Raw genomic sequence first — 72,089 nt, 5'->3', positions numbered from 1 at the left:
ATCTAAAGAGCGGTAGATAAATAAAGATACAATGAAATAAGGACAGCAGAAAATCAGGTCTATACATTTACAGAGGAACTATTCGAATCTGCCACTGCCCCCAGTGCCCGTTACTAGTAATTCTTGGTTTAATTTGCAAACATTTGCCAGCAGATGTGCAAGAACTATTTTAATCTTATAGATTAAGGGTCTATGCAGTTGAGTTGCGTGAAAGTGAATCGAAATCCCAGGGTTCATTTAATTCATTAAAACATAGTACCCTCCAATAGATTAACAGCAGTATACTTAAGAGTCTTTCATGTTGGATGTTTGATTTCCTTAACCTTGGTAGGCAAAAGGTCAATATTAATTATTAAAATGTCTTGGGAGAATTAAGTCTAAGCTAGGCCGTTAACATCTCTTATGTTAGACAGTGTTCTGTGATGTGGACTGTAACTCAGACCACCAAACTTATTGCAGTCCAAACAAGTATGATACATTGTATTTTGAACAGCCCTTTTCAACTTTAACCAGGGCACCCTGCACAGTGTTGTGCCTTCACACTGTGCTGTGACCTTGGTACTAGGGAGTATAGTGTAGGCCTTTCCACTAGCTATGCAGATCTTCAAACCTAAAGGTGTGTGCTTCCAGTTGAGACTTTAACCTCCAGCATGTGCCACGATTTGATTAACTTTGTTCGCTTCATGAATTACCATCACAGCAAGGGTCAACCTTGTAAGTGCATTATGTACATTTATTCAAGCAGGCCAAGGTCAATGCAGTCACATGAACGTATATCACACAGTTCACTTCATCAACACAGGGTACTCCCTCCATCATTCACAACTCGACAGTCCCAACTGTAACACGCAGCTACAACCCCCCCCCCCCACACACACACACACACATGCACTCACACAAATGAGCTGTAGGTCACTGTATGACACTGAATCAAAAATAGCTCTGATCTAATGTAAATAGTCTGTTTATTGAACTTAATTGTAAAATGGCAAGTAAATATTGATCTTTTGAAGACCATGATCCACAGTGTTTTATGGATGATCAATAGTGTAGGTAAGTCAATGCACATTCTGTATTTGTAGTAGGAAAAGAAACATTAATATTACCCAACATCTGTAATACTGTACCACCCACTTCTATTTGACGTGATGATTCTCAGCTCTGATGGAAATGTATCTGTTAAAAGGTGCACAATTGGAATCTGAAGTGTGTGTGGCTGGGCTGAGAATGTTGTATAGCCCATTGAATCACTGATACCACGTTGGTATCAGGATCCTACTGGCACATACCAAATGGGATGTTATTCCTTGATAATGTTTCATTTCATGGGTTGATTGCATTCAGATCGGAATAGAATAGAGTGTGATGAAACTCCTGTGAAGATGGATTTTTTTTATTTTTTTATTTTTTTTTTTACTTTTTGAGAATTCAATTGAATTCAATGTTCCCATCGTGTTTTAATGCATTGGGTAGAGGAAAGACTCTGGGCTTGCTCCGTGCTTACATTACCGAGCTCCATGAATTTCTTATTATGTGCATGATGGTATGTGAGCTGTCTCTGAAATAGCTTTTTACACTGTTCAGTTGCAGAGCTCAGCGGAATGTTAACTCCTTTTTTGCCATCATAATGGGACTCAATAATGCAGCTGTGAGTCGGCTCAGCCAGACATGGGAGGTAAGGGTTTTTTTTTTTTTTTTTGGCCTATGGCTCATATTTTCGTAACTTGGTAATACATAGGATAGACAGACACTAATTCAAGTCTCCCTGTTATACTCAGAACTCACTTCAAGCTCACATATTTCTCTTTTTAATAACTAAATTATTTTCAATGCAGTGTCTGGATGACTGTAAAGCTGCACATGTATCTATTATCGGCATCTAATAACTGATGCGCAGGTCTCAACAACTAAACAAAATGACCCTGAACAGACTTGTTATGTTTTTCCAGGAATGTGCATTTTAATGGTTTCAGTTAGTTATGATACTGCATTTATTGAAGGATTTACTTTTTTTTCTTTTTTCTTTTCAGAAAGTTCCAGGAAAATTTAGGAAATTGTTTTCAGAACTTGAAACATTAACAGTAAGTCATTTATATTAAATGAATGTGTGTGCTGGAATCATATTAATATAATAAGTTTCCCACAAGGGCCATCATAAGCACTACTCTAGTGGAAACATGTCATATCCAGTGGTGCTACGGAACATGTAGGCTAGTGGTAAGCTGTGGTACACTAATGAAAAAAGCAACATAAAGAAAATTAATAAGTATATGAATGTATCTATCCTTTTAAGGTGTGTATTTGTGTGTTTTATAAATGTATACTGTATAGCAGATCATAAATATAATTCCCTCTGGTGTTTATATATAAAGCCTTTACAGGGCCCTTGATTTTTAAGCAATGCATGTCTTTACAGGACCCTTCACTAAACCACAAAGCCTACAGAGATGCTTTCAGAAAAATGAAACCTCCAAAAATCCCTTTCATGCCTCTTCTGCTGAAAGGTAACGATATTAATGATGTAGGATCGGTTGAGAGAATCCCCTTTTTTGTGCATGCCTGGCCACGATATCAAGACTTTATGCATCCCTGCCAATTTCTAACATTAAAAACAAAAATGCTGTAACTTTATTAGATGGAACATATTAGTCAGCTTTGTGGTGCTGCCAAAACTATATTTCAAATTCTGGAAATGTGTGCTTGTTCTGTAGAAACAAAATACTAAAAAACTAAATAAACATGAGTTTCTTTTGGTATTTCTTGACTTCTCTCTGAGTATTTTTGTATTTCTGGATGTAACATTTTAAAACAAGGAGACCTTAAGGGGAGGGGGTGGGGGGTATACTAAAGAAACAAAGAAATGCACTGCTCTGCAGCTGCAGATCCCAATCATTGAAGTCCTTGGCTTCTCTAGTTGCACCTGTGAAATTAAAGATTTATACGTGACAGACAAAAAAAAAGATATAGGCTTGCACATGCAGTGTTTGAAGTTTGTTAATAACAGGGTACACCACGGAAGGACTGATTAATACCACAGCAACTTATTAGATGTTCTTCTCATTTTGTATAAAAAGTAAATAGATGCTAAACAGCTATCCGGAAACAAACCACCTTTTGCAAAATTAATTTTCAATATAGCTTAAAAAAAAAAAAAAAGCTCTTTTGATAAAGAGTTGGCAGAAGGCATATTGTATGTCTGGGGAAAAAAAAACAAAAAAAAAAGCAGATGACACACCAGATCTGTTTCACATCTGTGCCTTGCATATCAAAACATAACTGCTTTTACTAGAAGCTGCTTTCAGATATTTTATTCATACTGCAGGGCAGTGCATGGGCTGTGCAGTGTCTTTAGCAGATACAAGCACAGCATACTGACCAGCATTCTATTGTTGTTTTTTTAGATATCACCTTTATCCACGAGGGAAATAAAACTTTTCTAGATAACCTAGTCAACTTTGAAAAGCTGGTAAGTAAAGACTAATTGTTTAACAATTAAGTCCAGGATTTCATCATTCGGAATTCTCATTTACTTTTAATCGTATTCCTTCATATAATGTTGTAGGTTTATTGGTAGACCACCCTAAGTGCAACGAGAGACACTGTTGATCCAATTTCAATGCCAACCCTGTAGCTGCCAGTAGAGAGTTGCTGAAACATATTATTGTAAATGTCTCTCTAAGGTGTTATTGTGTACCATTAATTCTACTGTAAATCCGTTATTATATTCTATAGTGAATTTCAGTGTAGGGTTTGTGAGGTTGTCCATTGCTTGTATGTCAGTACAGTCCTCCCAGAGGTAATAGACTGTTCTATTGTGTTAACTGGCTTGTTAACAACCTGTTGACAGCACTTTGTAAAGGTTAGAGCAAATTTGACATTGCAATGTCTGTACTCTTTCCAATATGTGCCTCCATTCGTTCAGACTTCCCTAAAGGAGTGCCTCATTAGGACATGTATTTGGTTTACAGCTGCAATGTTTATTATATCTTGCACCATTCATTTTAAATATATCTTCCTCTTTAAGTTGGGAAAAAAATAATGTTCCTGTACTGTATTTTGCTGTATCAGAAGTGCATTACTTTTTCTTTTTGACTTTACTATGAAATGCAATATACTAATCTGCAAAATTACTTTTATATAGGATGTCAGCCAACTGTGACAAATCTGGTGTACTTAAAACACATGAGATTAAAAGTGGTGGATGAATAATACTAGGGTTTGATTAAAATAGAAAACTAAGCTGTCAAGACTGGAGTTTTTTTAATGAAGGTGTAATACCACATTCTCTTCCAGAGCAAGAGTATAAATAGTTTTGGATGTGCCTGGGGTTCATGGCCTGTTACTGTATTACACTAATATAATGTTAATATTCACTTGCCAAACTAAACAAGAAATTCCATATAGTGTACAGATATTTTCATTTCCATGCAGTTAACATAGCAATGTAGTGTTCTAATGTAGTAGGGTTTGGATCTGTATTGTTGAAGTGTTTCTTATACTGTTATTTAGTATCTATCTTGGAACTAGAAGTATGGAACTGGATCCTCAAGGAGTGTGCTTTAAATGCCTTTCTGTTCTTCTTCACTCAGCACATGATTGCAGACACTGTTCGATTCATCAGACACTGCCGGACTGACCAGCTAGGTAGGTACTCCCTCTGATTTTAAGATTCAAAAACAATGAAAATCTTATCTATTATATTGAACTGTGCCATACTATTGTACATGACCGATCAGTGGGGTATACAGTGACCAGTTAGAATGCATAAATGTAACAACGACCGGTGCGTTTATTTGTTTTAGGGAAATGTAAAAACTCCCAGTATTTTTTACATGCAATATATTTAGTTGTTCATCTAAAACTGTACACATCAATCATGCTAGTTTTGTGTTTACATATAAGACCAAAATGTGTATATATAATTGCAGTAGCCAAAATCTGTGAAAGAGGCCTTGTTATATAACATTGCATGAAATGTCTTAGTAGCTCTTAATCCTTTAAGAGGTTATATTGCCTGCATTTGACTGTCCCTGAGGCATTGTTAAAGGAATGCTGATAATGTCTCTTAGAACACCTCAGCTGCTGATGTTTGGGTGGAAGCAGAAAACAAAATGACTCGTCTTTTCAAACAAAGATTATTTTTGCAAAAAAAGTAATGGTCTTTCAGCCTTATTTTTAAATTGGCAATTCATTAACTCTACATGTTTTAAATTATAGCTGAAGTAAGGTTTGGGTTTGTTTGGTTTACTAGGTAGTTTTGGGGAAATGCAGATAATTGTTTTTGGTCTTCTTGTTACATGTGCTTTTTGCCTGCATTGTATTTGCCTGAAAGCGAGTCAGATTTCATTACACCTGCGATCAATGGAAATGTGTGGGCTCCATTCTGTTTTGCCTCTGGCAGTCGGTTCTGGAAGGGTGATATTTACATGCTGGCTTACTGTTCTCTTCCTGTGGGTGCCACTGTGTTTAAATCATTTAGGCAGTAAAGCATTTTATTAATAATGCATGGCTCTCAGCTTAGCAGCAGTGTAAGTATATAAACAGATAAATACAATAGATTCTTTTAAAAGCCTGTTTCTACAACTGGTTCAGTGGTTTATTTAAGTTTGTTGTGTAGAATTAGGTAGAATTCCCACGAGTGTCATGACAGAAATATGCTTACATTTCATGCCTCTAGTCCTAGCTAGGGTTTTCTGTGTTATTAGTTATACCATGTATATTGCATATGCAGATACTGGAAAGCCTAAAAGATTTTTTTGGAAAGAATATTAGAATGATATAAATACAATACTCTCCTTACATGAAGTAAATCATCAGGGATCTGTGTTTCAGTCACATACCTATGTGGCATATAGAATCAGTACTGTTGCAACATAGGAGAGGATTAACAGTTTGCAATTACAATGCCAATGTAGTGGGATTCTTTCCTCTGTGGATTTGGTTGGTGTTTCATGCTAGTGATGTAAATGTGATGCAAATACTGCATATTGTATGTCCTCTAGTGGTAAAACAGAACTGTTACATCTCACGATTGATCACCCTTTAAAAAATTACATAAAGGCTTTTCTGTAACCAGTATCTTCAGAAGTGCTGCCATTCTATCTAGTGACAACTGTTATAATATTAAACAATGAAATGGTTCCAAGAATATGATTAATGTGTAAAAAAGATACCACTGACAATATGATACAACTACCACAACTAAATAAGTAATAATCTTTGTTCTGATGTCGCTGCTGTTGATTTTATTTGTTTAGAAGTGCATAGTTTCATGTTCTGTTATATATAATGTCTATCTGTCATCTTTCTATTTCTATGATAAATGCCAGCTGTTAACTGACAATCTTTTGTTGACACAGGACACGACGGACCACAGAAAGACCAACAGGATGTGAAGACGTTCGTTCACCACTTGCATGTTATTGACAATCAGCAGACACTGTTCGGACTGTCTCTCTCTCTGGAGCCTCGAATGTAGACGGCACCCACAGAAGCGTTCTATATATAGATATAGATATGATATGAATAGCTAACATGAACACCGGGCTGGTTTTATATCAGCAAGAACTGTCTGGGTGTGGTTAACACTTTGCTGCCAGGTGCATATGCACAGTATATGTGCAAATACTTGAAACTTTATGGTGACAGAGAAGCGCATTGGACTCATTTTACTCTCTGTACAGTGGATTGAACAAATCTGGAGCCTGGACTCACATTAGTGAATGAAGTAACTGACAGAGTTTCGGATTTGATTACCTGACAGTAGTTCAAGAAAATATGAAACTGAAGAATGCTTTCATCTTGTATTACAACCATGCACAAAAGCAGAAATATCATGGCAATGGTGGAGAATGATTCTCACTTTTTTTACATATTCTAGATGGGTGACAATGTTCACAAATATAACACATTGTAATAACAATGTACTACTGCTAGTGCAGTAGGATGGAAGTATCACATTATCTCAACTATAAATACTGCAATATCATGCTTTTGAAATGCAACTACACAAATAAAGTTAATGTGTTTTTGCAATATTTATCACAACTGTACAACAGTTAACAATTGTCAATTGAAAGTTTAACAATACAACATACATTACATTTTGAAAGAAGTATAAAACATATTTTATACTAAACAGACTTATGGCCACAAATACTAGACCATTTTTCTTAATCTATATATCTATGGTTCAATAGGATTAAAAGAGGTAACGCAAAAAGAGCTGATGAATTTTAAAAATACAGTACCTAAATATATTAGTATTGACTTTTGTAAATTAACCTTGTAAGATTTCTTCTCAAATGCATGACAAGAAGCTCCATGTTACTCCCTTGTGTACAGACTAAGTTATGGGTTTCAGACTATAGATAAAACCATAACATGCCGTAACACTAGCATGGTGCCGTCTTCTGTGTAATCGCTGATGTGATTCCCTAGTATCAGCGGTGGCTGAGCCATTTCTTATTATATCTAGTGATGTATTGTGACATGCCTGTGACCTGCAACAAGTGAGAATCATTCTCCTGCAGGGTAAAAGGACATTCAAATTCAGTGTAAAGCATCAGCTGTATCCATGACAGAAGAGTTGGATGTATATATTTGACATTTCTGAGAATAATGTATTCACAGCTTGCAGATTGTATATTACAGAACCGTGCTTTAAAAAAGATGTCAGATGATTGTACAATGCTTTACAGATGAGCAGGTATATCATTTCCAGCAACAATTTACTGTAAATGTTGTAGTTCAGCACTTTGCCATGATGCAGAGCACACTTTCGAAAGGCTTTCGTGGCAATACAGACAGCAGAATGACCTATTAAGAAGACCTGATTACATATGGTTTCTTAACAAGCTAATTTCCTTATGAAGAAGTTTGCCAAAGATGACAGAAGCACACACTCAGGCTGTTCACTGAATGCCTTAGAAAAGCAATTCAATCCATGAGATTGTCTCAGGAGTATGTCAGAGAATCATGGCATCTTCTCCCACCTAATCAGTATTTTTGTTATCACTGGATTGACCAAGGAATTTACCACCTTCGAAACAGCCTCAGTGTGTTTTGTGCCAATATGTAAAATACAGCAATGCAGTCTAAACAAAATCGCTTTGTAGCACTATATACAACCAGTGTATGTTAAAGCAATGCTGAGTGTCAGAAAAGAGACGGCAACTTTAGCAATATTTTACATTTATGAAGCCTGGTAGTTGTTTCTTCAAGGATCCACTCATTCTATCACAGCATCTATCACTGTAACCTCCATACACATACACAATAGAAGTCATACAGCTTTAACTCTTAAAACAGTGTGCTGATTTTAATAATAATTTGTATTATTATTACTATTATTATTATTATTATTATTATTGAGTCATTGTTAACTACTTTTAGGCTCGAATATATATAATATATAGATATATATATATATATATATATAAATGTGCTGCTTCCTTTGTGCCCAGATAACTACCAGTATTATTTCACAAAACTGTAATGTTCCAGAGCAATGGTTATCTACATACTGTGCCACAGACCGTTTCTATTCTTGTTGGGTTCATCTATGTGTTGTAACCTAGTAGTTGCAGTAATGTCTGTACAGTGCACAGAGTTACTGTCATTTCAATAACTTGAGCAATTTACATTCCTGCCAGGCATACACAATTCTAATATTTTACAAAGGTAAGGCATAGATTATTTACAGTAATTTGCTGTAAATATTGAACTTTGGGCATTAAGACTATTATTTATTGGCAAATGTTATTTATTGTAGAGTTCTGGATTATAATGAACTCAGGGTTTGTTTTATTCTGACTGAAGTAGAACCCACTACACTGAAATATATTTAAAACATTAGAGTTTATTGTAAATTCGTTCTGTGACTGTGGACTGCCTGTTCAACCACAGGTGCAGACTTCAGGTGGTGTGAGCTGGTCTGTATGAAATGTCAATTCCATTGATGGACCATAGACTTCTTTATTAAATGTGTATGATAACCATGTGCTCTTTTTGTAATAACCTTGTAACTGTACATATACCTATGATATATTAAAGCTATAATTTATATTTAAATATACAATGACCATGAGCAATATATTTAAAGTGTGTTACTGTTATCCCCAACTTTTTAAAATTAAACTAAAAATATTAAAATAAGAAATAAAGCTTGTGTTTTGGTGTGTGTGTTTTTTTATTTTTATTTTAATTAAAACCATGACTACAAGTGGTTCTTTCAGGTATGGAATAAGCAGCCCTCAATTTCAGGTGAGTTTGAGTAAACTGAGGCTAAGGAAAAATGTGTCTCCTTACTAGAGAAAGATCAACACTACACTACAATAGACAACAGATTCAATAGAAAAGGAGATTCCCCATTTACTGCCAGGGAAAAATAGTCAGCTTTGCAATTAGATCTAAAAACAGACAGTACTGTGCATTCTTAATATCCTCCAGCAGACTATTCTAAAGCCTTTTGTTTAGATTCAGTGTGTTTCCTATTAGTCATCACACCCTGGTGATCCCAGTGATTAAAGCACACCTGCACTCTCAACAGCAGCCTCCCAATCCAGTCTGAACTCCATGTACATCAAATACACCAGCCCTTCAATCTTCCCTGTGTGGAATAAAGCAATGCTAGACTTACTCCAGAAGATAGCACGAGGCAAATGTGGCATGTGTTACAGGGGAGGGTTTATGGTTCCACTGGTTCAGGCATGATTCCGGGAGCTCTGCTCAGGCCACAGAGGTGTTATACTGTAGACTTAAGTTTTAAAAAGTCACCATGATATGATAACTGAAAATGATATAAAGTGACATAACAAGAACAATACATTAGTTAAGAGAACTGGTATTTCATTCCTATACCAATTGCCCTTTAAGATCAGATTGCTCCCACGCACAATTTGGTACATTAGTATATATCTGAGTTTGAGACACAGAGAACATGATAACCAAAAGGTTATAATATTCAGGTAACGTTAGATACAAAAAAAAGTACATAGGCTTGTTTCTTTGTTCTATTTTACAGTAATTGCTGGACATACACAGATTAGTCTTCAGCATATGATGGTATGACACAATTTAATGGCAATTTTAATCCTCTTATCCACCTGCCGCAGGTGACATTTTGTTCTATACATATTCTCTGTAGAGAGTACTGTTTGTGCTAATCTTTACATATCACTGTACATTGATTGTGAAAGGCCACAGGTGGTACACTACATCATGTCTGAAATTGCTCTGGCCTCATTCTCTAAGCAATCATTGAGATGCCAACACAGCCAAATTATGTATATTTAACTAAGCTTTTGTGATGGTCGGACTGTGTATATCATGTGCAAGATACGGCAGAGAAAGCATATGTCATATCAAACATATTTGCCTCAGTAAGTACAGCCATTTGGAACACCATTTTAAACTAAATTAGAATCTTTGTAGTTGCCTTACACAGACACCGTTACAGCAAGTGTGCCTTGCAAAAAATTGGTTTACATTCAATTAAAAACGAATAGTAACCAAGTTGTTACTAAACTGTATTTGTGACAGCAGAAGATGGCTCCATTTTGATATACAGTACTTCAAAGGCAAACCATCTGAGAGCCTGTTTGTTTGAAACATTGGCCTGGAATTCTGTAACCTCAACCGGGAGATGCAATAATTCCAAACGCAAGGCCAGCATCATTAATACTGTATACTGCTCCTCACTCTGCATGCTTGTAAATCATTATTCAATAGCAAACATTATTTATTAGAAGTATTATTAATTATTTATTTATTTGGCAGGCACTTTTATCCAAGGTGACTAACAGGTATTACAGGGCAGTACAGGGTTACAATGCAAAATCAATATTTAAATACAGTATAGTTTCCAGTATGTGCAAATTATACTATTAAAATACAATATGAGATGCAACAAGCTAGGATTACAACATTTGATGTCTACCATAATACAATAATAGTGAAATAGTGCAAGGATAGTGCATCAGCGGAGGATCCATTAACGTCGTGCTTAGGTCAGGCAAATACAGTACATAGTAGGAGGGGTAGATCAAGAGATCTACAAGTGCAGTATAAACAGATCTGAGTTTCATGGCAGCTGGTTCCACCACAGAGGAGCTAGGGAAGAGGAGGAGTGGGAACAGGAGGATGGAGAGTGGGGGGAAGGCATGACCAGTAGGAATGGAGAAGGAGAGAGGATGTGTAGGGAGACACGTGGGACTGGGGGTAAGAAGGGGTGGTATGGTGAACGTCTAAACAGTGCTGCATAAGCAATAATAAATGCAATTCAGTGTTTTTTTTTCACTTGAAGAACTTCAGTTTTTCAACCTACACCTCTTAGCTGGCTATTTGAGACGTTAACTCCTTGAGCTCTGTGTTTAGGCCCTGAATCCATCAAACTATTCGACTACAAAAAGTGCCCTGGAACAACCACAAGTTAGTTATACAGGCCTTTGCTCACGAGTGGCTATGAGGAAAATAATGTAGCACTCTGGGAGGGGCCGGCACATGAAGCCAGCATATACTGTATATGATCAGATCATTCCCTAAGCTCTTTAAAGCATCACACCAAAAAATTTTCTTTGGTGCACAAACCCCTGTGCTCACATAAACATACAACATGAATCAGAGTGGTGTAGCTCAATCTGGTCCTGCTATAACAGGAGGACACACAGGCATTGATCTTTTCCTATATGCTGCTTGATATCTTTTCTTTCTGATTGGCAGTTTAATGGTTACTCGCTTGTGATGATGCAGTGACAAGAACAATACATAAGATAACTGATAATCCATTCCCATACCAACTGCCCTTTAACATCGAATTGCTCCCACGCACAGTCTGGGGAGGTGGTGAGACTAAAGCCAGTTTGAAACTAGTTACCAGCTGGCATACAAAACTCTAGTATATATCTCCTTAAAGGGTTTGAGACACAAAGAAGATTGTGATAACCAGAAGGTTACAATATTCAGGTCATATTAGATTTGAAAGAGTAAATAGGTAAATAGCATTTTCTTCTTTTTTTTTTATTACAAAACATACAGATTCACAGCCTACAGACTTCAGCATGAGAGTCTGATACACTTCAATAGCAGTTTTGATCACCATATCCACTTGCTGTGGCATTATTTTGTTCTATACACAGTATGAGTATTCTTTGTGAAAATTTTTAAATGCTACTCTCCTGTTTGGTATCCTTTTTGATTACTATTTCGTGAAGATGTGAAAGATGATACCATGCTGCCACCTAGAGGATTTCTTCACTTCACTCATGTTACAATACCTTCAGATTTTCACCAGTTCTTCATTCGATTGGACTAGAACCATAATAATAACCGAGGCATAACTAAGGAGCCCTTTATCAATTGGTGAATGTTAACCACAAAAGAGTCATCTCTGAACAGGATCAAACAACTGAGGGTCACCATGTACAATACTGGGAAAACACATGGAAGGAGTACGGGGCACAAGAGACAAACAAATGCAACACAATTACTGCAACGGCAGGTAAAATAAACACATACAATAACTAATAAACACTAATAACAGTAACATGAACAGTTTACAGACCCGCTAAGCATCCTGGGATATTGCTGTAGCAGCTCTGTCTCAGTCCTGAAGATGGCAGCACCAGGCATGTAACATTGCCAACACCTAACAGCCGAACATCCTGTTGGCTACAAGGTTCAGATCAGTCTCCAAAGCACAACGGGAGCCTCCTGGTGTGTCCCCCTTGGCGCAGAAGAGGTTTTCCAGAATCTGGTGCAGGGTCCTGGTGCAGAGGAGGTCCTTCCCGGTTGGCAGACAGTGGTGCTGGCAAACAGGTTGGTCACGGTGCCACAGCTGGCGGCTGGTCCTCACGGTCAACACAGGGCTAGTCGGTCATGTGGAGTACCAGCACCCTGCTACGGGTCTGAAGTTTCACCCAGTACACCACGTCGGAGAGCCTTTCCAGCACAGCACATGGCCCCTCCCATGAGTTGGAAAGCTTGGGGCACAAACCCTTCCACCAGGAACAGAAAACCCAGACAGTGTCCCCTGCACCTGGTGTCGTACTCCCGCTTCTGTCTGAATCCAGCATCCCATTTGCACACTCCTTGGAACACTCTTGCCTCAAAGTTCCACCCCTGGTTGCTGTGGAATTCCTTGGGGTCAAGCACTTGGCCACAGGGATGGTGTTGTGGTCGGGAACCGCATATGCCTCGGGCCACTTGGTAAAGTAATCCATGGTCACGAGTATAAAGCAGTTCCCATCCTCATTCCGGTAGAAGGGGCACAGGACATCAACCCTCATCCGCGCCATTGGAGCCCCCTCCTGGTACTGATGAAGAGGTGGGTCCCTTCTACGAGATGCAAGTGTCACAGCAGCGGTAGTGTAGCTCCACATCTCCTTGTCTTCCAGCCAGTTACAGGGGTGGCAGTCATCTTCCTCACACAGTGGGAGAGGGCGCCCGCATTGGAGTGGAGGTGGCCAGCACGATGCTCAATGGTGAAGTGGTAGCTCTGCAGTACCTCAATCCAGCTAGCCATCTGCCCCTCCAGTTCTCGGAAGTGGAGGAGCCAGATGAGGGACGTGTGATCAGTCCGAACAGGAACACGAACAGTTTACTCTCCCCATAGACTACTGTAACCCCCTCCTGGCCGGCCTCCCTGCGTCCGCCACCCGTCCGCTCCAGCTCATCCAGAAACTCCGCTGCTTGCCTGTTCTCTCTGCCTCTCTTCTCTCATGCTACTCCACTGCTCTGCTCACTCCACTGGCACCCAATCACCGCTCGCATCCAGTTCAAGACTCTTGTACTCGCCTACTGATGCCTTGACCAGACTGCACTCAGCTACCCAATCACCGCTCGCATCCAGTTCAAGACTCTTGTACTCGCCTACTGATGCCTTGACCAGACTGCACTCAGCTACCTTCAGACCCTCATCTCTCCCTACACACCCACCCGCACTTGCACTTATCTGCTCCCTATTTTACTGTATTTAATCCTGCACTGAACCCAATCTGTAGAATCTTGTATTTCACTTGCACTCGTATCTAACCCTGATGTATCTATCAACACTGTTATCTGCTCTTGAGCTGCCCCGATGCCAAATTGTACTGTGTTTTGTATTTGCTCTTATTAGGACAGAAGTCATTGTATTTTGTATCTTGCTAATAATAATAATAATAATAATAATAATAATAATAATAATAATAATAATAAGAAGAAGAAGAAGCAGAAGAAGCACCCTGTGACACTTCTCTAGCAGCTCTGTCTCAGTCATGAAGACGACAGCACCAGGCGCTTCAATATTGCAGTATTTAATGTACTTTCCCGACATGTTGTAACACTGATGAGAAAAAGTTAATTTTACAGACTATGAAAACCACTGCTGATCTTTTCAGTGAACCATTTCAGGACTTGATCTTGAAAGATGATATTTAAGTGCAATGTTGTTGTTGTTGTCAATGCAGAAACAACTTCTAGGGCCTGGTTAACGTTGGTAGCAGCTTCCTTAGAAGGGCAGCCATCCTTCCTACCAGCAGAGGACACTGCTGTTCGCTAACTGAAAGCTTAAAGGTACTTCCTCAGAAGCATATTTGGAAATAATGAGGAACAGTTTCCAGCTGGATCTAGTTTGGAAGAACTGCACTTAGGAAAGGCGGTATTGATTCTTTCTAGCAGACAGTGGTGTAGTCCTACACCTGAAAGTACTGGAACGCCAATAAAATATAGATTTTCTTAAACACAAATTATACAAATTCACATTTGATTTGTTCATTGAGCTAGAGGTAACATTCAAATAAGTAATGACTTCTATAGGATACTACAGTGTTGTCAGATTGGTGGTTTTCAAGCCATATTTTGGCTCATTTCAAAAGCATCTAGCGGGTAAATACGATCTTTGGTGGTTTGGTTACTTTTTTTATAATTATTATTATTTATTTCAATTATGAAGTCATCACCACCACCTAACTTCATCACCACGATGCCGTGTAGTGTGTGTGTATATATATATATCCCCCCCCCCCCCCCCCCATTTTTTATGGAGCTCTGCATCCAATAAAATTACTAATCACACAGACGCTGTTATTTTTTATTCATCACCAATTTAAGAACTGTATCAGCACAATTTGAATTGTTTTTAAATTTATTTTTAAAGACTGTATCCGTTGACATTTGTAGTGCTGGACAATTTAATTTTATACTACTTCTGAATACATTTTTCTGGACCTTTGTCATTTGATCCCATCAGATAAAAATGAATAAATAAAATAAAGGTTCTGGTACTGTAAATTGTGAGAAAAAAACAAGCAAAGCAGATAAATAACTCCTCCCTCTCTGGCAGGTAACTCCTCCCTCTCTGGCTCTCAAGCAGTCAGCTCCTTCCTCTCTGGCTGTCAGACTGGCAGCTCTTCCTTCTCTAGTTGTCGGGCAGGTAGCTCCTCCCTCTCTGGCTATCGGGCAGGCAGCTCCTCCTTCTCTGGCTCTCAGGCAGGTAGCTCCTCCCTCTCAGGCAGGTAGCTCCTCCCTCTCTAGCAGGTAGCGCCTCCTTGTCGGGCTCTCAGGAAGGCAGCTCCTCCCTCTCTGGCTCTGCACAGGCGTCCAGGTTTTATTAAGTCACAGGCAGTTGCTCTGCTACCTCTAAAAGGGAGGTCCTGTATCAGGATCCTTCTCCCTATACAAACTTAAATAAACTATTGTGGGATTAAAATCCCGTAAAATAATCACTACCACGGTCCTCAGTCATACGCACCGGCACCAGCACAAAGGACTGGCTTTCCAGACCCTTTTTAAAGGCAAGTGATCAGGGTTAATTTATAATCAATTATTCAATTCACACCTGGCCTCCTGCTGCACATTGGGTTTCAATTAGGCAGGCAGGGAAGTCTAACCTAACTATTTTTAAAGAACAAGAACACATAGATTTAAAATCATGCATTCAACTTTTAGAGAATACATTTTAGAGCATTGTTTTGTTGTGTGTGTGTTTGAGTTACAAACTGTACATTTCACTGACTCTCTTACACACCCTGCTGTGACAAGACACTGGAAAGAAGCCAGGAATAGACATTCAGAGATTTGAATTAAAGTGCCTTCAATCCCAGGTGTCTGTTTATTTTCTGCACCTGGGAACAGTTTCATTTCAGCAGGGGGCTCAAATAAAGTTTTTGTTCCCGCTATTTTCCGAATAGCAAGACAAGGTATCCAATAGGCTGCCAAAATGATCAGGTACAACGACTGATACCCTGTAGAGGTAATTGGTTTTACACATTTTAAAACCAATTGGCTGAATAATTGTTGGTGATGTCTTATGTCTTCATCCTACACACACACACACACACACACATTACACTAAAGAGGTTTCATATGGGACTCACAAAGCCTACTACAGAGGATTAGGCAGAGCAGAGTGTGATGAACATATCACTTTGGCATCTATTCAAATCCAACATTTAAGTGTTAATGACCAACACTGATGCTGTTTACTTTCCTTTTCAAAAACACCTAGGTTTTGGTTAATTGTATTGTAAACATTTATGTGGTCCAGAGGGCAGGAGCTAGGGCTCCTCTCTCGTTCTGTTCCGCTAAAATATCTGTCAATCTACAAATTTAAACCTGACTTCCCAAACTCTGAGGCCCAGCTGCACTGGTCTCTTCCTTAGCCAGGAAGGAACCTCCGTGAGCCAGATGGGACCCCTGGCCACATCTATCCTAACTCTGTTTCGTTTTCCCGTTCTGTGCCCTCTCTAGGTTCCCCATGGGGGGATGTAGTGGTTACTTCGCTGCCTTGGAGGCTGATCGGTTCGGTCTCACATCCGTGACGGCATCTCTCTGCGAGCCAAAGGGAATCCCTGCCCTCTTTAATAAGTCACAAAGGACTTGTCTACTATTTCAACTCCTTCATGAAGCCCTTGCTCCTGTCCTGTGAATCTGTACTTATGATTAGGATTGATTATGGATACAAATTAAAAAAAAAACTGTAATATATTTACAAGGTCAGCTCTGTACAGAAAACTTTATTTGTTTTGAATATGAATTATGGGAAGTCTCTGCAGTAAGGAATATGTATCATATGGTCAAGCATAAACTATACAAAGACCAATGGCGAAAATGTTTCGACTAGAAGCCTTGCACAATTTGAGAAAGTCGCGTGTCAAAGTCTTTTTTTTTTTCATTTTACTACATAGTGATAATCAACAACAACAACATTGTGCTTTTATAGCACCTTTAATGACCAGGTCCTCTCAAAGCGCTCATATATTGTATATAGTCGCACTGTTTTACACACTTTTTCAAGAGGAGCTGGCTGCCGGCTTGCGCAGAACTTAGACTTTTTCTCTGAAGACAGCAAACAATTATTCTGTAGTTCAAATCCTCCATACTGTAATTGTTAAATGTAATACATGAACTCCTGATACGGCTCAAAAAACCCAGGGTAATCCCCACTAGACTGGTTAATGTGTTATTCAAATGGCATCTTTACATTCTGTTAATATATAAAAGCTTATAGTACATAAGTACATTTCAGTCACTATTGGGAAGGCAGAATACAATATCTGCCCATTTTTGATAGAGAACTGTGACAGTAAGGGGGTAAGTAAATGTACACATAGGTATGTTGGTACAAACCCATAGGAAACACTCAGAGGAACAGTAATCACTTTATGAACCATCTGGAGAACTGACTTGTTGTAGATTTATACATGAACTTCCCTAAAGGAATCAGAGCTGATAATCATTGAAGAATGGTCATGGATCGCTCCAGAACCACTTAACCATTAAACCGTCACAATTTGAGGAGTCAGGCTTCTACTAAACTGCAGCAAACTTTATGATGCTCTTTTACTTCTGTGGATTCTCCAACTGTGAAAAAAATAAGCAAGGCAGCACCATGTGATCTTAAACAGCTGCCCCAAATGTGGTTATACATAGCTACTTTTAACAAAGCTACCTGCTGTGAACCATTGAGTGGGTGATTGTAAAATAGAAGGTAATAAAGCATGTGATTTCATTTTTTCAGGCTGATTAGGTACCCTTCGCTCAGTGTATCATTTGCATGTCACCTAGTGACTGACTAGCTTGCCTGACTCATTAGTACTGGAGTCTAATGAAAGGAAGAGCACAAGAATAAAGAAGAGTTGACGGAAGTCGCGCTCTGTTTTACCTCAAAGAAACGTTGTGCAGAAATTCAGCCCAGCTGCAGGTGTTCTAACAACAATGCGGGAAGTGGTTAGATTCCAATTTAGCAGAAAATTACGTACAAAAAAACTGTTATTTGTGGGTGAAAGCTACTCATCCCAGGCAATCATCCATGGTTTAAATGTAGAAGATGAGCATTCAGCTGTCTTTTTAGCATCTTGGGCAACATTCAACACCATTGTCTACTAATTATTTGGAGTTTATTTTTCTTGGAAATCTCGGTTTGTCAGTGGTCTTTATGGATAATTTACCCGATTAGACAAACTCATTCAGGATGCAAAACTCTTTATTGTGTTAGTGTTTTGAACTGGAAAATCTCTCCCCATTACCAGTAACAATTTACATATTCTATTGCATTTACCTGGTAATGACACTGGTAATGTATGGAGGCCTATAGAATTTGCTACTGAAATGTATAAAAAAAAACAAAAAATAAAATAAAACATAAAGCCAGATGCAGCTGCACATGATAACTAGCCAGTCTAGTTTTTTCCCTAACAGCTATGGCCAATTAATTATTTACACCACAGTATGTCTTAATTAAACTGTAACAGTATTTTGCTAGTGTTTTACAGCCCTTGTGTTTGTGTCCAGTTAAACATGGTGCTGATGAATTGGCACCCAATGAAACTGTCTTAGGATGCTTGTTTTGTTTATTACAAACTCCAGTATGTAACAAACAACTTGTGCAGTGTTTTTTGTAGTTTTTTTTTTTTTTTAAACTCTTCAAATGACACCAGTATCAGGAATACAGAGCTACAAAATGATAACACACAACTTGGATGAGCCAGACTTAGGGCCAGTATGCTTTGCTGGGTGTGTCTGCATGACTTTGACTTTGAATCTATAAAAAATCATGGTAAAGGCAGTAAGTATGAGTTAGGCTGATACATGACATACATACCATATGTTCAAAATGAATTATAGGTATATTTTCTTTTTTAAATGTTTTTTTGCAAAGTACACATGGGCAAACATTTTATAAAAGTATGCCAAGGTAACTCTGCATGATACTTTCATAGTTTACATGCTTGTAGTATGCATTCACCATATATACATGTCTGTACTGTGCATTCACCATATATTTCTGGGCTTTGCTATGTTTTTTGAAATTTGCTTTTCTGTTTTTTTTCCAATTTGTTTTGCTTGGTCATGCAAGAAGGGTCACTTTTAAGTTTATTAACTATTTAAAAAACACTTCTAACTTACAGAACTAACAAGTTAACAGATGTTACTCATTTTGTTTTAATTGTCAGTTAATAAGCCAATTTCTAAATAATGCAAAAGCTTATGACACTATAAAAGACAATCTAATTTGCAGAAAGATCTTTAAAGGTGCTTTCTGCAGTCCTAGTTCTAATAGTCTTCTTTCCTTCCAATGATGTGACTGTAAAATTCCTTCATTCCATTAGATGGCAGTGATGCCCTATTTACAGCAAGCACTACAAGATTAGTTTTCTTTTTTTTTTTCCAGTTCTAGAGCTGCCTACAAACATTCAACATTTAAGCAAGGAAATCCTGGGAAACAAAAAAAGTCTGGCATATGAGATATCGCAGGTGTTTCTGACTATTGTGGTTACAAATAAATTAAGACTATTACACTGAATACTATGTTTGAATCATATACCAGTCCACTCAAACCACTCTACAGTACAGGACCCAATTAAAAGTGATTCTGTCTCCTGTCAGTTTAAACCAATGTGGGCGCTATCAAAGAAATTCTATTAAAATTTGTTTGGCCCTAATGGACTTTAATTAAACAGGTTAATGGGATTAAAAGTAAAAATGCAAATTTCTTGACAATTAGTTTGTAGTACCTATTGTCTGAACCCAGATAACACCTTTATACTCCAATGGGTGAACCCCAGTCAGGGTAATTTTATAATTAGCCACATTTATTTACCTGCATGACCTTGAAAGTGAGGTGTGGAGAAATGAGTAAGAAACACATACAGTATACATGGGTTGCAATGCAGAAGTCAATTTATTTGGGGTAAAAAAAAACAAAAAAAAAAAACAACCCATACAGGCATCTTTACCGGTGTAGTGTCAGAATGTGGTAAGCACACCAAAACTTAACGGTAACGTTAAAAAAATGGTACATTCATTTGGAAGTGCTGTGATTGACTGCTGTCCAAATCACTACGAACAAGACAAACTGTAGTTCACCCACAAAATAGTATGTTTACAATTCCAGATAACCCAATTTGTTGCTCATCAGGTAAAGTCACATACATTTTCTATATTGTGAAAAAAATGATATAAAAAACAAAACAATTTAAGGGTTAAACTCAGTACATTGTACCCCTTTCAGGTGGAACACCTGTAGTAAAATGACCTGGACCCAGTTATTCTCAAAATCTTGTGATTGTTTTATTTAATATATTACTAATAACAGCAAATCTAAGCATCTCATTAAAACAGGACACTATTTAGGGTAAGATTCTAAAGTTGTCAGAGGTAAACTTAATGTGTTATGAGCTAAGGAGTGGCAAATATTATAACCCCTGTGGGTTTTAAAATAATAATTTTAAAAAAGTTATTCATTTATTTTTAATGAGCAACATTACACGAAAGTTGTACTTTATTTTAGCAGGCCAAATCACAGCAGATAGGTATTGCAGAAACCGGAGATAGTGTGCCTATGAAAGAACACATGGTTTCCCGCGAAACTGCAACGAGCGCTGCTGGGCTGAAACAGGACTAACCCATTCCAACAAGCAGAGGGGGGTGGGAACGTCTTTTTTCTATAAAATCAAGCTTATACCCATCTGTAAACATGTTTCAATAAATCGTAATACAATTAAACTAAATATCTTACAGAAATTGACAAAATAATATACTATGTTAGAAATAGTTAAAGTTCGAGACCAAACGCCAAAAGGCACCCCTTCAAGATATTCTCTGTTCCTGGCATCTGAGAATTGTCTTCATTCATTGTTTTGGTAGAGTTCTAATTAGGATTTTTGAACTTTATAAAAAGGGGGAATATGCCTGCATCTACAAAGGTGGGTTATATACACGTTTTGTTGTCGCGTTATTGAAACTGGGTCGCCTTTGAAATAAAGTTTCTACGTTTTAAGAGAGCCTACAGTCTTAAATTGAGTTACTGTATTGCGACCTTCGGAAAGCATGTTGTGTTTGGGGACTTTTTTTTTTTTTGCATACAGACAGATTATTATAAAATAATGTAATACAAAACACCCTTTTCTGCATTTGAAATAACCTGACTAGTGTTACCAGCTTGTATTTGATTTTGGAAAATGCTAAACACTCTTTCTTATGTTAAGTGAACTCGGGTTTGTTTCATTTTATCGGTAAAAGCTCGTGCACACGCCCACGCATCACTCACTCGCTTTAATATCCACACAGCGCGTTTTTACAGGACTGTGCAATAGCATCTTTTATTCTAATTTACTATTGCGGTTACTACTAGTGAAGCTGTACTTGGGCAGCATCACGGCCCCAGTAATCTCATTCAAAACGCTAAATCTAATATTCTTAACTTGTTGCACACTTCTTCATATTATATTTAATAGTATTATTTTGCACTTAATGTGAACTATACTCTATATACATACACCCTGTTCTGCGTTGAAACACCTTTTAAAAAGCCTTGGATAAAATTATTATTATTATTATATTAAAATTATTATATTATTATTATTATTATTATTATTATTATTATTATTATTATTAAATAAAACACCTGACCAATACGTGTTGTTCCAATATGTAAAATCCATCAACATGTGTGGATATACTCCAGTGACATTCTCCCGTCAGTTATCACGTGTACAACTTCCGTAGAACTCCATATCCTCATATATTAAATTATGTGTGCAAAGATGTATATAAAGAACAGTTCCTTTCTCCCATGTTGTGTACAGATACCCAAAGCACTGTTACAGATTTTTGAAACCCAAAGTGATGATGAAGATTTCAAAGGGTTCAGGAATTCCCTTCCAATGGAAATATCATCAGAGGATAGCCGGGACAGCTTCCAGTCACAGGATTCGGGAAAGGGAGTAAGCATGGCACTCTGCACAGTATGGTCACCTGTACAGCTGGGAGGCATAAGTATATATAGACCCAGGGGGCTGTTTCCACAAAACTACTTAAACCTAAAGAACACAGCAACAGCACCAGAAGAATAAACGGCAGTGCATGCAGTGTAACTTTCTCCAAACATTCTTGAACTTCTACTTCACTTCACAGGCAGGTCTAGGGGAGTCTTGAGATGACTGTGGAGGTTGCAATACACTGCAACATAGTTGTGGGGACACCTACACACAAAACTTGCATGCAATGGCTACTTTGCAAAGTCTTCAGCAGTGCTGTACTTTAGTCTGTGAGAGACTACAGACAAACTGGTAGACTGAATGTGTTTTTTCACAATTAAAACATATATACTAAAAGAGATGATGTTCATGAGAGCATCACAGGGTTTATCTTGCTTGAAAGAATAGTCACAAGTTCTGTTTTTTTTTTTTTTTTTTTTTTTTTTGAGAATGGTTCCGTATTGTCAAAACTAGAAACCATGTTAATGTAAATTAACTGCATGTGAAACCAAGTGTAGTTGTTTTCACTCTACCGGTCTCCCATTGTGAACAGCTGTGTAACTGACAAAATCCAAACATGGGTAGCATTACATATGCCATTGACAGTAATCAGAATGAAGTGGCCATGCAGATATAACATGCTAACCTGTGGCTCAGCTGAATGTCCTAACAGATTTTTCACTGAATTTTCAGGATCTCTGCTTTCGCTCCAAGTATATCACTGAGGAGCTGATGAAGGTTTTTACAGAGGACACAGACACTGAGGATGAGGAGTTTGAGGGCTTTACGGAGGGTGATCTGCAACTGAATGACTGGATGAAATCCATGGTGAGAACTATTTCTTTAAAGCAGTACCAGTACTCTTGAAACCAGTATGAAAGCTATCCAGCCTTATTCACAAAAAGTGAAAATGGGATCGAAGCAGATGTTGACTTGGCATACCTCCGACACCAGTTTTTATATCCAGTTATTTTCGCTGATATTAAGTGCAGTTGCGTGCATGCACGCTTTAAAAGCAATTAAACCGAGCAACTGTAATGCGTTTATTAATATTTGTAGGAGGTTGTACTGCTGTTTTGTACTAGTTGTTCTTGTTTAAGTGCACATTTCATCATAAAAGTACTGTATAAATACGTAATGTACTCCTGTATGATTTTTTTTTTCTAAGTCCATGGATTCTGGTTCTGAAGAGGACATTGGTTTCTCCTCTGATGATGAGCAAGACATCCCTCCAAAGAAGAGAGTCTCCGGACTTTGTGTTGCATTCAGATTCCCCATCAAGAAGACCGTTGGAATACCTTTATCAAAGGGGAAGAAAGAGTCTTTGAAATATGAGGAGGAGGAGGGTAACCGCAAAGGGAAAGCCACACCACAGCGTCAGACAGCAGTCTCTGATTCTGACCCAGAGGAAGACCGTGACGATGCAGCAGACCAGCCAAACACTTTACAGAAACGGGCAAAGAACATCAAAGAAAACAAAGACATGGTATTTATTTATTAACCTGTGTATAGTGTCTCAAAATGGAATATTAACTGGGGTAAACACAAAATCAGCAGATACAATTATCATGTGTTGAGTTATATTTAATAAATAACATATTTTTTTTAAATCACATGTTGGATGGCTCAAACCTTTGTTTCATTATTTTCTTGCTTTTGCAGCTTGCTAAGTTACTGGCTGAACTGAATTCCATGCCTGACCTTTTCCCTATGAAGACACCCAGTACAACTCCTGTGAGTGCTGCTCAATATAGCTAATTAGTAATGTAGATTTTGAATACAATTGTTTACATTTCGGTGCCGATGTCTGTATAGATCATAACTGCAATGAACAGATCTGAACATTTTAATGCAATGTACAACATGTTGTATATGTAGAATTTTCTTTGAACTGTGTCAGCCTTTTTTATGTTCAGTGTTAATTGGTTGTGAAAGCAAAGAATCTCTTGGCAAAATTACTGTCAGACATAGCATGGACATCATCATTATAGGAATAGGATTTCTTTTTTTTTTCTTAAAGGTTTTTGGAAAAAGTTCTAAGGGTGTGAAACCGAAATCAGTGTCTGGTTTTTAAAGCATGGGACAGGCCACAGTGAAGGCCTCTACTTTCAACTCTGGCTGATGTGTATGTTGTCCCAATATAATAATTTAATGTTATTGATTACTGTTTAGAAACGGAAAAAATCCCCAAAGAAGAGTTTTTCAGAAGGACAGAGCGGGCGTCGAAACCCTTCCCGGAGAGCCCGACCCCCTGAGCGGTTTGGCTTGGAGGGCTTTTCCATGTCCCCCACCAAACTAATGGAGCAGCTCAACAGCATTAGCAGGAGAGCAGCAATGAGAAAGAAGTTGACTGAGGTTTCGATTTAAAGTTTCTCTTTTATACCAAAATGATTGAGAAAATCTGCTGAATACCAAAAAAGATGCAAGATTCAGGCAATGTCTTTTTAAGGCGTGTTATGACATCCCATTGACCATGTTGATGAGTGATAAGTGGGGAGTACATTGTGTGAAATGCTCTGTATTGCTACAGTACAGCTCTTAGTCACCGATTTCTAATAGAGTTGATGCTTGCAGGTGAATGAAGAGATGAGCAGTGGCAGACCCAGAAAGAGGGCTTCTCAACACAGCGATCAGCGCTCTGTGGAAGACATAACTGAAGAGGAATTAGAGAATGTGGCCATATCCTCTAAAGACAAACTTTACGATAAAATTAACGTAAGTTCATTGTTTTTAGGAGCTTGTTTACCCTTGCTGATCATAGTCAACCCTTGTAAGCATGTGTCACTTTGTATTTCTTGGTAGGGGAGCACTTGTCATCAGTGCAGACAGAAAACCATAGACAGTAAAACAGTCTGCCGGAATCCCAACTGTTGGGGTGTGAGGGGCCAGTTTTGTGGACCCTGCCTTCGCAATCGCTATGGGGAAGATGTGCGATCAGCACTGCTAGACCCTGTAAGTATATGGTTTTGTTTTGTTGATTGGTCTCTTTTTTTTTTTTTTTTTTTTTTTGTCGTTTGGGTATAACGACTATGGAAATACACGTTTCCCACAGAAATTCTTAACCTTTTCAGTTCAAAAGCAGTCCCACATACATTACATCATGGTCGTATGTGCTTGATGAGCATGTAAAAAAAAAAAACTTCCTGCTTTGGCATGGGCCAAGGGGTACAGTAGTAGCGCATTAAGATGTTCTATGTGCTGTTGTATGAAGGGACCTACAGTAAACCTTGTCACATACAGGCAAGTCACATCACGTCATGCTTTCAAATCATCAGAGCTAAGCAAGTTTCTGTAAAATATTTATTATGCAAGAATGTACCAAGCTATGATATAACATTCCTATAGCAGGGATGAAACAAGACATCTATTGCATAACAGTTTGTCCAATTCCAAGTTAGGTTAGCTTAGGCATGGATCAAACTGCTATGCAATGCGAGTCGTATTGCCATCCCTGTTAGAAAACGAAATACCCTTTTACTAATGCTCCCTTCATTTAGATTTGTTTATCCAAACGCAGCTTTAGTATGGTTTGAGAAGAAATTGGAAGAATTTTCCAGTAATCAACATCCCCCATGCAAACGTACAAGTCTACAATCCAGTTTGACCCAGTGCAAGAGCTTATTGAGATTTAAACCAGTTATCAGTGTCCACAGAGGTTTTGTGATTTATGGCAGAAAGACACAGAAACTGGGGCCCAGATGGGGTCATATTTTAATGGCTGCACTTTATTTTTCAGCTGTGGGTCTGCCCTCCATGTAGAGGTGTCTGCAACTGCAGCTTCTGTCGCAGAAGGGATGGCCGATGTGCCACTGGCATGTTGATCCATATGGCGAAATTCTACGGCCACGGCAATGTTAAGGAATACTTGGAAAGGTATGCTATTTATTTCCTTCATGTAATGTTGCTGCCACAATCTAACTTGGCAATACAAAACTGTCTGAGTGTCTGCTTTAGTCTTCTTATTTGTATTTTTTTGTCTGCTTTTTATTTTCTCTTCTAACATTAACAACATACTGTGTTCCTTGCATGTTACTTTTGTTGTTCACACTGTCTAAGTGTGTCTGAATTTTTCTTATTTTTAGCAAGAGTTGTTTACTTGTACTCTCTCTTATTGTTTAGCGTTCAGAAAGAACTGTCAATGGAAAAGTGAGGCCCCGCAAAGACAGAACGGAGCTTGGATATACTCTGCCTGAGTTGTGTTTTGGAACAGGTTGTTCTTGAGCAGTTTAAGATCATTCTAGTTTAACACAAACCTTTTCAACAGTTCAACAGCTGTATTGTTTGTAAAGTCTTTGTTTATAGTTCTAATTCTTGTTTAATCTCTGAGACTAAAATTAAAACACATGCCTTGTTTCACAGACCTGAACTGCCACTAAGCCATTTATGTTTTGTCTTCAGATGATTACATGTTATTGAATACAAATGTTTACACACCATTTATTCAAGAACATGTTAACTTTCTAAGTGTGATTGAAACACTATCCACAAACAAAATGCTGGAGGAGTTTCGATAAGGGTCTAAAGTATGAAAATATTCTAAATTTGGAAATCAAAGGTTGCAAAGAGGCTGAGAGAAGTTGTGTCTTTTTAGATTGTTTTTCAAGACAAAGTCTAGTTAAGAAACATGTTGATCCCAATGCATAGTTGCACATTTGTTTAAACCCTTGCCAGTTATATTTGCACTCTAAACATATATATAATTTTTTTTTTTTTTTTTTAAGATGTTGAGGGGTCTTTTTCTGACCTAATACAATTGCACTTTTGTGAGTGTCACAAAGGTGCAGAATTTTAAAAACGTTTTATATATATAGGATGATTACCAATGGTAGTGATCCTGTTTTTGTTTGTTGGCATGGTTAATTTTTAAGTCATTTATGTACACTGGACAGAAAGCCACTTTAAATATGTAAACTGCAGTTTACTGCAATACATATTCGTGAGTCTGTTAAATAAATACAACAGTGCATTTTATTAAATCTTGTTTTGTGATATGAATTGACATGAAATATACACCACAGTAAGCTAACAAATATCATGGTATAAAATGTGATTTTTTTATTTTTAGAAATCTGATTTTTACAAAAATTACACTGACAAGAGGAACATAAAGTTTACAAACGAGAGTAGGCCATTCAGCCCATCTTGCTTATTTTGGTTGTCGGTCGCTTATCGATCCCAGAGTCTCATCAAGCAGCTTCTTGAAGGATCCCAGGCAGTCAGCTTCAACAACATTACTGGGTAGTTGGTTCCAGTCCCTCACAATTCTCTGTGTGCCACTCCTTCTGTTTGGTCTTGAGATTAAAAGTCCAGACATAGGTAAGCCCTCTTGTTTTGGTTTTGTATACAGGGCAAGCGTATATGCTTTTTGTTTCTTGCCTGTCAACCAGAACATAGATGTGATATATATATATATATATATATATATATATATATATATATATATATATATATATATATATATATATATATATATATGCATATGCGCACACATCTTTGGTCTGATTTGTTACATCTACAGTGGGGCACATCTTCTCCTGAGGCCATTCATTTTTATGAGCCATGCTTTGCATAAAAATATGAAAAAGGAGTAGGTTTACTAAGATAGATCTGTGGTGATGCATTTGGAAAGTCTTACCTACATGGTAAAAATAGAAACCAATGCATTACAAGGCTTCTAGCTGAAATTAACACTTTGGGGGTTCTGGTCTGTTTCCACTTCAGGGAAAACCCCATTGCTTTTTTTAGTTTGCTATTTAATAAACCTGCTTAATGTACATATGACCTTAACCCAAACCATTTTTTTTGTGTCTGGTAATATAAATAAAACAACTAAGACATTGTAAATGTGCAGCATGTTCCTTTAAACACAAATATTTGTTGCATACTTAGTAAATTACCATAAATGTTCTTATTTCTATTTGAAATAACATCGTAACCCATACTTGCAGGTTTTTTTTTTTTTTTTTTTTTTATATGAAAATCAAATGTCAGCTCTACAACCGAACTACTCATTAAACTAAAATTGTACCATTTATTAATACTCACATGTCAGGAATGACTGAGGATTAAAGAACCCAGACAGCCAAACAACAGCAGGGAGAACAAGGTCTTGTGTCCAGGTGACAAGCTCACAACCTTCAAAAAAGATGAAATACGTTTACATAAGCAAGCTGTACCACTCAATGAAAAGGGGTAATTCTGTTTGTAAATAGCTCTGATGTACCAGTATGCATTTCGAGGATGTCATGATAAGCTCTGGATGTTACTATTGTGCAAGCCCATATGTAGATGGTTAAGCTAGCTTGGCCTGCGATGCGGCCACCCTATCATAGTACAAAGCTGACTGCAGTGCTTCCATTTCTGAAGAGATTGTCAGCTCTCCCTGAAAATACACAAAGAAAAGTTGGCTGAAATGTTTAAAATAGCCCATGATAATTTGCACCATTTCCTTAATCATCCTCTTTATTACAGTATGCACCCTATGTTTAAGTAAGTATGCTATGGATCCAAGGTGCATATGAACCTCTTCTATCACTGGGTGTGTTGAAATTTGAAAGTTCCATTGCAACCTCTGATTGGAAGCACCAACTAGCTGCATCCAATCACAAAACAGGCAGGTTCCAGGAGCATACAGTATGTTAGGTAACAAATGGCACATGTGCCACCCCATGCAATCTTGTCATATTACTGCAATAACAACACAAACAGACAATAGAAAAAAATCTGTGGAGGCAAAGGAAATGTGTGATCAAAAAAAAAAAAAAAAAACTCAACCAGAAGCATTGGGAAGTTTATGAAAGAAGTTATACAGTATGTACTCTACATTTCAGACAGGAAGACCTAGAGTCTTAAACTGTAACGACTCGGAACCGGCTGCTTAAAAGTAAGCAGTTTTTTGCTTAATAGATGTTTAATGAATTGGCATCTCAGCCCATTGAATTGAATGGAAAGACAAGGGCTGGACACAAACTTTAAACCACATGGTTCAAAGATGAACACCTTACCATTCAACTAAACAGCAAGTTCTAGCTGAGAGGCAACTATGGGCCTTGTGCTGATGTCAGTATTGTTAACTTATCAGCCACTAGGAGGAGATTCATTAGAGACTGCTCAGACAGGCAGTTGTTTACTGTATGTCTTCAGGCAAATGTACAGTTTCATATTTCTTCTCAATCTTGTCAAAGTATTAGAAATAATAAAAGCATAACTTTACATTTGTATAAAACAACTTCCCTTTAAACCCAAGTCCAATTCTTTCAATGCTCTCCTCATTTCTCAAATTAATAAATGAATGCATTCACATTGTTGGAAGCAGACAAGAATATAAGGAGTGCTTTCAGATATCTTTATCATTAGCTTGTGCATGTTGAATTCTTCAGGCAGTTGCAAAATATCATTTTTATATCATATAAAATATAAGTAAATATTACAGTAATATTAAAACCTGAATTTCAGCAGACAGAATTGTATTAGTTCTAAATAAATATTTTGTACAAAAGATAGTCATACTGCTGTATCATTTTAAGTACAATTAGCTCTGACCTGCTGACTGAAGTACTGCTAACTACCCCTTAAAAACTACCCTCAAACCTTTGCATTCCTGCACTGAAATGCACTATATATTAATAGTACTTCAATTCCACTAAATGCAGTTTAAAGTAATACTGATATAGTACTCATATTATGTTGCATTTATTTATGATGAAAGATTGTTACTTTGTGTATCATATTCTGCTGGGAGGAAACCTGCCATAGGAAATGAAGACTAATAGCTGGTAATTATAAAACCCCTATAGATTCCAGTTGCTGTGAATAGTGCACATTGAGTCTGAACTGAGCCCTCTTTCAAGATGGCCCTGAAGAGGTTATCTGAAATGACCGTCAGGAATTCAATTTCAGCGTTGGTGTGCAGGCTGTACAGCACAGGGCTTTCACAGGGGAGCATATCATCAACATACTTGTGGTAGCCAATGTAATCCAGGTTTGGGGAGGTTGGGAAGAGCTCCCCTTCTAGCTCTAGAGGGAGGGTGAAAGGATCATGATTAGCAGAAAGTCATCAGAAACCCCAGAGGAAACTCCATTGAACAGAACATAAGAACATAAGAAAGTTTACAAACGAGAGGAGGCCATTCGGCCCATCTTGCTCGTTTGGTTGTTAGTAGCTTATTGATCCCAAAATCTCATCAAGCAGCTTCTTGAAGGATCCCAGGGTGTCAACTTCAACAACATTACTGGGGAGTTGATTCCAGACCCTCACAATTCTCTGTGTAAAAAAGTGCCTCCTATTTTCTGTTCTGAATGCCCCTTTGTCTAATCTCCATTTGTGACCCCTGGTCCTTGTTTCTTTTTTCAGGCTGAAAAAGTCCCTTGGGTCGACACTGTCAATACCTTTTAGAATTCTGAATGCTTGAATTAGGTCGCCACGTAGTCTTCTTTGTTCAAGACTGAACAGATTCAATTCTTTTAGCCTCTCTGCATATGACATGCCTTTTAAGCACTAGCACAGATTTGTTCCATAAGAAATATGGTACTGTATGTGATTACACAAAACAGTTAGCTTTAGAACAAAAATAGCATTTTGGGAATAAATTTAGTACCCATGTATCAGGTACCCAGTGTCATAAATACTGTGTTTCTTCCCATCATATAGCATTGTATAATAAAAGGTATACACACACACACACACACACACAAATGCTGTTCATTAAAAAGTAATAATGTGACTATTCTGCTGCAAAACTGAAAAGTAACAATATCTTACAAGAGATGAATCACTGCAGAAAGAATATCAGTAGGGGGTGCTATTAACCTTCGACACGTTTTGTTTCGTTCTTTAGATGCTGTTTACCACTATGTACCACATTCACAACTGAACAAGATGCACATTCTGAACAGTTGCAATACATTATGCTAAAGTGTAGCTCGAGTCATAAGTTAAAATAAACTGCAACAGGCCGTGACATGTATTAGCACTCCTCACAATTACATTTGAGGATTGTCGACTACCGTAAGTCCTCGGGAACAGAAATATAGAAATAATGTTGAATATTTACCATATCAGGATGCATGAATTCCTCCAGGTAAGTGTGACACAGTCGCCTGTCCCAGTCAGGGATGTGTCCTCCATACAAGATCTCACCAAACAGATAGCAGAGATCCTCCCAGGCGACCTGTACGTGGGGAAGATTTGCATTTTATTTATAAGAATTCTTAACAGTACAGTTTACACATTGATATTGATGATAATAATAATAATTATTATTATTATAAAAAAAAACCTTCTCTCAATCCTGGGAGAGCAGCATTCAGATAATACAGTACTAACATTCGTAACAATGTATTTTAGGCATTTAAACTCCACCAACATTATTGCCAGAAACAGACAGGTATTTTCACTGACCCCCCCCCCCCCCCCCCCTACCCCTGATCTGGCTCATCAGAAGAAAGACTTCCGCTATTGTTCAATGTTTCAACCAAACTTCTTCTGTTTGCTCATTACTACCACTAAATTAACAGTACAATCCTATAAACTTAAAATCTATGCTTCACTTCAACCGATCACGAGATTATATGCAAGTCGACACTTATTATTCATTCTAAGAACCATTAACCTTTGTACAATTTCAATTGGGATGAGTGATACAAAAAAAGTCACAGCAAAACAGCGTCCTAAATTCATAACAATGACAAATATAGGAAACACCATCATTTGTACCTGCATTGTGCTGGAAATTGCTGCCATCATCAACTCTAATTGCAGTGATCACTTATGCAGTGCTATGAACTGTCACATTTGCTGCATGTAATTACATTTGAGAAAATGCTTCATTGCCTGCCTAATGAATTCTCTGTATATTCACATTCAACTTACTGTTTTGTTAACATAATGAAGGGCATTTATTCTTGAAAAAAAGGACAAAAAAAGAAATAGAAAGTAACTGGTTATAACCTGAACTATATTGAGTGTCAGAAACCCAGCTCAGCATTATAAAAAAACAGTAGCAGATAACAGTACATTTGGACTTCTTATACTGTAACTCTGCCCCCATTCTGAGGGTATTACTAATCTATTGATTTAAATCAAAGCTGGTACTAAATCAAAATGTTCTGTGGTCAATGCTGCTTTAATTAGAAAATAAATAAAAAAACTATCTCCAGTGCTTCACACAGTAGCCCCTATGTGGATGTAATGAGTCAGGTGCTGTTGTATGAAAGATTTCGTACCTTGGTGTTTGTTTCAAGATACCTGTACAGGTTCGGTTCCAGCCCTCCGGTCCAAAGTTGCGCCTTTCAGCAACACAGGCGTGGAAGTAACAGAGGCAGAACCGGGTGCTTTTGAACTCCTGCTCCCTGGCACACATTTCCAGGGTGTCCTGACAACATCAACATGTACATTCTGACAAGCTGTTTTGATATTACAGAATTCTCCAGAGCTAAATTACAAGATAATTGTTTTGCTCCCCCCCCCCCCCCCACCCCCCAAACCCACAAACCTAATTTCCAAATTATTTAGCTTCTAACTAGCCAACAATTACATTTTCTGTTCCTTCCTAACCAGTAGTTTACAATGTATAATCCCAACACAAACTTACATTTTGCAACCTGTACTCAGAAGAAAATGTAAACAGAATAATTACTTTTAAATGTTCATAACATTTGACAATTTTTTTGCCCAATGTTTCCTTATTTTCATTTCCACTGAATATCCACTATGCACAGGACACACTGGTCCTGGGGCACGGTCACAGAACTGAACAGAGCAAAGTGGGACTGCTTGCAGCTCTGAAAGAGGGGAATTGATCAAATTAAAGCAATTAGACAGATGTGTTCAAATAATGACATTACATTTGATCAAATCTGAGTCAATCTCAGATTGTTATTAACCTTCCTCACAATTCATCTACTTGTTCTTGGTGAAAGAACCTTCTTTCTTCCGAGGGAGTGTTGTGACACAGGTGGATATGTTACAACACACTAATAGATTAACATGCCAGAGTAAACACAGTAACTTTAAAACTGACAAATACAGGTGCACTCCACTTATAACGGACCTGTTAGAACGGAGTTCTGTTCACAACGTTTTGAAGAGGCATGTCCCTGCCAAATAACATGGGTTTTAAATGGGGGTTAATCCCCCATAACAGACTTGTTTATAACGCATATACCATTTAATATGCACAGTTCACCTGTGCCACGGGTAGATATTTTACACAAATAAGGTACATCCGGGACAGTAAATGACAGTCACAGCTGTATTTGTGACGTCAGACAGGAAAGACAGTTGCTGTTTACTTTTATTCTTCTATGTTTCTGTTGGCACAGCCGTTGTATAGTTTAAATGTATAAAATATACAATTGTAATTACATTTAGCGAAAATATAAATTCGTAAAATGCTACTACTTATTACATTATACGGTCCACAGGGGTGTGTTTTGTACAAATAACAAACTCCTTTTCCTTGGCAGTTAAGCTTTCTTGTATTGTTTATATCAAGGTATTTATGTTCACAGTTACATACAATTGTGTGTTTACTACGTACCTCATTTATAAAGTACTGATTTCCTTTGACCTTGGAGTCTGTTATATAGGAGTGTACCTGTACTTGCTACCTTGGTGGAAATGTACTAGAGATATTAGAATGCACATTCAAATGGAAACAAGGCAATGTGTTATTGGGGTTTTATACATTAATAAATAAAGCATCTACTACTGAAACTTATTTCAGCACAAAGAATAACCAATTAAACACATGGAATTTGACAATTGACCATAGCGATTGGTTTCCCAAAAAGTGGAATTTACAAATAATTGAACTCTCTTAAAAGCATCACATGTCAATAGAAATTCCAGTGCTTATTGTTACAAAAATCATACATTGTATTTCCTCCACATTATCTGGATTTTTAATTTTATTTATTTATTTATTTGTTTTTGAAATTTAAACTAATAGGTAATGCACTATGGCTTACCTTCACAGAGAACTGGTACATGGGGTTTATTTTGCTCAGGTCATTAATGATAAAGTATAGAAGTGATGCCCTTTCTGCTGCTGGTCTGTAGAACTCATGAGCCTTGTTGATCTTTATTTTATCCTCTTTTGCTTCAACCATCTGTAAAGGTACTGTATGATATTACTGGGGAAATAGACAACTGGTCAAAATGGAAATGGGTGACTTTCAGAAAAAAATGTTCTACCCTTTGACCTTGCTGTTTGAATAGTCGTTGCTTTCTTATGGACTGCAGGAAACAATGAATGTAAGTAGATTGTGATAGGGGGCAAGTTCTGCACCTGTAACTTTGGCAGATTTTTCAATTTCTGTCAGTTTTTTGTTAAGTATATGGAAAACTACAAAGCTGTATATAATTCAATATGCTAACATAACATTATGAGTTACTTTATGAGGCAAAATTAGTTACTTCTATAGGGTGACTTTTTCTTTTCTCTAATGAAGACTACTTGTGATCCGATGCGCTATACCCCATAGGTGGGATCTTTACAGCATTCAACAACATCACATTTTAGAAAATAATTAGAAATGTAGAACATAAGTGACCTATAAATACATTTGAAATAACATAGGTTGATGCTGCCCTGCAGATAAATTGTACACAATCCTCTAAATTTCAGAACAGAAATAAATTCTCTCCCTGGGTCAATATATATATTTCACTATATGTATTTCATTTAAACTAGGATTGTCTGAAACTCTGTGTTTTAATTTTTTCTTCTAATTACCAAACAGTTGTCAGCATTTTATGGTCCTGCTTTCAACAGTGTGGGCCAGGTTTAGCTCTACATCTTTACAACGCAGAATTAATGCACTATTGACAGAACCATTACTAGACCAAATTAAAGTCTGTGCTGATGGATTGGCCCATGGGATTATGTCAGACATGAAAGGAATAATTAGTATTCATTACTTCACACTCTACAACATTCCAATTATTAATGAACTTCAGCTGTTGGGCTGCACCATATCCATCACTAACAACTTAGTAGCCTTTATTAATCAAAGGAAAAACAAGGTACTAGGTCATCTACAAGGAATACACTTCTAATCAGATTTACCAGCAGGAATTAACAAGGTTCTGGGAATGTAAGTGCTGGAGGAACTCAATTGAGGACTGGACCGATATTTTCTTTTAATATACTCACTCATTCATGTCATTGAATGGGATCACTCTGCACTATAATGTCCCCATGCTATTAATCTCCCATACAATAAGAAGCACTGATATCGGAAAATGTTCTCAGATTTTTATAATAATGTAAATGAAAAAAAAGGTTGGATTGTCAACTGATTGATATGGTACCTTCTGCAATAATTTACCATCTGATTACAAACTTTGATACGATGTGACAGAAAATGCTATATGTATAATATGCAACACAACCAAATTCATATCACATATAACACATATTTTTGCTCAAACAGTACATACCAGATCCATACTGAAGGAAGAGTATAAGGAGGACCTCCTGCTGTGTTTGTTGAGATTGTTCCTAAATGCACCTTAACTGTACATGAACTTAATTCAGCATCACCTTCGATTATCTATGTTCATGACTGTCTCTCCAAAAAAGGGATGCCAGATCTTCCAACTCAAAATCTTGTATAGTTGAAACTAAGTGGAGGTCATTCCTCTCCACCAATCTAAGAACAATTCTTCTGTTCCACAAAACCAATTTGTTATGTCTTTTGCGTATCAAGTCCAATTCAGCTTAATGTCCTACAAGCTTTAAAGTTATCGACAGGGCATTTTAAAATACTCCATCCATAATGGGAAATCCTGTCCTTTCTAGTAGTCATCCCTCGATGGAATATTGTTTCCTAGTACTGTGATTACTTTGCTGCTCAAACAAAATGCTGCAGGGTAGGTGCTTGACTCCTCTCAGGCTTGGTGCTGACATTCATCAGTACTTCAAGCTGTCCTTAGGGAGGTGTTTCACTCCTCAGCTCCGAGAACACATTGACCTGCCCTGAAGATTAACAGAGGCTTTCCTTCTCATGCCCTGTAATTGTGACTAACAACATTGACCTTGGCCTTTTCAACTGGATTCAATAATCAGTTAGGAATTCAGTCGGCCTCCCTGAACTGCAAGGGCTGTAATCTTGAATCTCCCCTATTCTATTCTGAGAGAAGACCTACTCACACTTCTTGTTTGGAGTTGTCTGATATTGACCTAGGTAAACAATTTCTGCCTGTTTCGTTACCAAAGGCATTTTGAGAATGAGCAAGGAAGAAATTAATGTAAGACTGTTCAGCCTCAGGGGGCTTTGATAAACATTATTACAGGCTGCAGCAAAGTTTGACCATGTGCTAAACCAGTGGTATATTTTTAAACAGAGTTCAAACAAGAAGCACTGGAAGATGTATTGCTGATCACTTATGACAAATTATCTTTACATTTTAGAAGCTAAAGGAATGTTGACAAACCAAACAGCCTCTTCACCTAAGCCTGTGTGCAGCTTAAGTATAGGGACTGGGATGTGACATTTACTAATATTGAACGTTGGTCTCTATCTATAAGAAACCTTTAATATTTTCTCATATATTATTACTTGCAGAGCTCTAGGAACACTACATGTTTGTATTGAAAAGGAACATGATTCAATTTCAATTAGAAAAATGTGCTAGAAATGTCCTGAATCCTGACTGGCTGCCAACAATTTCAATTCCATATTGTCACACGAACACAATCAGTGGCTGAGATCTTTCCTTCATTTCAAATCGTAAAATCACAGTTTTATTATCACTATTTTATAATCTTAATAAAACTCTTGAGGGGGTGGGTGGTTCTGTTACAACCCACAACTTCTTGTGTGTTATTGCTTACAATTTAGTAACAGATTCAATCCTGAAATGTTTGAACTATGTAATTCTATTCCTGAATGCTTTATTTGATGAAGGAATGGTTTGAACCTTCCCTTTTTAATAGTGTTCCACCCCAGCAATGGATCAAGAACAGGCCCAATTGTTTCTTCCAGGTTTTCAATCAGAACAGTTTCACCACCAGCCACAGCTGTCTCAATAGTATCTAAATATCTAAAAGCACAAAATAAATTATTACTCGCAACACTTCTTTAAAACAGACGGACACTAATTTCAGATATGCTAAATTCTTGTTATATTCCATTTTATTTTTGCACAGGACATATTTTTTTAAACTTATACTTTGCATTTCAAAGGAGCTGTTTGTGATTCTGTAGATTTACCCTTTCTGCCCTAAACATACAACTTTCAGACCACTCCAGTATTTCTTTATTATCCATTTGATTCCTTGTTTTTGGGGGTCGATCATCAGGAGGCCAGCGCACAATGGTGGCATTCTCCTTTGACATTCTATCACTAGGCAGACCTTCATTATTCCAAGCCACCACAACAGCACTATCAGTTAGCATGCCGATTGGATCCAGTCCTTCCATCAATGGGACGGGAACCTAAAAGAAGAATCAAACCCCTTCCCATAATGAGGATTATAAATGTAATTTTTTAAAAAGTTGTACAGTTTACCTATTGCATGAATGCAAGAACAAATTGTGTATTTATTTATCCAAAGGGATTCCTATGCACTGCTTTGCATTACAAAAGTTTGGCATTTGGGTTCCAAAATACTTTGCAGGTCACACACAATCATGTAGTTCCATTAATTCTCTACAATGATAATGCATCAACACAAAACAAATCACAGTTACAAGACAACACCGTCTATTAAATATTGTACGTTTAAAGATGACTTGCCTTCTGGTATTTGAAGGGACCCACAAGCTTGAGCCCAGCAGAAGACAAGAAGATTTACACATGTTATAATAAAGCCATTATACTATAATATCTGTTATATACTGTAACAGAGATCAAATGATTCTTGGTGTTAGATCTCCATCCCAGTCCAGAGTACCCTGGACTGAATGGCTCGACAGTTCATTCCCAGGGTTAGGCGGAAGTTGGCCATCTAGCAAGGGGGTGGAACTATGGTACACTAAATCATCGACCCGGAAGGGAAACAATGGGACATCCACGAATTGGTGGAGAGGTTACACTCATTAACCAAGGGGTCATGGTTGATGGTATTTAAGAGAATGTAGTGATGTGATCTGTTCCTTTTGTGAAATGGTTAAAAGTGAACGGAAGGAGAAACCTGTGTTGTTATCGTGTGTGTTTTGTTTGCTTCATGTCCTGTCTAAAAATACTGTTTGTTATTATTTAGATGGCTGAAATATCATCCAGAGCTGTCGCCAAAGGCCAGCACTAAACCCGGATCAACACCACAGCACTTTATATCACCCGAACCGTATCTTCACTACGAGCATTAGAGCATGCACTGTGGACTTGTGTTTGAGTTTGTATCTGTGTTACGTGTCGGTGAATAAGAACAGGACTGTATATTACTGAGGAACCAACCGTGGATTTAAACAGCAATACACGCCACTGTATTGCCTGTTAACACTGTTTATTATTTACTGTTGTTATGCCATCAGGCAATTAGATTACAAATTAAACACAATTGTACCTAAATTATCATTGCCTGTCTGTTTCTTTATCACTGCTGCATTACCTTCACCTGCACTCAGTTAACCAGTTTGCCACATATACCTACACAATACTACTCACATTGTGTGTATTAATATTATACATTTAGGTTGAACTTCCCTAGGTAAAAAGAAAAAAGGACTTACACCATTGTAAAATAGATGAAAATAAAAGAAACAGAGAAATACATTCTATTTAAGCCTTAATACAATAAAAATAAACAGCAATCACAGATATCCTAAATATGCAAACCCACCTAACCCTGGGCCAAGGTAATATGTGATATGACTTTAGTTTCCCGACCTGACCTGAACTTAGTAGTATGATTAAAATGCCAGTTTTTTATTTATTTTCTGTAATGTTACGTGGAAACTTTAATTACTCTCTAATCATTTGTAATACTTTTTTAATTTTTTTTTTTTTTTTTAACATTTTTAATTAAAGTGAGCTATTATAGTCTTTCTAAATCTTCTTTATAATATGCCTTATGTGTAAGAAACATGCCATTAAGAAAATGGCATTTAGTAAGCATAATGAAATAATCATTACAAACTAAATCAGGAAATGTCACTGTGATGACCTGTGAGAATTACTTTTTACATCATTTGTACAAACATGTAACCTAGTAATATACAAAGACACATAAACCTTGCAAATCCTAACGAGCAGATACATAAAGCGGATGCTCTGCGTTTTAGAACATCATGTAAAAACAGATTTTCTGCATGATCCAAAAAAAAAAAGAATACATTATTTTACCTTTATGTTCAGTGACAAATCATCAGGTTAGAAAAATAAAGCAGCTTTTTATAATAAAAACAAATACGATGCACTTTACTTTGCTGTGCTCTTATTCTGCTATTAACTTCTCTTATATCCTTGACTGATGCCAGACACCAGATGGAAAATCTATTTGTACAGACAAGGTACATTTGATTAATCTATTCCATCCCTGATCATTTCTGGTCGGTAGGTTATAAACTATAAAGTACACAAATGCAATTCTCTAAAAACGGCTTTCAAAGTTGAAGTAAAATTTCACTCTGCATCAATTTAGCATCCATTTAGGTCAATAATGTTACCATGACACCTCAACACAATAAATCACTAGTGACATTGGCTAACAAGGGTTTAAGAGCCTGAACACGCAGCACAGACAGTTAAAAATCACTATCATTTTATCCTAATGCATTATAGATTGCCTGTAATATCATTCTGTCTGGGGTGAACTGTTTTTAATTTTGAACAGCTGTTCAGATTTTGGAGTAAGTTAATGATTAAATATAAACTGTCTGATTTATTACTCTAAACACCAGTGCATCCAAGTCAATGCCATAGACAAAATCATCTGTCTTGATATGTTTTAGAGGTCTACTGCACTACTCTGAACTTATTCATTCTGAAAACTCAAAAGGGCATTAAGAATTGAACCGCCATAGAAAAATAGTCCTAATTTTATTTCCATTTCTCAGCGGCAATCATTTTAAGGGTTTTCCCAATTGGATACATACAATTGATTTGAATGAATCAGTAGCTGTAATGCAAAACCTTAAGAAATTAAATATCCTTATAAAAGTTTCCCAAACTAAAAGCATAGCAAAGTGTAATAAAGCATAATGAAAACATGGTTAAGCATAGGTAATAATTGCAAATAACTGTGAGGTATAGTAAAGCATGTTAATACACATTTCAAGTGCAGCCTTATTATTTTGTGTACAAAGGGAGTTTTCAGAGTATGTTTGTACACATGGCTAGTTGGTGGCTTTGGAGTATGTATTTGGTAATGGAGTATTGCAGTTCGATAGGCCTTGTTCATTACATTTTAACTTATCATTATTTATGTATTGTTTTTTTTTTCAAATAATATAAAGTTTCACTATCAGGGAACTGTTTAGAAAAGTTTAATTGATAGAACACTGCATATGGAGGGCGGATCTTTTCTGTTTAATCATCTGTGTATTATAATAACCACATCACTATAATGAACACATTTAGTTCCAGAGCATAGTGGTCACTAGAGATAGGTTTGACTGTGGTCTATTTTGTAGATGCATTAAAGAGTATATTTACAACTACAGTAGTTTCTTCCTGATGGTTTCCAGCGTTCCTGTTGCTGTATCCAAATCAGCATTTGTCTGTGATAAGGTTTGTCTCTTTGGTTCCACATGGCAGAACACCTACAATTACAAAACAATAAATAAATAAATAATTAAATGGCACACATCTCTAATCCAGACAAGCCTTCACTTACATAGGAAATCATTTTAGCTTATCTCTAAGTCAGCATCTGAAGGTTAGTAAAATTACAACATACTGTATGCTTGATTAAATGCCCCTTGCCGTGCAACCATGGCATACATTCTGTTGCAATTTAATTACCCTTAAAAAAAAAAAAAAAAAAAAAAAAAAAAAAAAAAAAAAACCCATTATGTTATCTCCTAAGTATTTTATTCATGACCATCCCTACGGGTGTTATAAAAGTGTAAATACACTGGGCTATATCCCACTTACCATCAACACGGTATGGCCCGACCGGGTCCAAGTGTCGCAGGTGTTAACGAGACAAATGATGGCGAACACATCACCCAAATCCACATGGTTACTTTTTTAAAAGCACATCACAAGAGAAAGGTGTGAAAGCGTTACTATGATTATTTACCTTTCCCATGAAGGTCTTTGCATCTTTCCAGCGTCTGTCCTTGGGAACTTTACCTCTGGGAGCAACCAAAGCCATCACTGCAGCAGACACATTGGTTACTGAAATTGGGGGGTTTGGGAAGGTCTTCAGTTCTGTTAGGTTCACCTTGAAAGAATGAAAGTGACATCGAGTGTAGCAGCACAGGTTAACAACTCCATTGCTAGCAGCATGTCACAAACAAACTCACTTAATAAACTAACTGGCTGTAACTGAGCATTATTCTGCTGTCTTATTATATTATATCTATTCTTTTTAAACACGTGTGTACATTAAACATATGTACTAGTGCTGGTTCAGCCTTAGATAGGTCATCTTCAGTCTTTTTGTTTTGCAGACACTTCAGCTTGGATTGCTGCAGCCTAGCAAGAAGCATTGAAAGGGGCACTTATTTGTTTGATGCGTAATACTCCAGACTGTTTATATCTAATACTGAATGCCTAGCCCACAGTCAATCTGTGTCACTGCTGTGCTGTGCTGTCAATGAGAGCTTTTATGATATTGTTTACTGAAACTTTACCAGTTTCTGCTATTGTAGGATAACAGGATTTGGAATCCCAATGAAATGTTAACGTTTGGGATTTGTATTAATGTACTAATATATGACATTTTTGCAAGATAACCTTCTCTGTATATGATCTGCAATCATTTTGTGGTGATACTAATTTAATAAAAAGGTGACTGCAGCTCCACTGCATTCATCACTCTAATTAATCAAGGCTTCAGCTCTTTCGATTCAGCTCAACCTCTTGCGATGCAAGTCTGGTCAAAGTTTGAACAAAAGTGTCAAAGGTGACATTACATATTGAATATTACAATGATCAACGCAAAGGTCAGGTCAGACAATGTTTTATTGTGAAGCTGCAGGCATTAATATCATTTAAACAACTTCAACCCACAATTTAATTATTATTCATAGTTGATCAAATAAGTAATTAATTCTAAAATGTGTTTAAACAAATGTTCTTACAATTTATATACTGCACTGTTCAGATAATAGCCCTGTTTGATATAGTATATTGCTGGGCAACAGCCCAGCTGCCACAAATCTGTATTGATTTATTTGTTAATGTTAACGATTATTATAAATCAAGGCTCTTTCAGTTAGTCAGGAGCCTTCATTCATTTTAGTTGTGCCATAACTGTAACATGTGATACAAAAAATTGACAGATATTCTAAGACAGTCTGTAGTATTTTACAATTAAAATATTACAATTAAACCATTACTTCAATACTTCATCTATCATTCTCTACAAAACTGCTACTCCAGTAGCTGTTGCAATATTGTTTTGTGTGTCTGACTTTTCTTTATTACTGTTGAGACTGTTTTTGCCTATCTGTGCTGTATTCAATAAAATAATAATAACCAAAAACAATAAAATACCACCTGGGAATGGCTTTTGGTACAGTATTTTTTGCTTATTTATGCATTAATGTAAATTAAATAAGAAAAATAGAACTACACTTCCATGACTATCATAAAAAAGGGGAACAAAACCGAACCAGGTAACTACAGACCAATAAGCCTGAGTTCTATTATATGTAAACTTAAGGAAACTATAATAAGATCCAAAATGGAAAATTACCTATACGGTAACAGGGTCCTGGGAGACAGTCAGCATGGTTTTAGGAAAGGGAGATCGTGTCTAACTAACCTGCTTGATTTTTTTTAGGATGCAACATCAACAATGGATAATTGCAAAGCATATGACATGGTTTATTTAGATTTCCAGAAAGCTTTTGACAAAGTCCTGCATAAAAGATTAATTCTCAAACTGAAAGCAGTAGGGATTCAAGGAAATGCATGTACGAAAAGAGAAAGTACTGATTAGAGGAGAAACCTCAAAATGGAGTGTGGTAACCAGTGGTGTACCACAGGGATCAGTATTAGGTCTTCTGCTATTCCTAATCTACATTAATGACTTAGATTCTGGTATAGCAAGCAAACTTGTTAAATGTGCAGATAACACAAAAACAGGAGGAGTAGCAAACACTGTTGCAGCAGCAAAGGTCATTCAAAATGATCTAGACAAGATTCAGAACTAGCAAATGACATTTAATAGAGAAAAGTGTAAGGTACTGCATGCAACCAATAGACATGTGCATTACAAATATCATATGGGAGATTCTGAAATTGCAGAAGGAATCATGAAAAAGACCTAGGAGTTTATGTTGACTCAGAAACGTCTTCATCTAAATGTGGGGAAGCTATAAGAAAAAGCCAACAAGATGCTCGGATACATTGTGAAAAGTATTTAAATCAATTTAAATCAAGGGAACTAATACTAAAACTGTACAATGCATTGGGAAGACCTCATCAAGAATATTATCCTCAGTTTTGGTCACCTTGCTACAAAAAAGGATATCGCTGCTCTAGAAAGAGTGCAAAGAAGAGTGACCAGAATTATTATGGGTTTAAAAGGCATGTCATATGCAGACTAAAAGAATTGAATCTATTCAGTCTTGAACAATGAAGACTATGCGGAGACCTGATTCAAGCATTTAAAATTCTAAAAGGTACTGACAATGTCGACCCAAGGAACTTTTTCAACCTGAAAAAAGAAACAAGGATCAAGGATTACAAATGGAAATTAGACAAAGGGGCATTCAGAAAATTACAGAAAATAGGAGGCTCTTTTTTTTATACAGAGCATTGTAAGGGTCTAGAACCAACTCCCCAGTAATGCTGTTGAAGCTGACACCCTGGGATCCTTCAAGAAGCTGCTTGATGAGATTCTGGGCTCAATAAACTACTAACAACCAAACGAGCAAGATGGGCTGAATGGCCTCCTGTCGTTTGAAAACTTTATGTTCTGTAGAAATATTGAGATTTGTGCACCGTAACCGAGATGCTGTGGTCTTCAGTTTCTCTATCCCATTGGCAAAGTTCTTGCCTTTTCCTCCCCAGCAGGTTTGTGTAGAGGGTGATTTGCTCGAGAAAGTTCTTGGGGGTGGTGTAATTTTACCGCTACTCATCCTGCCAGTATTTTTCACTGCTCTCATTGACACTGGTGTGAATGTAGGCCATGAACAGACTAATGGATTCTTGGACACTAAGCTGTAAAAATCAGGAGGGGAGCTCAGAAGCAGGATTAAGTAAAGTTTAAAACGGGGAGCCGATGTGCTTTGAAATATTATCTTCATAAATTCTTAATTCATCTACTAGTTATGCCATTTTATTCGGATAGCCTCGACTCACTCAATCTGAAATGTAGGCTTTGCAACCAGAAATGATTATACTTTGAAAACCACGAAATGTATTTTATCTCTGACATGTGGATTGTGAAACACAGCTGTGTCTACATTATCCTTGATGTCCTCCAACTCCTTAAACTTTCTGAATCGCAGTTCCCAGGTTGCTTGTGATTATTCATTGCATGATATTCAAGTAGAAACAGTTTAATTAATCACAAGCTGGTGAAAATCAATTAATACAAAATAAACGAGCTACAGAAACATGTACATAAGTGGCATATCATTTACAAAAATGCTGCCAATAAAAGGTTTAAAATAAGAAATAAAAATCTTTGGGAATACTGTTTCACCCTGCATAAGTATGTGTGTGTGTGTATACAGATAAAAAATATATCAGATTTAAAACGTGCTATTGATAGTTATAATTGTTTGAATTTTAACCTCATTTATGACCCAAATGAAAATGAACTATAATTAAAATACCTGCAAATGTGATTTGAAAACCTGCACCCAAGCCAAGTAATACAATCTCAGGATCATGACACAAGCCCATTATCTCAAGGGAGGGATTCATATGGAAATCATTATACTTGCTAAGTGGGTTGGTGACAGAGCAGCAGTGCTGGAATCTCAATGGCAGAAGCAGCTTTGTTGGTACAGTAATTAAACCACCACGGCCTTTTGACTCTTTTTTCTTCTTCTTTTACTTTCTGTCAGAAAGGCTGCAACTGCCCTGAAAGGGCCCATCTCAGAGTGATAAAATAACTGTTGTCATCCTGCTTAACAAAACAGCACAGCAGGGGGAGGCACGCTGGTCCAGAGAGCAGCTGCCTGTAATTCTCTGTGCTTTCAAGCCATTCTGCGAGCCCTTTGAGGAGGGGTCTCTCCTTCACTCGCAATATGTCACCTCTCTTATGAGAAGGTCAACAGTGACAGCACTTCCTGACTTTAACAGCTGCGGCTTTGAAAGGGTCAGCCTGAGATTACTAATTACAGTAATTTCATTAGCCTGAGATTACTAATTACAGTAATTTCATTAGCATGAATGATTTCTGCTCAAGGCTCATCTTCTTGTGCTTACAAAAACAAGTAAAATAGCACAATGCGAGTCGTTGGGCTGCGAGTCGTACATACCTAATTATCCATTTTTTCTCATGATGCAGAACTAATTATGAAAAGTCCATTGAAATTTTTCATTTTGAACAACAAAACTATCTTAATTCAAATTTAGTTTGACAGTTAAGACATTTTAATAGGAGCAATATAATATTTGCTTTTTACAAAGGTAAGGGGCTTGATAGTTTCTTTCTTGTCATGTCTACACATATTGCAGAAGTCACCAATGGTAACATGTTTGCATCTTTATATTCTTGGTCAATTTGTATCATTTGGAACAGTGATATTATTACTTCCTAACTACATTATTTTTCTCTTGATAAATCCAAAGTTAAAATCGCCCTGTTGTGATTTTTTTGTTGTGAGTGACAGCAATCTCTTCAATGAGCCTCCTGTTTATATTGCAAGGCCTCCTGCAGCCACTCGCGACACCAGTCAACAGCTGTGCAGTTAAACTATGGCAGGGAACCTCCGGGCTCTGATGTGCAGGGTGGAGCCGACTGGGGAGAAACACAAGTCAACCTGCGGCACAGAGAGGATGTGAGAGCGAGGCTGTGATCAAAGTAACAAGAAGCATGAAGCAGAAGGGGTTTCCTCTTCTTGATTTTCAATTCACAGGAACTGTTGGCAAGGTCATTTATTCAGTTGTCCAGAAAAGAAGCATTTAAATGTGCAAAAAAAAAAGGTGCCGCAGCTGTGAAAAGATTAATAGTGTCGATAACAAATGCTCTTTTCCAGTAGTAGCTGTTTTAATTAACCGTCCTGCTTTGAAACTATAACTATATTGACTGGCCAATAAAATGTGTGTGACAAGCAATGGGTACCTGCCAGTGCACTGTTTGGGTGGCAATGCGTGTTTGTCCAGTGATGAAGGTTTCTGCGATATGAGCTACTACAGTACATCTGTTAATTGAAGCAATAGGTTGCACACATCTGCAGCCTTTATCCATCTTGACCTACTTGGACAAGTTGGTCAATGCTGCTAATGCATGAGGAACAAACCTGTTGCACAAGAACCCACTATCATGCCTCTTGTGAAGTCACTGTCATTAGTTGCACACGACTCTCAGATAGCTGATATAGCTCTATTGGATGACATGTCATTTGTGCACATACATTTGCATACATTGGAGTCCAGGGATTTTTTGATCGAATGAAAACAGTTGATGATAAGAAACATAAATGCCCCAGTCCAAAGCCACATTGAGGAATAGAGAAAATCTTGATTAGAACTAGCCAGTCATCAGGATATCTCATTGGTAGAACACTTGCACAGTTTGTAACCCTCGCCCAGCCAATGAATATTGTACATTCTGTACTGTGCTGTGGCTCTCAAAGTTCAGTTTAGCAAGTCTTATACACAGAATTTAGAAGAAAACGCCAAAAAAGAGAGGTTTTCAAAATAAAAATGAACAACTAATTACACATTTTAACAACATCCCAATGGTGGCACAACACACTCCATTCATTTTTTTTTTAGTTGTGCACACGTCAGATTTTAATCATTAGTATGGATTAGCAGCATTCTATTCTTGAAAACACTAATAAAATATAACTGCTGTGATGAATATGAATGAGCATGTGATCTCAGGCCTGCAGTACAAAAGATGGGTGAACCGCACAGCTCTGTTGTTTAAAATGCGTACATGACTTCCAGATAAATGAACATGTGCCCTACACAACAGAAGCTTAATTCTAAATCAGCATGACTTTCTGCTGTAAGGGTCCTCCTAATTCAAGGTGCAGGATGACATGGCGTGAAGGTCAGGCACAGTGCCAACAGAGACAGCTCTGGGCATCTCAACCCCCTCTTCCTGCCACATCATCTTTACATCCTTACCCTCCACTCTCCCTGTCCTTTTCAGAGCTGTGTGCTGAGAAGATGAATACACTGTCCATTCGGGACAATTGCCTGGGTGCTTTTGTAATGTGGATTGGTCCCCGTTAAGAACTGCTGAGACCATCAGGCCTCATTTTACTTTTTAATCTGACAAAAATGACCCGCATTATTACCAAAAGAAAAGTCATGTATGTCCTTTTAAAAATTTGAATATCAATTTTATATTATATTCAATAACATATATTATATAAAAAGGTATTATTTATTTGATGTTTACTTTGTGAAAAAATAAATTACATGAAAGAGCACAGAATGAACAATTTATTATTTATCCAACAGGGGGCCCTGAAGTCTAAAAAGTCAGCCAGCACTACCAGCAGAGAGCTAAAGACACAGGCATCCATCCACATTGCAATGTAAACTTCAACAGACTGCAATATTTTCCGGATGTACAGATTTGAAAAGTAACCTGCCAAAAACATTTCCTGTTGGCCCCATCACAAATGCCAGATGATGCAGTGTTAGTTAATAATGCAAGTCTATAGAGAGAGAGCTAACACTTTTAAACAAATGCTGATCTGAATTTCACCTTCAGCTGCTCAATACATTTTAGAATTTTGAATGCTTTAATCAGGTTGCTGCTTAGTCTTCTTTGTTCAAGACTGAATAGATTAAATGATTTTAGCCTGTCTGCATATGACATGCCTTTTAAACCCAGAATAACTCTGGTCGCTCTTCTTTGCACTCTTTCTAGAGCAGCAATATCCTTTTTGTAGTGAGGTGACCAGAACTAAACACAATATTCAAGATGAAATATTACTAACGCATTGTAAAGTTTTAACTTTACTTCCCTTGATTTAAATTCAACACTTTTCACAACATATCTGAGCATCTTGCTGGCTTTTTTTTAAAAAAAAAAAATTATAACTTCCTCACATTATCTAATGACGACATTCCTTCTTCAATTTCAATATCTCCCATATGGTATTTATAATGCACATTTGTATTGCCTTCATGCAGCACCTCACACTTTTCTCTATTAAAATGTCAGTTCTGAATGTTGTCTAGATCATTTTGAATGACCTTTGCTCCTGCAACAGTGTCAGTCACAGAACTTCCAACAACTCAGCCTCTGAAAAACACTTTCTGTGACTCGTTATTTATACCTTTTATAACATTTTCCATTTAAAACTGGATAACTGGAAGCACAAGCATTTTCTGATTTAGATGTATCTGTTTCACTTAAGTTCCTTACTGTTCAATAGTTTTACTGCATCCTTCTACTGCCAAGTATTTTCTGGCAATGATTCACCATTACCCTTGCTTAGTTTCCTCCAGTCAAGAATTCATTTTTCTCTCTGTACATCTCACTCTCAAGCATGTCCACCTTACCTTAGACCTTTCTGTTCTCAACAGAAGCAATACCATAAGGATGCAACCTCTGAATGCAGTTACCTTACACCTATAAAGATCCCACACTAAAAAATAAATAGGTAGCATCTATAAGGGGCTTGTTTTTACAGACCAGTTGTAACATACTACCTATGTCTCAGGGGAGACGGGCCAGGACTCGTGTAGGACTCAACCGATTCCAACAGATCGTTAATTAGCACAAGGAAGCGCTCATCTGGGACTTAGGCATCTGTCAGCAGAAACACAGTGGGTATATTCTTGGCTCCAGTCTAGATGTACAAATTGGCCAGATCCACCTGATGAGACAGGAGTTCATATTTCAAGGCTCATAAGTGTTAGCGAAGAAATGAAAAAAAAACACATTCACTAATAATTTTAATTAGCAAGCACAGCTTATGGCGAATATAAACAATTAGACTGACTTGATGATCAGTTCCCATGTTACACAATCTTCTTTGGTTGCTATCATGTTAAAATGTTATTTATATTTTACTTTGGCAATTAAGTAGCACAGGCTGCTGAGGCTTTTTTTTTTTTTAATTTGGTCTTTGTTGCGTTTTTTTTTCTGAACTAGACTGTTGTTGGCACTTTACAGAAGTACTGGAGTTGCAAGATTAAGCAATTAGAGAAATGTATTTTCCCAGTCTCTAATGGGACCTGGCTGTTAGCATTCAGTAATAGAGTAAACTAGATAGGCTGAGGTCTATATCTAGTGAAAAGCCAAGAAACTACTGATTTGATTAACTTTGTCTAAACTGAAATACAATCAATATTAATTAATTGGAACAGAACAGTTTTATTCATCCAAGATCCAAAGCTGTTTCCATAACTTAAATATTTAGGTTGTCATCAATATTCAAACAGTTAATTAAGATGCTACAGGGTTATACACTAAAATAGAAACTACTGCCATAACACTGTCAATAGGACGTAGGACCATGGGCAAACAGCACGGCGCTGCACAATGTCCTGTAAGGATTCACTACTAATACACAATTATTGCTGCCTGTAATTCTGTTGGAGTGGTAATCTGCAGCAAAATTCTCCAGAATGATCCGTGTATTCATCACTTTTGAGACTTTCTCACAGAATAAGAGCACTTTCTGCCATCTTGGATACAGATACTTGGAAACCAAGTGCCTTCTACTAGTTCACTATGACTGTGCTTTAGATCTTTAGTCATGCCCGTGATGACTGAAGCCAACTTGCAACCGATATTGAAATTGCAAGCGTTCCCTCAATTTTGCCCAGCCCCTTGTATAAAAAAAAGAAACAGATTTAAATTAAATTCAAGGACAAGAAGAATTTATTTAGGCACAATACCCGCAGGTCTAGGATCCCTTATCCTTTCCACAGGGTGTCTAGAGAGCTGATGTACGCTGCCAGTCTTGACAGACTCTGCTTCCTAATGTCTCCCACTCCCATGAGCAAGGCGCAGACCACACAGCTAAAAAATGCACAATTATGCAAGCTGCATGGCATCTTCAAAGAGCACTAGGTTCATTGCAGCATTGAGTTCACTGTAGCTGTCGAGAGTTTCCACCAAAATTTTCTTCAGTCTCCCATTCCTTAACTGGCATGTAACAAGGATCTCCAACCCCATTGGCAAAATGGCAATAAATCAGAGGCCTCTGCAGTAGAATGTGATCCCCTACAGCCTTCGGAAGAAAGAAGCACATAGAAACACAAATTAAACAAAGCTTCGATTCTGCACCACTAAACAATCCTTACCCTCTGGCATTACAGCAATAAATCAAAGGGTGCCAGAGTTAAATAAGATCTTCCATAAACTTTAGAACCGAAAGGATAAAACAACATAAAACAAGGCTTCCCCCAACATTGGAGTTGCATGCTTAAGCCAACAGATTAATATAGCAATTCATCAATATTAAACTTGTTTTATCTTATTTTGTAATGCACCAAATGTGTGTAAAGGATACATACAATGGAATTGGTCTATCCAGCTTTATTTCAATGATCTAAACTACTACAATACAATATACTACAATACATATGTATTTGTATATAGCGCACATCATGCCATGGCATCCTAGAGCACTGTACAATGTTAAAAACAAAACAAGAGAGTTCATACAGACATAATACACTCCAGTTCCAACCAATTATATACAAGAACATTAAATAAAGAATCTTTTCAATGTAGACTTCAAATAAACTGATGTTTCAACCTGCCTAATGGTAACCGGAATAGAGTTCCACAACTGAGGCGCACAACAGCAAAAGGCTCTGGCTCCAGCTGGCTGAAGATGGCTTATTGGAATTACTGCCCCTAAACTGCTCTAAATCAGAGACTTCTTCCCACCATGTGTTTATTGTATTTTGTGGTGCTTATAATAATAAGGGACAATACATTAAACTGGCCACTGGGACTGATACTGTGTAATGTTGCATACCTATGGGAATTAAAATTAAAAAAGTTATCATACCAACCTGACCACAAACCATAAATTATAAGGTATATGTCGAACAGCTGTTTACCTGGAAGCAAACCTTTTGGCAGTGATTTTATTTAATTGCTTGTTATTTTCCATAGCAAACACATCTTTTTATCATTAGAGTGCAGCATGATCTTTGGCTCACCCTTAAAGCACAAGCAAAACCTTCTTAAATACCAGATAACCCAATAGCATATCCATAGATGCAATCAGACTAACTGTTTAAACAGCTACTGTATAACTGTTTATGCAGCTTATTATGAAAGCAGTTAGATTAATCAACATTCACTGTTATTACAGTGTCACAGACCAGATAGTGTACTTGACCTATTGTTCTGTTATCTTCACATACCACTAAAGTGATTAAGGCAAACTGAAATGTAATCCTACCTTCAAAGATCTGGAATGACCAGATGCAATAAAACAGATGCAATACAAATAGAGACATACATTACTATTATGCTCTATATGGCAAAGCTTGGTGCCAAGTGTAATACCTCACAATCAAAATGTCATGTCATGTGTGACAGCATAAAAGGGGACGGAGAATAGCAATCTACTCCTTTGCTTGGTTTGTGAATTTGAACTTGAAGAACCATGCGAGATGCAGTAACCACTGTTTGCTAGAGAAACCTGTGTATAAAGAATATTTGTGAGTGTCTGTTAGTAATTGTCTGTGTTTGTAAACCACCAGATGACTCACACGTATCCAGAGCTGTCGCCTTGGGCCAGCACATAACGTGTATTCATTATTTGGGCTGCAATCCCTGTCTTTGTTCTTCGTGCTTTATACACTGATGTGTATAGCCAGAACCTATTGTTTGATCGCCAGACCGGGAATTACACAAATAAAAAGTAATTTTTCCAAACTGGATTACAATTGTCTGCCTGCATCACCTCTGCATCTGTTCACAATCAGCAGCCACTTTGCCACAAGGACTTACAATCCATTTTTAACAAAGCGATAGCCAACATTTGAAATTGCATCTTCTTATTAGCATTAACAGCATCACTGCCCCCCTTTTTTGTACACAGTACTTTTATTTCCTATAGCCAACCCCCCCACCCCCCCAAACAAAAACAAACATACTTCATAAAAAAGGAATCCTTATTAACAATAGTTAGTGCTAGAAATAGAGCAGTAATATATTTTCCCATCTTGGTTGGCTCTCAGTAAAGCAGGTGACTTAATTTGCAGCCTCTTTTTGTTAGTTATCTTCTAGAAACTGTGTGTTAAACTCCATCTTTTAGTGACATTTACCATTCAGCTAGCATTAATAAAATGACTTATGGATTCCACCCGAGGTCCTGAGGATTAACATACAGAATGCCTGCTCTGCAGACAGTGGCTGGAGTTGTTGTTCTCAGTTGACTTATTTTAAACATTAACAGCAAGTTGGAGTAATGGGTAGCTTTCACTGCTGGCAAACGTCAGCACCTAAAGAAACAACTGTAAATACAAATAACTCAATGGAAAATGCACCACCATGTCTACCTCTGGGTGATGATGTCTTTTATAATGGATAATACATAGGATCTATATCTCCATCTAATCCAATTCACTTTGGCCCATCATGTGAAATTTGCCTGCTCTCGCATCAGACATGATGAAAGTCCTGCAAAAACAGAGACTGTTTTACTGCATAGTTTATATACAGCAGTTATAGAATATACTATACTGTTTTTAAAAAGGAGAACATAAACATGGTTTATGATAAAAAAAAAAGTTTGTCTACTTTTGTAGTAAAACTTTGTTTTAAGTACTAAAGTATCTTTGTCTTATACTTGCCATTGTTTCACTTCCTTTTAGCTGGATGTATAACAGCTCATCTGTAATGACAGCTTTTGGACTGAGGTCATTCCAGACATGTTTCCTCTTCAGATTCACATAAGTCTTGTTAATCCTTGTTATTATATCTTGTAAATGAGTAAAAAACATATTGATCTACCCCTTGCTTGGTGGTTTTATAGGCAGATAATGTTGAGTCATTAATTTTGTATTTATTTTCTAAGGGTGAACTTAAATACGAAATGTTTTGCAAACCACCACACACAATTAAAGTATGCAGTGCTAATAAAACAATTCCAGTACATCTTACCAAGTATATATTGCTATTATTTCGTTGGTTTAAGATTTTCCTAAGTGAAAAGTGTGCCTATTATGGCAAATTAGATTGGTAATATAGTTGAAGCTGTTGGAGAAGAATACTTGTCGAACACTCCTTGCAGATACTTCAATGCTGTACTTCTGAACTGCTAAAGAAATCCTTTCTTATTTTTAAAGACATTCTTGACAAGTTATAATAGCAACTAATGGCATTTGACAGCCTTTGATAAATCAACAAATCTTCCACTGGCTCTACAGTTGCCAGAAAAGATGAATCGATACGACCTTTAGCTGTTACATACTTGTAAAAATATTCACTTTAAAAGGGTAGTAATTGTAGTTAATGCAGTTTTTTTTTTAATTTATTTTTTTGTTGGACCTCAATGACAAGCCTTCAAGACAGAAAGTCGATTTCCCGGTGTCCTTATGCAGTTCTGCATGTGCTATGAGCCAGATGCAAGATGACAGGACTGCAATTCTTCAGAGAGATATTGTGACAGGAGTGTGATAGATCTCTTACTTTGAGGATAAGCAGTCCTCTGACTGCAGACAGAGATCCGCAGTGGACTGCCTCACCATCTGTTAAAACTCAATGTCCCTCTTCCTCAGGATATTAAGGGCTGGGAAGAGATCCCCAATCAGCCCTTTGCAGATGGGGACGTCACCTGTAACTATCGTTGGAAGGTTAAAGTCTCTTAGAGCATGCATCAACACCTTCAGAAAATGATCCATCAAAAGGTGAAACTTTCCCTGTGAGATCCAACTGACCACTTTGTTGTACTATGTGCTCAGTTAAAATATCAACCAAAGAAACTGCTCTTACACCATTTTGGCACTGGTGGCACTGTGGGCAAATCTCTTAACAGGACCATTTCGGGAGTCTAATCAAAACGGTCATAAAGAAAAATACATACAATATTAAATATAATATGTGTTCATAATATTCTACCTAGATTAAAACTAGGAACTGTTGCTGCTGTCTGCTATATTAAGAATGCAGGTGAAGATGACGTTGCTAAAATCATCACACACTTCTGACATTTTTTTGCTCAACTCAAAGATTATGCGGATCATACTCTCAAAGAATTAGCAAGGTTGAAGAATTCAGCAAACCACCAATTATCTAACAGTTGTGGATAAACAATGTGAAGTGGATGTTCAGCATTGATGTGTGTGTTTGTATAGTCATTATTTCAGAATTAATTTTTTTTTCATAATGCCTGAATAGAATCTAAGCATTATTATATTTTTAACATAGCCGATCTCATTTGAGATCTTGTTGGATGCAGATTATAGGAGGTATTATTACACACCCTGAATGTTTTGGGTAATTTCTACTGCTTGAAGCAGCCAGAACATTATAAGATCACCCCCTGGTCTTCTAGTCTGCTCTTGTCTCCTCTTTTCAGGGATCCTGCAAAAACCAGGACTAACTTCACCGCACGGAGAACCTAGTCATAATGATCTTGAGTGACACATTACAATTATCACCAAAACTAGTATGGAATATTTTCTGCGCATCACAATCCTATACAAGTTTAACTTGTTATTTACCACGTACTGAATACATTGGATTTCTTATCTTACAAAATGTTTCATTTTGATAAGTGGTTCTCTAGATACTGTATTAATTCATAAAGTGTGACACATACAAAAATATATATATATATATATATATAAACCAGGCTGTCTGAAGAAGGCTAATTATTAAAATAGTGTGTTTTTAGTTGATCAATTATTTTTATTTTTCATGTATTTCTAGTGATTGATGAGTATGATCCTGATCCTGATATATATGTGTATATGTATATATAAGTTTTGCAATAAATCTGTAAAATGAGAAGAAAAGAACATGTCACATAACCAGTAATTGCACTGACAGCAAGATGGATGCACTAAATACTTCAGGAAGCTGTAAATCTGTCTTATGAATGCTCACATTTTTCGCTTAAAGGCCAAGTTATTAAAGCTACAGTATAATTACTGGTTTCACAACAGAATGAATAACAGTGACAACATTCTTCCTGTACTCACAGCCTTTTCTCTTCATTCCCTTGACTGATTGAAGTCACTCCTATCCTTATACACAATCTCACAAATAATGGAATTCATACCCCTTTCTTAAGTATAACTTATTCATGCTCAAGAGTGTACTATACATCCAATCTGGAAGGGCAATCCAGTTTAAGCACGTACGGACCAGCTGCACATTGCCTACTTATTGCAACAATACTCTACTTTAAGCTCTTTCCATCGAGCTAGTTTCAGCAAACAGGCTTGCTTAGATAAAAATGTTCAAATTGAAGCTATCTTCTATATCAACAACCCCACACTTTCAATAATGACTTGTTAACCAGTCAATGCATTAAACTGTTTACAAGTTATTTCATTACTTGTCCACAAGGGGGAATACATGCATGCATTATAGTTCTAGCCAGAACCCAAGGGAAAATCAATCTCATTGGCTAACAAGTTTTCCAAGCTGTGCTGATACAGGTATGTCACCATACCAGTAGACCTTGGAACTTTGCCAGATTCCCTTGACCACCAATTCACTTTGGGAGGAGTGGGGCTGGGTGGAGGTCCCAAGCACAATACACCCCAGGGTTTTGTTTGCAATGAACTATTATATGCCACACATATCCATAATGCATTACTATACAGAAACCCCTGCTCCTACAATGCCATAATAAATGCATATTAGGTGGCTGGTACATCAATGAAAATAAACTGAACACATCTTATCTTTAAAAATACCTGGATGTAGGCTATATGACACTATCATTAACAGTATCAGCATACAGAAAGAAATTCTCACCTACCACCAAACAGCCATATCCCTTACAGTGAAATAACAGGTATGTATAAACAGACATCAAGCACGGGTCATTTACTATAAATTACGCAGGATAGCAGGCTACAGTTGTAATAGATTTAAGCCCAAATACCTGTTTGCGAAAGCAGCTCCCTTCACTGTGTACAAGGTGATGAATTTGCGAGCCAGCAGCCTGACATCAAGGAAGCCTTCAGCTACCAGCATGACCTCACAGATCAGCTCTGTGAGGAACTACCACGGCACAATGTCTAACGAGGAAATAAACATGAATTGGAAGCAAGTCTGCTAAAACTTTGTTAAACTAGGTGGAATGCCAGAATGCATATGCTAAGAGAAAAATGTTGTATATAGAATACGAATTACTCATTTTAATCTCATTAGGGATTTGAATCCCTGCCTATAACTAGTTTTGATGACACATCCATATTTACATAGCAGAGAAATGGACCCTAAAAGATAATGCTAGATTGACACATTGAGCCCAGTATGTATTATTACTTGTAATCATAGACAGAGTGTCTATTTATTATGAGAAAGTTTCTGTGTACAGTACTTATTTAAATGAGTCTGGAATTACACAGTGCAAGTAGCTCTTGTGACCACAGGTGGCATTGTTGCTCTAACCTACACTTGCCGGAAAAGTACTTTGAGATTTTCGAGGAGCTCTGTTCATTCAGCATAGCCTGGATTCATGGTGATAAATATCCCCACAGATGGCTTCAGCCTTATTTCTTCTTAGAGGAGTAAAAACCTGCAGACAACAAGAGGTTTGAGAGGATGGCCTCCAAGAAAGATTACAGTAATTTGCCGTACATTAGCGATAAGCCATTTATTTCCCAAATGGACTCACCTCACACTCAACAACTGACAGAATCTCCACTGAAATCTGGTTAAATGCATCAAAGCAGCACCAGGCAGCAGCTTGAGCCAGACTTCTGTAGATGTTTCCTATGGACTAAAAGGCAGAGACCCCAGTGAAATGTGAAAATGCAACTGATAAGGTATCATGATGGACACTGCCTGAACGGCAGGCTCTACCTGGTTTAATGTTAGCTGTGCTCTAACTTGTAAATAATATCAGGTTAGTTTCTGTTTTGTTCCCAAGCTATGATTGCTTCAAGATATCACTTAGCACAATCTGCTTATGCATTCAAATAATTTGAAACAACAGTGAATGATGCAATCTAGCAGGACTGTTTGCAAACAAGAAGCTTACTTAATAGGAGTGGGAGTGCTGGATGAGTCATGGAGTCCAGAAAATCAGTTTAACCTAACGTGTATAGCGGGCCACACATTGCTAAAGAATAATCCGAGTTTAACCCTTAGCTGCAATATACATATAGGCAATTTCCCTTAGAATTGCTGTTAATGTTACTTCGTACTGCACAATACACATCACAAACAAAATATACGAAACAATTAGAAACAAAGATAATAAAATCGTACTGTTAGCATATACACACATATTGCACAACAACAAAAAGCTAATTATATCTGCTTGCTGAAGCGGTTTTTATTTTAGTTTAAGACACAGGGCAGTGACGTCATTTCCCTAGCAACAAGTCTCCTAGCGGGTTTGTGCATTTAAGAAAGGAGAGGGACCCATTAGTTGGAGACAAGCATGAGAAGCAATTACCCTCTGCAGTAAGAATTAAAATGGTGTGCTGGTTTTTAGGCATACATTTTGAAAAAAACAAGCCAACAAAGTTTAAAAAAAGATGACATATTCATAAGTGAAGTGTAATGTATATACTGTTGGGCCGCTGTCAGGCGATGACAGTGCCGCGGGTTGCTTGTCCCTGAGCAAAGGTGATTTCAACTTATATGCAACAGCTATAATAATAGATATAAAATACAGCAGGCTCCAAAAACATTGGGATATGTAATATATGAATTATATGCAAAGTGAATATCTATAAGTATGAGTAACAATATGAAATTGTTTAAATCTTTGGAAGAATTGAATAGAATAGAAAATGAAAGTCTAGCAAGTCTGTTCAATCTATTTCACCATAACAGAAATTCCAAACACTTACAGGAGCATCCACTGACTTTAAGTAGAGTATTAACAAGATTCAAACTACACATTTTATTATTGTGAAGCTGTTTTATACTTGAAGTTCTTTACTCTGTGAAGTGTGTAACCCATTGGCTAGCAGTACAATACTGGAGCTCACTGTATCTTACCATGAGACAGGGTTTGATCTTACTTCCAGCTGTGTGTAAACCTGGTCAGGCACCTACTGCTCATAGCCCTCCAGCAGAGCAACCATCTTCTTCAAAGGTTCAAAGAGATCATCCATGGCAGCTTGCCGTCCCTTACAGCCACAAGAAATCCCATGATCTCAACAAGGCATTTGTAGTCTCCCTTACTCACAGGCTTCTTCAGAGCTTTATCTGTTATTTTCATAAATTCTTCCAGCTCATTAAAACTGCAAAGAAAATATTTAAATGGCAGATGGGTCCCACAACACATGACAAAAATGTAATAAAATACAAATAAATAACAATTAGGCCTATTCACACAGCTTAAACTTAAACTCCAGTAGGATAGAAGTATATACAAAGACATGACCAACACATATTGTTAGGCCAGGGGTTGCCAACCTTTATATGCAAGAGAGCCAAACTGAATAGACATTTAGAGCAAGTGGTCTGCAAAGTGCCAGTCGTGACAGCAAATCAAACCCTATACAAAGGTAAAAGAGAGTGCAGGAACAGAAACACCAATACGAGCAGAGGGTAGGTGGACCTAAAAGAAGAGTGCCATAGGCTGGCAACCATGATGTTAGGCAGTAGCATGGAAAAGATAAAGTCACCATGACTTATATTCACAGTATGTGGAAAAACAAATGTCAATATAGTACTTGACTCAAGTTTGGAAGAGCAGATCTCTGAATACGTTTCACCAACCAAGGGCTCTAATGTAGTACATCATACCAAAACAAAACCAGTGAGATCCCTTATAAAAGTTTATTGCAATATGTACGAGTATAAGAAAGTATTAATAACATGCAGTAAAATCTATTTGAAGCACAGACAGCCTTAGTAAACCTATAAGTACAGTAAAACCATGTGGTTTACTGTGGGAACGCATAGTAAATGCATAGCACAGTGCAAGCATATTACCATGATAAGCTTTTTATAAGTGATTCACCAATGTGTCTATAACAGCATTTCTGCACCTCCCAGTGACATATGTCATGAAATGCTCTTTAAACATCCAGCTCCACTTTGATGGTATTTAAAAGGCTTATTTTAAATGATTTAATGTCAACTCAAAACCAGGATTGAAACACTTTGTTTTCAAATGTGCTGATTTGAGTGGACAGCTTTTCATAGATGCCAATATGTAGAAGAAAACCAAAACTGTTTCAATGACTTGTCTTTATAGTGTCTGGAGAAAATGCACTTTCCTTCAGAGTTTTATTGGTTGCCTACGAAACGCTGAGCAACTCATATGATAATAAAGCAACACTGTAACAACTAAAGCGTTTTGTTTTTGTTTATTTAAGCAGTTTTAAATAGTAACGCAATGTCAGCAAATTGTTCATAATTCATTCAAAATTATGTAAAAGGGGGAAATAAGATATATTGATTTATTTTCAGTGCTGTTGTAATCAGTGAACAGTCTTGTACTGTACTGGATGGGACTGGAAGCCAAGGTGGATCATGGTTTACTGTAGCTCTGAGACTAGACCATGCAGGTGTGTGTTTACCTGATCTCTGAATTGTTCAATAGATGAAGGGCACTCAGGAAAAATGTTATCTCTCTGAGTTTCTATCTCCTCTGTGGTTAAAACGTGGCCAAACAGGAGAAACTTTTTCATGAACTGAGCTCTGTCATCCACCCAGAGGTAGGTGTACGGGTCAAAGGATCTCTTGTACTGATGACATCTGACACTCTGTCCGTGATCTCTTGCTGCATATCTAGCAGGCCCTGCATACATAACATGCTGTTTAAAATGACAAGACATTGCTTTTTTATTATTCTTATAGGAGCAGGGCTCAAATATAAACATTATCAGAGTTTTATCATTGCTTTTAAAGGTTGATTGATCTTTACTTCCAATAGGGGATTACAAAAAGTGGGAGCCCATTTAAATATACACTATATAAGTATAACTCTGTCTAGGTAACAACTGAACAACAACAATCCATTCTGCATTCAAAGTAACTGACTTTTTTTCTTTAGTGGTTTCTACCACATGGATTACCATGAATAAACCATTAATAAAACCGTTTTTTTTTTTTTTTTACCTCAACAAGTTTATGAATTTGTTCTCCACCTTTCTGTATCACCTTGTACTTCTTTGCAACCCTGTCCTCTTTGTCCTCCAGGCTCAATAAAGTATCCGTTTTGTTCTCCTTTCTGGACAACAGTGCATGTTCACTCCACAAACTCATCATGACCTGGATGGTCTCCATGTTATCCTTTGATCTTTGCACTGTGTCCTTCATGTTAATGACATACTCCCTGCAGCTCTGCTCATTTGCCCACCGTTGCTCATCAGTGGCCCTCAACTCATTCATGATCAAGGGGTATTCCACCTCTAGGACTGTCTGCTTAACTTTGTTGTACCATTTTACCAGAAGTTCAAGATTTCCAATGCACCATTTGAATAAAAGGATTTAAAAAAAAAGAAGTCATGTAGATATAAGACCAACAAAGATATATATCATCTGTCAAAATATACAGCCATTGAAAGGGCTACCCTTTCAAAAAAGGCTTGGAAAGTCCCACCAGCAATTTGTGTTGAGTTTACCCTCCATTTGCAGGCCATGTCAGCAATGAAGGATATTAATAAATGGCCCTGGTTAGGAACTGAAAGCATGGGATTCCACTGCACCAGTCTCCCTAGGATTCAGTTTAGGCTGGGCTGGCCATGGCAGGCTGTTGATGTTTAGATGGAATCAATCCACTGATGCTGCTGTAGGAAGCGGTTGACTTCTAGGCAGGTATTTAACTGTCTATAATAAAAGGCCCCCCAACACAGTTGATAATCAAAAAATGATTCCACAACTAAATCCAATGTTGTGATAGTTGGTTAAGTACAGGGATAAATAAACCTGGGATCTCGACATCTCAAATTATTATGTTGATAATAATAATGAAGATTTTTAATGGTCAACAGACCAATTAAAATGTATGCTTAGCAACCTTAACCACCATATCTCTCTGTTCAGTTATGGTCAGGGCTGCTTCAGGAATACTTGTCATGTTCAGCATATGGAGATATTTGACTTCTAGGAGGACACCTACAAGCTACAAAGAAAATCCAATCCAATGATTAGTGACATTAGCTCTAAATAACATTACACTTCATGAGAGGTGCCCACACCTTCTTACAGTATTTAATGCGACTCTAAGGTAAATCACAAATCTAATTAGAATTCAACGTTATCTTAGGATCAAAATTCACAAACAGCAGCCCACTGTGAGATTCTTGTTTGATTAGTGGTTGATCCAAGCTGAACTTGTAAATTTGTATTACTCCCTATCACTGATATTCAGAATAAAAACCTGCTTAATAAATTAAACTTATTTTAAAGTGTCACCAGAATTTTTTTTTTTTTTTTAAGACATAGATAAGACATAGAATATTAATATCAACATGGACATGTTTGTTAGCAGAGTTATACAGCTTATTAAGACTGACGGGCGGTGGATCAAATTAAAGCTTGGCCAAGGAGTTTGAATTTGTTTCTTAAACTCTTTTACCCAGATGAAGTACTCTGTAGTTAGGGCTAAGAAAATCTCCATAACAACAGGCCTCTCCAGGAAGCGACCAAACACAGCAACCAACTATAACAAATAATAATAATAATAATAAAAAGGTTAACCCTAAGATGTACTGCTGCCACTCTTACTGTACATATGTTTATTCTGTTTGCACAATGCAAAGTCAGCTTCATTTTTTTAAGCTGGCTTGTTTGGTACTAATTTTATAATGTATACTTTTTTTTCATTTTACTTAAGTATGATTTTGCGCCCCCCAGTTTACATACAAAAGGAATCTACACTGTACTGCACTGAACATGTACATAATGGAGCCCTGATTTCTTACCTCATTTAAGAGTTGAGACATCAACTTCACAATATTGAAATGATACATTCTCTTATGTTATTGAACTAATAGATGTCAGTATAAAATGTATTTATTACTGTGACAGGGTGAAAGCCCTAACCTAACATGTAAAAAGTGTGTGTGTGCGTGAGAATGTTACGTTGGCAGGGATGGGGTTAAATCTGTCCCTGCCAGTAATCACAGGTGTGACCATTCCCCAGTTAGGTAACTGAGTGCTAATTGGGGAGTTCTGTTCTTTGAGCACAGAATTAAGTCTAATTGAAGCAAATGTAAAGTTCAAACATCTTACCTTAAAAGCTGATTTCAAACCAGAGCAGTGCTTAAATGTCTCGTCCAAGTCTAATATTTTAGACTTGGACGAGACATTTTTTTAAAAATGTGATAGTCATATTAAAATTCCTACTAAAAAAAGACAAAACCTGATATAATATTAGAATGAGACTAATCCCTTCAGTGCCCAATCAGGCTTAACCACACACCTTTTCTTCAGTGTGTGACAGACTTTTCTGTTTAAAATGATGCCATTTTGACAGTTAAATATAAATAGTGTGCAAATGTGTACTGGAAACCACCATTTTAATTAACAGTGGCTTGGAATAGCTCTAGTAATAGTGAAGAGATAATTCCAAGTTGAGTTTTGCAACATATATCATTGATGGAGGATACTGGTTTTGAGAGCAGTATTAAGAGCAACACTGGGAGACAACTCTAGTTACTTGATATTGATGCAGCTTTTATAATGTATGGGTTTGCCACAAAAATATATGGATGTATAACATGAATTTGGTATGCCATAATTGTAACTGCCTTCTGATTACAAATACAGTTATGACACAAAGTAAATCACAATGACTGCTCTTATTAGAACTTACAGATCCCACAGCCAGATATTCCTCTTTACAATGCACACGCCCTTCTGCTGATTCCTTCAATACAAACAAAAATGAAAGATCAAACATAACTTGTCCGTTTCTGACTTATGCTAAATAGTTCAATGACTCGGTCCATATTATAGTTTAAATCTTAATATTAGCCTGCAATAAAAAAATAAAGCGTGCTATTCTTTAAGCTATACTGTACTTTAGACAAGCAAATGGAGTGTTGCTTTGTTTAGAAAGTGTTTAGTTCCAGTGTATGCATTTGAAAGTGCAAATAATAGACATAGCACCTTCCCATCATATGGAAATAAATAGGCCTATATTTAAATAATAAAACAAACTAAGACACTGAAATTAAATTAAATCCAATGGGGTTTTCAATCAGGAATTTGATAAAGAAAAGTTAATTGTGCCAACATTGAAGTCTTATTTGGAGAAAACAGCAACAGAATGATGACTGACAGGGAGCAGTAAAAAGAATGAAAGACAGATGCACAGTGGCTGTAATGTGTACCTGTGGCATACCATCACTCAACTAACTCTCACACATTAGGACAAGTCTCTGTCCAAACTCAAGTGACTGTTAATACAGCAGCTTTAAACAACAACAGTTACACACACCTAACACTGATTGAAATCTTATTTAGAGAGGATGTGTATACAGTAGTTCAAACTGTTTCTTTTTTTTTTTTTAGCTTTTCAGAATCAGTTTACAGCATCAGACATTATGCAACTGTTCATACAATCAAATGGCTAGTATAAGATCAATGTGTCACGTACAGTGGCTCTCAAAAGTATTCACACCCCTTGGACTTTTCCACATTTTATTGTGTTACAACATGGAATCAAAATGGATTTAATTAGGAGTTTTTGCCACTGATCAACACAAAAAAGTCCATAATGTCAAAGTGAAAAATAAAATCTACAAATTGTTCTAAATTAATTACAAATATAAAACAGAAAATAATTGATTGCATAAGTATTCTCTCCCTTTGCTACCTGACTTTGCACACCTAAATAAGCTCTGGTGCAACCAATTGTCTTTAGAAGTCACATAATTAGTTGAATGGAGTCCACCTGTGTGCAATTAAGGTGTTTCACATGGACAATGCAGGTCAGGACAATGACCCCAAACATACAGCCAAAGCCACACTGGAGTGGCTTAAAAACAAAAAGGTCAATGTCCTGGAGTGGCCCAGTCAAAGCCCGGACCTCAATCCAATTGAGAATATGTGGAAAGAGTTGAAAATTGCTGTTCACCAAAGGTCCCCATCCAACTTGACGGAGCTTCAGCAATTTTGCAAAGAATGGGCAAAAATTGCAGTGTCCAGATGTGCAAAGCTGGCAGAGACTTATCCAAATAGACTTTACTAAACTTTGAATCATTTTTTACAATTGCTTTTTTTTCAAGTTTGTTTGATTCAGTCTAGACCAGTGGAAAACAATTTTTAATTCACAAAAACATACACTGAAGAAAACATACATCATAAAAAAAAAAAAAAAAAAATCTTAGTAAATAAGCATGGTCTTTCATCTGGAATGAAAAGTCACATGCAGTAGCCACATGGAGTCAAAAGTGATTGTACAATCTTGCCTGGAGTATTAACATAAATCATTGAAAATAAAGTCTATCTCAAATGCTATATAAGACAGGAGATGCAGAACGCAGCTGTGGCTGATACCCTTACTAAAACATACAAAAAATTATCGGTTACATAGAATAATGTTAAGTATATTTACACAAAATATGTGAATTTCCTATTGTGTAATGTTTTTAAATTATTGATATTGGATCATTTAGATGCAGAGTCCACTTATTTTAAACATTCTTTTTCAAATAAGCACTGTTGTGAGCAGTATAAATTCATATTATCAGAATATATTACCTGAATTAAATGTTAAATAAAAATATATGTATACTACAACCCCCCCCCCCCCCCCCCAATACAACACAAAACTACAATTTTAATTTAAAAGGGGTTTATTAGGTCACTTGCAAACTTTATGCAGGCAACGACTTATAAATTTTTATTTTTTTTTTACTCACAAAACACTTTATACAAATTTGTATTCTATAAAGGTCAATAAAACGGTACTCTTTGAGGCTTAACTGGAAAACGTATTAGTCTTCATGGTGACCAAAAAAAAAAAAAAAAAAAAAGTTTTAGAAAAGATTTACAAATGAGATGCTGCTAGAAAATATTAAGGAAGATTATCGGTCACACAAAATATTACACAATACCACTGTTTCTAATCAATTAGTCTGTTTAAATATTTCTCTTTATTACACAATAATAATAATAATAATAATAATAATAATAATAATAATAATAATAATAATAATAATAGAAAGCAAGTTAATTTTTATGCTATGGTTATATGCATAAAAAGAACCACAATGCAAAAATTGAGACATCATTGGAATACCAGAAAGAACATTATATATATAAAACACATGCTGCCCATAATTTCCTGAAAATGTAATATGTAGCTTACAATACACACTTCAGCTGTTCATTTTGCAAAAGCAAATATTGAAATAATTATAAATAAGTAATCAGCACTACAGTCACCTACTTCTGCCAATATATGAACAAAACCAAAATCTAACAGAATCTACGAACTTACATCTATACAGACACCGGTGTTTATTAGTTATATTATAAACGTGGAGACCATTCTAGCCTTCTCTAAGACAAAGCAAGACACTGGCATAAAATTTGCAACAAGAAAAAGTAATGAATGAAAAGTTAAATTCCATTAAAGTGGCGTTTATTCCTCAGCTATCAGTTTACTGCGGTTTCAGTATAAATTGGGTGCTATATTTTACATTCCTTTGAAGACACAGTAGTGGACTCTGAATGCTACCCTGTACATCAATTCTTCACAGGGGAATGCAGTCAAGACAGCTGAACACTTTTTCTCTGAAGAAAAAAAAACTTACAACTATTTTTTTTACAGTATATTAAGGCAATATAATTCATAGCATGGTTACTGAGCTGCTTAAGAATCGATACAACAGCAAAACAAATTAGATTCTCCCCGCAGGAAATCAGATGAGCAAAGCAGCGATTAATAAACGTGATAAAAGAAATCATTACTTTTATTATAATCCCAATGTAAACGTGACTTCATTCAAAAAAGATTGTCTTTACAGTAGCTTCCTTGAAGTAATAACAGGTAAAGTTAAAAATTGTTAAAAAATTAATAAAAATGTTCTCTTCAAAACCGAACATTACTGATGTTTTCAAGGACCATTTCGTAAAAACCTTCATTATGTGCTCTTTACATATATTACGGTCAAGAAGGATTGTGCCAATATTCGAAATTATCGTATATTGCGATAATGGAAAATGTGGACTTTTTATATATATATATATATATATATATTATATATATATATATATATATATATATATATATATATATATATATATATATCTCACTAGTTCTAAAATAAACATGGCTAATAAAATAAGATGTAACAAGCAGCAAAGGGAGTAAGAGAAGGCTTGAATGTTGGTGGTTGCAGCCAGCATGAGTCCACTAAATAACAACTGATTACTGTTTGCTAAAAGAGACTTAAGGCAGTGCCGTTACGCTTTGCTACTATTTTCTTTCTTCATTTTTTATTAACAATGGAATTTCACAAAATATGTAGTATTGAGAACACACAATACATATTATTATACATGTGGTGTTCGGATACAGCATCTTTTAATGAATAGTATAAATCGAGAGAAAACAAACAAACAAAAAAAAACAACAACAACAAAAAAAAAAAAACGCTTTGCTAGTCAACCAAACTTTGTTTTCAAGTTGGTCCTTGGAACAAACAAGATATCAGGTCTGCCTGGAGGCGTTTTTTGTGTGTGTGATACAAATAGAAACGTTTTTACAGATGATTTTACAAACAAAGCATGAGCTGGACACTATGTTCAAATATGAGGTAAGGTAAAGTTAATTTTGACAATCAAATGGTACTGTTAAACTTAGCTTCACTATGGTAAATAAGAATGTGAAACAATGAGAGCCTGAGACACTTATTGAGCAAACTCGTCGCTAGGCATATGCAAACACGCAAGATGCGTTCCTTAAATGCTCCGGGAATTAAAAAAAAATAAATAATAAAAAAAACAAACAAACAAAAAAACACACCACAGGAAGTTGTAGTGTTCGCGGAAAATCATTCTCAGTGACAGAGTGGGTGTACAGTACAACCTGTTGGGGTCCAAGCCTTTTGTTCGTATTATCGAGGGGTTCGTTATACGAAAAGACAATCAAAATGAACGATAAACGAGTAAATTAATGAGACTGTGAATAAAAGTAGAATTACATGTAACTGTTCGCTTCATGTTTGCAGTATTTTGCCTTTATCTAATTCGTTAATTAAAACGCGGTACAAAAAGCAAAAATCCAAAATTGAAGCTGGACTTTTATTCAAAATCAATCTGGCTTCAAACGTTTAAGAGTCACCAAATCTTAATCAAACTATCAAGAATCCCAAACTTACCTTCTATTCTAAATCCACCCGACATGAAAGAGAAGTTATTCAGATCCTCGATTTTTTTTTTTTTATTTAATCAGTTTTGCTTTGCCGCGTGGTTGCTGAACAAGCCAAAAAAAAAAAAAATGCTTATTTATTACACAAATGCATGATCAAAGATAATCTGCCAATTGTTAACTAACAATTAACAGGTCGTTGTGGAACTATCTGTTTATTCGCTTCTCCCTGCTTCACAACAATAAACACTCCTCCTGTTTTAGGGATCAGCTAGTCCCGCCTCATCCAACTTGATGGCCAATCTCTATTAGTTCCTGTGTTCCTTGCCCGTCTCCCATAGGTTGTTCGACCGACGTGACACACAGCCGCTCCTACTCAAAGGAGCACCTGCAATGCACAGACCTCATAGTATAGGTTACAATATTATCTTTTTATTATTATTATTTGGGGTCCAGGCTCGTTATAACCGAAGGTTCGTTTTAATGAAGGCGGTTATAGCGAGGGTGTACTAAATTTCAAAACGTTCAACAACTGACAGCTAGCTAAACGCAATCATGTTAAATTGGTTAAAACGGCCATTAAATGGGCTTGTTTTTAACATTGATGTTCATTTGATTTTCCTTTCTGTTTGTTGATGTGCTTCGGTTTTGACTTGGCCGCTACTTCATTTTATTTTGTTTTTTTTTGGGGGGGGGGGGGGGGGGGGGGGGGGGGGGGGGGGGGACACATGGTTTTGACACATGGTTTTGACTTTGCAAATGTTTTTTGGTGGACTGACGGCGGGTATGTTGTCGAGTCTTACGTTCTCAAATCTGTATGTGGTGTGGGGCCTCAAAAATGACAGTATTATCGAATATCACGATATTTTTTATGTTATCGTCACAGTATGAAAATTACAATATCGGCACAACCTTACGGTCAAGTATTCTTTAAAACAAAAGAAGAAAGCCGTAATCTGTTAAACAGAAGACATTTAGCACAGGCATACTGGCCTGTCCCGTGTATGTCTTTATGATACCATCAACTTTCTGATCCTTTTTCAACGAGAAGAGCAAGGCCAGTTATTTTAACCTAACATTTCAGTTAATCAAGGGGTGCAAACTGGCAACTCTGTTTTGCATAAAAACAGATTTTCTGCCACACTTTTTTTTTTTTTTTATAGTGAAATACCCACTGCATTTATATGATTATTCTGAATCATTGTGCTTATTTTATTTATTCATTTATTTTTTACTAGTATTAAAAGGCATTCGCCAGTATTACTAGAATCTGTTATTATACATTTATTTAATTTTAAATCTACCATAACAAAATCTTCTGATGTGCATGTTTTTATTTTGTTTTTCCGTCCACTTTCATATCTTGAAAGGTATGCAACCTTGAGTGCAAATTGGTACCTAGGTATACAAATTCCTCTTTAAAACTCATCCATGTTGCTTGATGCGTTTGGGGAAGCTGGGTTTGAATCCTGGGACAGCGAGGTTATGGTGACAATCCGTGGGGAGCCCAGGACATCGTTCACAGTGTCCTCCATGTCCTCAGTGGTGACAATAGCCAAGGCTGCACCACCCTTCTTGTTCTGGTGAGTTTTGATGTGCTTGGAAAGGTGGTCGCTTCTCATGAACCTCTTTGAACATTCTAGGCATTCAAATCTTTTCTCACCTACAAAAAACAAAAAACAAAACACTAATACAGAAAATCGACACCGTTACAAAAGTATGATTCTGATTCTATACAAGTACAGGGTTTCATTAAAAAGCAAATGTGCATGAATATATATAATAAAATGTGGCAAAAATGTTTTATATTAAGGCAGTCTTTCTGGTGTTCTTAAGAATGCACTACACCACTATAGTTTAATACTTCCAGTTTTAGTAACACTGTGTAAAATGCTATTCGCCGTGTTGTTTAATTCCCCCTGAAGCTCACTGCTGCAGTAGCTGTAAATTCCACGTGGCCCTTTGTTATGCTTAACAGCGATAAGAATGTGCTGCAACAGACACAGGTTTAAGAATATCCCCAATAATGGCTTTAAGGATCTTGAAGCCATTTTCATGTCATTATTGGTAGGGTCAAAAAGGAGCCTTGGCTTGTAGCGCTCCATGTGAAAGTCAGCACGTCACAGCACATTGCTGTAAATACAAAATCAGAGCTATTCGTATCATTAAATGTTAACCATGATCTAATTCTACAGTATGTAAAAATATAAAACGTGACACACATACTTACAGAAGGCAGCTCCAATAATCTTTTAACTGTGATGCAAACTTTCCATACCAAGTTTCATCAGAAGATTACATTTTCACACATATCTAGTGCAAGTCTGACATCTTGAGATAATCACGTCCTGAGCAAGGTTGTTCACAAAAGAACAAGCTTGTCTCCACAATACCCCATAAGGCAGCTGGGGATAATAAGCAGTTTGATAGCTGTTCTCTATTCCATGTCAAATTGAGTGCAATATACGTATAAACCACTATATACCTTGGGTGGGATAACAAGTACTGCTTAGCATCCTAAGACATGAAAGCACATGCAAATGGAACAGCTCACCTGTGTGGGTGCGCCGGTGTCTCTGCAGCTCGTCACTCCGGGTGAAGCGCTTCCCACAGAAGATCCAGTTACACACAAAGGGCCTCTCTCCCGTGTGCCAGCGCAAGTGTGCTCGCAGGTGAGACGTCTTCCCATACACTTTCCCGCAGCCCTCGATGTGGCAGATGTGCTGCTTCTTCTTCCCAGGCTCGCTGTTGTTTCTGTAGGAGATCAGGATGCTCAAGTCACTGTCCAGAAGGCAGTGCAGAATTGGTTCTAGTCGTGAGGCTGTCACTATAAAACGTGTCTGCTTTAGGGAAGACAGTTCAATCTAGTTGGAAGGAAAAGGGCCAAATCAAACCAGATGCTAGTGATTTGCAAAACTGTTAGTGATCATATCTATGATCTCCTAAAATAGCTACATTTATTCACATACAGAAATGTGTGTATGTCTTTGTGGGGTGGGGGTATTTATAATCATTTATAATACTTGAACCCCCTCTGTTTAAATCAGCAGTTGCATTATGTTACCTATAAAGTCTAAAAATGGATTAACCGACACATCTACAACACCTCCAGCACTTCTGTAGTTTTGTTCAGAAAAACTATCACAAGCATTAGACTGTCGGAACATAGGTTCCCCAATTCTCAATACAGGGTCATAATGTAAAAGGATCACACATATTATATGCTGGCGCTCCAGGCACTGCAATTATGGAAATTCCTTATGCTGCCAAGTTAGTATAATGCAAGATAAGTAATTATAACAGCCAAGTATTAAAAACGGCCCTTTCACGAGCAATAATTCAAAATATTATTTTGAATCCTTGCTCTTGTAACCTTATTTTAAGCTGTAGGGGAAAAAAACAACCTCCATATACTGTAAAAACATCCAGGAAAAACTCACCAGGGAAAAGATTCATCAGACTACATCACTTCTAAATACTGCTTCTGGCATTTTTACATATCTTATATAAACTTACACTAAAGATACTCATATGCAATGATAAGAGATGTTGGTCACATAACCTTTGCATACAAAGGACCCTATTTTAAGGATTAATTAGCAACAGTATTTTGATCTGGTGCTCTTCAGATCAACTGAAATGGACCCATTTGTCTTCTTTCTACCTTTTGACAGAGTTTTTTGTTGTAAATGCCACTCAGTAATGCACGCATGTGGGGGTGGGGGGTGGGGGGGGATTGGCAGTTCCATGGACCAAATCATGTGTAGACAACCACTGTGGGTCATATAAGGGTCTGTAGCTGACTGATTAATAATTCCTCAATATGGTCTTTTGTCAAAATTACATTAAACCACCAGAGCAACAGTTTGGAGTGGCATAAAGACTTAATCCCCGCCCTGTATAACGAGTTGAGGAATTCCTTGCCTTCCTTCTACATCCCGGCAGTTGGGACATGAGCAGGCGACCCTCCTGAGCCTCTTTCCTGGCTGCCCCTCCTGGTCAGAGACTTGCTGGGTCTGCTGAATTTGCACTTGTGTGATCTGGTCGGGGCTGACAGCATTTGCAATGTTCCCCACGGCTACTGTTACTGGAGAGGACTGAACCTTCACTCCATCCTGGTTCTGCTGCTGGCCTGTAAAGCACAAGTGGGTTTAGTCATGACTGGGCCTCCCGTCCGTCCGCCAAAAA

The 72,089-nt window shown here is 37.1% G+C and overlaps 4 protein-coding genes, 1 long non-coding RNA gene and 1 pseudogene across 6 annotated transcripts in view; 2 read left to right on the top strand and 4 right to left on the bottom strand.

The window, feature by feature from the left end:
• The window catches only part of LOC121315083 (rap guanine nucleotide exchange factor 5-like), an 88,182-nt gene extending 81,358 nt beyond the window's left edge, over nt 1-6,824 (top strand). For both annotated transcript variants that reach the window (XM_041248984.1, XM_041248983.1), the window contains exons 21-26: nt 1,585-1,675; nt 2,031-2,081; nt 2,417-2,504; nt 3,402-3,466; nt 4,590-4,644; nt 6,360-6,824. In XM_041248984.1, the coding sequence (XP_041104918.1) occupies nt 1,585-1,675; nt 2,031-2,081; nt 2,417-2,504; nt 3,402-3,466; nt 4,590-4,644; nt 6,360-6,478 (469 nt within the window). In that variant the 3' untranslated portion in view covers nt 6,479-6,824. The remainder of the gene's footprint in view (nt 1-1,584; nt 1,676-2,030; nt 2,082-2,416; nt 2,505-3,401; nt 3,467-4,589; nt 4,645-6,359) is intronic.
• Nucleotides 6,825-21,098: 14,274 nt separating this feature from the next.
• On the top strand, nt 21,099-27,213 carry LOC121315080 (cell division cycle-associated 7-like protein). The gene is made up of 10 exons (XM_041248980.1): nt 21,099-21,185; nt 22,068-22,205; nt 22,932-23,066; nt 23,407-23,724; nt 23,901-23,972; nt 24,411-24,593; nt 24,813-24,953; nt 25,041-25,190; nt 25,975-26,111; nt 26,358-27,213. Exons 1-10 carry the CDS (start codon nt 21,168-21,170, stop codon nt 26,386-26,388), a joined length of 1,323 nt encoding a protein of 440 aa, XP_041104914.1. The 5' UTR covers nt 21,099-21,167; the 3' UTR covers nt 26,389-27,213.
• Nucleotides 27,214-27,336: 123 nt separating this feature from the next.
• On the bottom strand, nt 27,337-32,620 carry LOC121314007 (annotated as a pseudogene).
• Nucleotides 32,621-32,884: 264 nt separating this feature from the next.
• On the bottom strand, nt 32,885-34,756 carry LOC121315081 (dynein heavy chain 17, axonemal-like). The gene is made up of 2 exons (XM_041248982.1): nt 34,209-34,756; nt 32,885-33,020 (listed from the first exon to the last, which is right to left on the bottom strand). The coding sequence occupies exons 1-2, from the start codon at nt 34,347-34,349 to the stop codon at nt 32,928-32,930; spliced, it is 234 nt and encodes a 77-aa protein (XP_041104916.1). The 5' UTR covers nt 34,350-34,756; the 3' UTR covers nt 32,885-32,927.
• A 6,689-nt stretch (nt 34,757-41,445) lies between these two features.
• LOC121315082 lies at nt 41,446-50,674 on the bottom strand. Its single transcript, XR_005950197.1, has 3 exons — nt 50,356-50,674; nt 49,162-49,328; nt 41,446-41,575 (listed from the first exon to the last, which is right to left on the bottom strand). It is a non-coding gene; the product is annotated as an uncharacterized LOC121315082 (long non-coding RNA).
• A 17,966-nt stretch (nt 50,675-68,640) lies between these two features.
• Nucleotides 68,641-72,089, bottom strand: part of LOC121315079 (transcription factor Sp4-like) — a 16,603-nt gene continuing 13,154 nt past the window's right edge. The window contains exons 4-6 of the mRNA XM_041248979.1: nt 71,826-72,033; nt 70,456-70,655; nt 68,641-69,564 (exon numbers count right to left, since the gene is read on the bottom strand). Of these exons, the coding sequence (XP_041104913.1) occupies nt 69,320-69,564; nt 70,456-70,655; nt 71,826-72,033 (653 nt within the window). The 3' untranslated portion in view covers nt 68,641-69,319. The remainder of the gene's footprint in view (nt 69,565-70,455; nt 70,656-71,825; nt 72,034-72,089) is intronic.

Source organism: Polyodon spathula, chromosome 4 (assembly GCF_017654505.1).
Source record: "Polyodon spathula isolate WHYD16114869_AA chromosome 4, ASM1765450v1, whole genome shotgun sequence".
Taxonomy (NCBI): Eukaryota; Metazoa; Chordata; class Actinopteri; order Acipenseriformes; family Polyodontidae; genus Polyodon; species Polyodon spathula.
Note: the sequence above shows the minus strand (reverse complement) of the source record. Positions and strands in the feature narration are given on the sequence as shown.

Bases quoted from the DNA above. Each gene is read 5' to 3' on its own strand.
- LOC121315080 (XM_041248980.1), top strand. The intron at 24,954-25,040 runs GTAAGTTCATTG...ATTTCTTGGTAG, and splicing joins AACTTTACGATAAAATTAAC to GGGAGCACTTGTCATCAGTG. The intron at 26,112-26,357 runs GTATGCTATTTA...CTTATTGTTTAG, and splicing joins GTTAAGGAATACTTGGAAAG to CGTTCAGAAAGAACTGTCAA.
- LOC121315081 (XM_041248982.1), bottom strand. From the start codon at position 34,349: ATGGTTGAAGCAAAAGAGGATAAAATAAAGATCAACAAGGCTCATGAG. The intron at 33,021-34,208 runs GTAAGCCATAGT...CCCCTCTTTCAG, and splicing joins TGTACCAGTTCTCTGTGAAG to AGCTGCAAGCAGTCCCACTT.